This window comes from Zosterops lateralis, assembly GCF_965231275.1.
Source record: "Zosterops lateralis genome assembly, chromosome: 12".
NCBI lineage: Eukaryota > Metazoa > Chordata > Aves > Passeriformes > Zosteropidae > Zosterops > Zosterops lateralis.
In genome coordinates, this window is record NC_139772.1 from 20,323,173 (window position 1) to 20,395,261 (window position 72,089).

At 42.1% G+C, this 72,089-nt stretch overlaps 1 long non-coding RNA gene across 1 annotated transcript; it reads left to right on the top strand.

Moving 5' to 3' along the window:
- Positions 1 to 16,956: 16,956 nt before the first annotated feature.
- On the top strand, positions 16,957 to 38,142 carry LOC310914264. Its single transcript, XR_014590997.1, has 4 exons — positions 16,957 to 17,061; positions 17,885 to 17,957; positions 36,805 to 36,871; positions 37,995 to 38,142. It is a non-coding gene; the product is annotated as an uncharacterized lncRNA (long non-coding RNA).
- The last annotated feature ends 33,947 nt before the right edge of the window (positions 38,143 to 72,089 follow it).

The window sequence follows — 72,089 nt, forward strand, 5'->3', positions numbered from 1 at the left end:
TCAACTCAAGGAACTTCCTTAATTTCATTTTGTTCTGATTTGGTTTTTTTGTTTGTTTGTTTAAAATGCAGCTCTTGAGCCTTGGAGGCTGCAACATTTAGAGTTCACTTTCTACCTGTTTCAGAAAACGTGTCAGAGCTGTTTGTCTCCTGGGCAGAGACAAATGGGGGAAGCTCTTTGCAGTGTCACACTGCAGGACATGTCTGTGGCAGGGCTGGGAACTTGGCTGAGGGATTTGCTGGGTTTGGATCCATTGTAAGGCAGGTCTGGGGGATTTTTGCTCATTTCTTAATTTTAAATATGTAATTTCCTGCCATGAAGGCATTTACGGCATTTTTTAATTGAAACATTAAGTGAAACCTTTAAAAGAGCATAATTGAAACTGTCAGGCCTGAAGAGCCCCAGGGAGAACTTTTCCTTCAGCAAACACTTCCCTCCTGCTGGGAACTGCTAGAAGGTGCAATATATTTGTCAGATGATCACGTTTCCCTCAGGGTTCCCCTGGTAGCAGCTGTGGGGCTCTTCAGGATGTGCAGAAAGGCAGTGAAATGTTTGGTTTCCTGGGAAAGCTCAGCATCAGCTCTGGGTTGTACAGGCAGCTGCACAAATTGTGGCCCCATCCATGGGGGGTGCTGAGGTTCTGGGTTTGCTCTTCCTCAAAGCTGACATCCTTTGCTTGCCTCTGAGCTGGCAAATTCCACAGAATGTATGTTTGGAGGCAGGTTACAGGTGCCTTGGAAGTGCCTGAGCTTCACTGACCGATTTATCATTGTGGTCCTAACTAACCAGGCTGGGCTTTTGGAAAGACTAAATTACTTTCCCTTACAATGCATCTATTAAAGCTCTTAGAATTTAAGACTGGAAAGTAATCAAATTGTTCAAGCCCATTTTAGTTACTATTAAATATGTTGTTTGTACTGTTTGTAAAAGTCTCCAGAATTGCCTCATCTTTCACAAGGACATTTACGAAGTGGTTTGCTGTATTTGAAAGGGCAGAGCTTTCTGAATTCTTCCAAAGCAACCATCACTCTCTGAACAGACTTAGCACCTACCAGAATCATTGAAATAGAAAGAAAACAGTATTATAATCCTATAAAAGCTGTCATGAGTTTCATAAAGTCCCCAGAAATGGCATTGTAAGCAGATGTACAGACAAAAACCGTTCTGTGGCCAGCAAAGTTCTCTCTGTGCTTTAGCAGGCAGAACACTGAGCTGTGCTCTTGACCTCAGAATAAATATGCTCCTTCTGCAGACAGCATCCTTTTCCAACCACATCAGGAAAAGTTCCCCAAAGTATTTACTTCTGAATTCAGTTTCTGCTGACTACAGCTCTGTCACACTTTACACGCAAAACATATGTTAGTACATTCCAGCTTTTAGCATGGAAGCCCTTATGGAGCAGGATTTTGGGCTGTTGGTTTGTTTTATAAAATCAGCCATCCCTCAAGACAGAAATAGGAATTTTTCCAGCGAGTCGTGTTGGCAGGTGAGCTGTGCAGCCTGTGCAGTTTGTGTTGTCCCATGACAGTCTGCATGCAGCACAATTATGAAATGTGCATATTATGCTGTATAGTTGAGGGAAAAGAGGATTTTATGTGTGTAAGTTATGGAACATATAAAGCATGTGGTGCACACAGATCTGCCTGGTGACAAGGCAACAAGCTGCTCCAGATCAGCTTCCTCTGCAGGGAAAGAGCCCAGAGAACTTGGGTGCCCAGATCCTAAGAAATCCAAAGGGGGTAAATTTCCTGCCTCGTAATGGGCTTTCAATAGGCTTAAAATAGTAAACCAGAACTTTACTGAACTGGGAAAAGAAGGCTCTTATATCAGCAGGAGAAAACCAGCCATTTCTTGTAAGAGGAACTGGATGTCCAACTCCCTAAGCTCTTTCATCTTGTTGTTTATATAGAAAAGTCCACTGTAGTCCTGGGGGAGGCTTCTGATCAGGGGAGTTTTTCCAGTGCAATTTCTGGATATGAGAGAGGCAACTGAACTTGTGCTTTTCTTTAGCCAGTGGTGAGAATCAGATGAAAAGTAACTCATGAGGGCAACCCCATAAGACTTTGTTTTCTAGAAGCACAAGTGCCTGGGTTTTGTAGGCATTGCACTTATCTTGTGCTTTAAAAATCTGATCTTGTCTATTTTCTCTTCCTTGGTTCTTGGAAACATAGATGATGTTTGTGAGTCGCCTGCTGCATAGCTCATTCAACATGTTTTTCTTTCAGTATGATTGCTTTGGAGAACAAGTAAATAGAGAATTTGTCTGGGAGGGGATGAACTCTTCACATGTCTGTGCAGACAGCCTGATGTGATTGTCACTGGAACTGACACCAGCAGCCTGGATCTCCTCAAAAAGAATTTTCCTGCTCTTGTCAGCACTCATCTGATTTCCACTGGAGAGCACTGAGGAGCCTGAAGGGATCTTATGTCCCTGCTCTACTTGTGGGCTCTGTTTTCTCCTCTGGGCACTCACTGATGTGGGATGAGCAGCCTGGTGTCTGTCCTGCTCAGTCTTTGCACCTCAGCTGAGAAAGCCCAGAGTTAGTTATTGCTCCTTGGGACAGTGTTTTTGGGATGTCAGCACCTGCCCACGCCCACTGTGGATTGCTTTCACTTCTGCCAGATGGCAGAATTTTCTTTCACTCCAAGCTTCCTTTGAATATAAATGAACAATCCAGAGGCTGCAAGCTCCTGTCAGATATATTGTGCCATTTCAAAGGTTGTTTTCTAGTGATGTATTTTCATATTTCAAACCGCAATGTGTGGTTCTGGCAGCACAGGCCATCAGGATGCAGCCCATCATTGCTAGCTGCTATTGTGGGGAAAAGTTGCCAACTTTAGCTAGGGATTTAAGGGAGAAGAAACAGGGAGAGAGAACCGGAAAAAATCCGATTTAGCAGGATCAGACTTGCCTGTGTCTACATCCTGAATATCAGACTTTGAACTGTGTAGGGTGTTTTACCTTGGAAGCACCTATGAAATGTGAGTTTTAGTAAATAATGAATTTCAGTGCTTAAAAAGCACTGATAACAGTGCTTTTTAAAGGCAGTTACCTTTTAACACACTAAGCCTACCTAGAACAGGTGGGCATTTCATGAGTTGCTCCTCGAGCCCTGTTCCAGGAGCAGTTGGCAGAGGCAAGGACAGTGATGTAAAACGTCATGCTGGTCATTCATCCCTATAAGACAGAGCAGAGCTGGAGGCCATTTCCTACAATGCTGGTGAGGAATTCCAGCTTGCTTTGGCATTTTCCCCGGACCAGGATGGAACAGTGTCCTTAAGTGTCAGCTGTGGCTATTTAGCCTTTAGAGGGTCTCAGAGGAAACACAGTGTTGGTAAAACTGAACCACCTTCTCTGTAAGGGTTTGCACTGCAAACAGAAATTAAGTGAATCACTGGGCTCACCTTGGCTGGCACTGAGAGCAGCATGGGGAATACAAACCCAGAGGTTCCAGGTGAGAGTTTCAGCCCACGCTCAATCCATGGTGAGAAACTCCCTGCCCATGGGCAGCCTAAAGCAAGATCCAGGGGTGGCCTGCCAGCCTGGGGAAAGCTGGGCACTGGGGGCTGGGTGCCCTAAGAAATGGGCAGGGTGGGTGTGCCCTATAAATTGGCAGGGTTTGTGCCCTAAGAAAGAAATGGGCAGGGTTTGTGTCCTATAAATGGGCAGGGTTGGTGTCCTATAAATGGGCAGGGTTGGTATGCCCTAAGAAATAGGCAGGTTTTTTGCCCTAAGAAATGATCTATGGGAGTTTACATGGCAGTTGCTGCAAACTGACTTCTTGGGGGTTCTGTATGGGCTGCTTGCATCTCTTCTTTCCACCAAGAGTGCATTTTGGGTGTGTTTAAGCTTTCTCCTGTGTTTTAAAGTCTGAGAGATTTTCTATCCACCGATTTCAAAGCGTGTCGGTTTTACCCTGTGAAACTGTAGAGCTTGAAGCAGAGTGAGGAAGTCACTTAGAGCAGCCTTTGTCACAGCTTTTAACAGCTCGCAGGTCTCCTAAATCCCAAGCCAAAGCTCTGTCTGCTAGGCTAGTCTGCATTCTGAGATTTTGTACAGATACAGCAAGTACATATTAAAAAGCTGTAGCAGAACACAGGATTAAAGGGTGATATGTGAAGTACAATATCCTCCAAGTATTTGAAGGGAGGGAAGCAGTTGGAGGGTGACAGTCTGTTCCCTGGCAACTTCTGACATTTGTGTTAATTCTCTGCTGGAATGAAAAATAAGCCTTCTGAACTCTTCATGTAAATTGAACTGGTGAAAAACCTGTTTTCAGATTTAAACCAGAGTGCAGGAGCATCTGGGTTCGTGGAGGATGGTGCCATTTGTCCTGGATCAGATGGTTATTCTGGGGCTCTGGCACATGGTTTATTCTCATCCAGGCTTCTCCTTGATTTAATTCTCATAAGAAGGGAGTAAGTTCTTAAAGCATTCTCTGGCTGCTCTCCAGCCACAAGCCAATGTGCAGAGCTGTTACTCCAGTGTCAAGGTTTGTTAGGAGGCAGTGCCATTTGTGGGATTTATGTTTAAGGAATATTTCCTGAATTCATCTCTCTTTGACATCCTTTTTCCAGCCAAGGAATAAAAAACTGCCTAACCTTTGCTCCTGTTCTTTTTACTGTCTGACAGTAAACCTCATCATCAGAGTGACTTGAGCCTTGATCTGGCCAGGCCATTTATAACTAAATAGGTATGAATTTCTATTCAAAATTGGGAGGAATTCAGGCTATTCACAGGCCTAGAGTAAAGGATGAGTTAAGTATCCAGCTGGATTGAAGCTCAGACTGGCTGGTGTCATAGGTGAAAGCTGTCATATTGCAGGTTGTGTCCCCTGAGAGAAGAATAAGAAGGGCTCTCTTCCCTTTGTTTTTCCCTCTTCCATTCATTTCCAGTGCTCCACAACCTTTGCAAAGCCTGCAGGTCCTGCCTGTGTTGCAGTCTCACTTCCTGGAGGCAGAGCTGGCTGAGCCATTGTGTGATGTTGAGATGTCTCAGTTTATTTTCAAAGAGCACACACCTGGCTGAGGCAGAATAACATGTATTGATTTTTGGGCTGTTTGTAGAAAGTCTCCTTGGTCTGGAGCACATGAAAGCAGCAGTGAGGCATTGTGTGGAGTTAAAAGCAGAACACATTCTTTCCGAAAGCAGAAACTGCTGAGACTTCCAGATGGTGTGCCAGAAAAGTTTTATTAGCCTTCGTAGGCTTTTCACTTTTTCCAGATCGCTGCAAAATGGAGAGGCCTCTCCCTCTGATTTTCTTGCCAAGTCCAAACATGAATCTACTGTTTATCCAGATTGCACTGGATTTAACACATTATTTACATTTCCTGGATTCCTTTTGTCTGGCATCTCACATTTTGTGCCTGTTGAGGTAGAGTCAGGCATAGCTGGAGAAGGACATTTGTTAAAACTGGCATTTTGGGAACTAATTCTTTCAGGAACAGCAGGTAGGAGGATCTGACTCTGTTACATGACATCTGTGAACCAAAAAAACAACCCCCAAAAAAGAAAAGCAAAACTGCTTCTTGCTTAATTTGGTCAGTTTAAGTGTTATTTTGGATCATTTGATCACCACTTCTTGTGCCATGTGACAGCTGTCTTAAGAGAACAACTCAATTTTCTTGTTTATTATGCACAGGTCCTTTCCCAAGGGTGAGCATTTATCCATTGGAGGTAAGATAATGGATACCAAGTTGAAAGAGGTTATATGACAGTAATTGAAGCAATATGTGGGCCTGGTGTATTTAACAATGAGATTTTAGCTGAATATTGATTTAAAAGGAACTTGAGAGAAGGAGTAGAAATTGAAGCTGTTTGTTGATTTAATTCTTCTTTTCCTTAAGTCTAAGGACTACAGCATTAATGGAAGAAGGGATATTATTTCTGGCCTGGTATTTGCATATCAAAAGATGACATTTTACAACAGAATCTTTAGAATATGCCAGTGGTTTCAATTCTCTTTGCCATATGTGAAATGAGGGTTGTGCAGAGCTACTTCCTTAACTATTCAGGGAGAAGTAACTTCTCCCATGGACCTGTAAAATGTTGTGGTCTGAAAGGCTGCGAGTGCTTAGGACCCAGAAGCCACAGCCAGGTTGAAGGTGTGGTGATCTCCAAGGCTGGGGACACTGGAGTTTTGCTTTTTACTTTTAACACTCTTCCCATTGTTTGAAAATTTTAGATAAATGAAAAGTCATTCTCCCCAGCTCCTGAGGGAGCCCACTGGAGTTAAAGCAGGGCCTTTCTTATTACTGTTACTTTCAACTCTGTTGGGATTTTTTATCCCATAAAATGTTTAGGATTCATTTTGGTATAGCAAGAGAAAAAGTGGTTTACCCCCCCCTTTTTTTTTTTTTCTCTATAAAAACCAGTATATATCCTCGAGATTTTGTCTGACTTGCATACAATGTGAATTTTTGAATCTGTCAATTTAGACATTGCAGGGAAAAGCTGATTTAAAACCTTAGAGATGTGAATCCAAGAAAGCTGCAAAAATTCTCTTAATTGATTTTCATTTTTCTGTGTTCATTTTGGAAAATGAGGCTGTAAATTTATCCTCACTTCTTGATCCATAAAAACCTCAAACTGTTTCAGACAGAAATGAACAAATGACTTTGGTTTTAGCATCTTGTACAATGCAGCTTTTCCCAAATCCAAGTGAAGTTCCATACTGTCCTTTTTTATTAATATTTCAAAAGATGTAAAGGGCCTCTGTCATGCTGCGTACTGCAGAGACTCAGAATAAAGAAATAGCCTGGCTTTTTGAAAGCAGTGGTTGAAGTATTGGTGCCAAATCTCTTGGAGAAGAAAGGCAGGACACGATCCAGTGAACGGCACACAGAAAAAGAAATTAATCTCTGGAAAAGGGAAAAAAGGAAATCTTTTCAAAGGGATGAAGGTAGGTTATTTATGCTTGCCATAGTAATAGCAGCAGGCTGTTGCACTGTGTGACATTCAGGTGACACAGAGTGCCTCACTGGACTGAGGTGTGGCAGCTCTGTGTGAGGCAGATGTGTGGGACTATTCCTCCTCCTCCCCAGCAGTGCTGGATCCTACATGTGCCCAATGTGCACTCCTTGAACCCCTTGCACAGGCACTGAAGGTTCTGTGCTGAGCTCCCTGTGCCATTTCCAGGCAGGAGCTGTTCTTGCAGGGGCTGTGATGTACCCCCAGCACCAGCACAGCCCAGCAGTGATGGGAGCTGGGGGCTCCCTTGCTCTCCACATTGGGAGGTTCTGGGTTACACAACCAGATGACCATTCCTGCTCTGAGCAAAGGAAACAGACTCTGTTTTCTTAACTAAAGAAATCACCAGAACCTTACATAATTAGCAAGGTAAGAGAAGCTAGTCCTTTCAGGGAAGTGACTGTCTCCATAAATTCGAGCTGCTTTCATGTGGAAAGAAAATGCCTGGAAACCACCCCCTCCTTTGTTCTTTTCCATCTTGAAGAATCATTAATTATGTCCTTGCAGCACTTGTGCTCCCTCTTTAAGCCATCATCTTGCACAGACAATGATTTCTCTTGGCCCATCCCAGTTCCACTCTGCTCTGGGATGTTGCTCTCCTCTTGCTGAAGAGCAGTTCCAGGATTTTCTTGTTTGCTGATTGAGATGCAGAAATTCACTGTGCAGGCAGAGCTAATTACCCCTCATTATGCATGCATGGAAAGCCAAACAACGCCCCCAAATTAACAATGTTTCTCTTCTATGCATTTCCCCCCACCCCGCCTCTCCCCTCCTTCTCTTCAGTTACATCCATCCCTCCTTTGGCATCCGTTCCCTGATTTTTAATGTGCCCTTGGCCCAGCTCACTTTCCACATGACACAAGCCTTGTTTTCCCTCCACAGCCTGCAGTTCCTTCTCAAACTGAGAAATGGGTTCCCAGAAGTGACCTTCAGCAGCAGCAACAGCAGCAGTTTGATCTCCAGGGAAGCCTGCCATGGCTCCCCAAGCCCAGATCTGATCCTTTCATCCCATCACACCATCAGAGGCGAGGGAAGGAGCAAGAAGCTGAGTCAAGTTCAACACATCACTGTGCATTAAACAGCTCCCTGGCAGTGGCAGAGCTCTTTTTGTTCTGCTGGAAGATAAACAGCTGTCTCAGTGCAATTAATAACCCTAATGGTTTCTTCCAAAAAATGGAATAATCATAGGATTGAGTAATCAAAACTATTGATTAATGTAGAAGGCCCCTAGAAAAGGTTTAGCACAAAATGTTTCATTCTTCTGGGCATGGTTCCAGTAGAGGCTGTAGTGATGATTGAACAATAGGATTATTGTACAAAGTCATCATTTCCAAAATGGAAAAAAAAAATAAAATTAGAGCCTGTTTTTTTTTTCCCTTTAGCAATTCATTCATCAAATAAAATACTCATTTTTGAACAGTGGCATTGCAACCACCATTCTTTTTTTTGGTTGGGCTCAGGACTCACAAACAAATCCCATTGGCATCACTGGTGTTTCTGTGGTTCAAATTAAAGGAAAATTCTGCTCTTAAAAATAAAATCCTGGCATCTTCATTTGTTTTTTATGCAAAGAAAAGTGCTGATGATTTCAAGAGAAGTCCCTACTACCCCCACCACTTTTGTGGTTGAATACTTTTTCTTTGCTTTGCAGAATGGAAATATTGGAGCAGGAGGTGTGAAGGGAGGGATTAATTTCCTTGGAGTTTAAAAGAGTTCTAATAAAAATTCTGTAACGTGTAACTCCTAAGCTTAATAGTCTCTACAACAAATAATACTTTGGGGAACAATAAATTGTGTAATGATAGTTCTGCTCATATTGGCTAAATCATTATGTATTGCAAAATGTCAGCCACCGAAGAAATCATAACTAAGCATGCTGCGAGCCTGCAATCTTGTAAAAGCCTGAGATCATAAAAGGAAAAGTGGGACTAAAAGTATTTCAAAGATGCCAGAATGAAAAGGCTAACAACTGTCTTTTTCACATTTTAAAATTTACCTGTTTTCCCCAGGAGAGCGTGAAGACATAATCAATCAAAGCAGGGCTTTTGTAGATCCTCCTGTGATTAATCTAATTATTTTGGAGAGATCAGATGCATTTGCAGCTGATATGAACAGCAGTTTGATTGAAGTATCAAAGGTAGATCAATAGGCCCAGAATATGGATCAAAACATTCTAAGCTAGGAAGCTTAGCATCAATATTTTCATGAGGAGCATCAACAACTGGGACTGCTGTGCTTAAGCACAGTGAATAAATGTACTATTTTCAGAAGTCACTTGTCACCAAATCAGCATTGCTGTGTCTCAGGCGTTTTCTGCAGATGAGCCTCTCAAAACACCCAAGGAAACTTTCTAAACCCAGAGAGTGGCAGTGGAGCCCTGCAGGGGAAACAGTTGAGATTTGGAAATTGTTCCTGGCCCTGGAAAGCTGGTGAGGGCTGCCCTGGGGCCCAAAGGGTGGCAAGGGTAGGGGGGAAAGCTCTGAGAGCTCAGTGGAGCACTCGTGGGGTTGGGACAGGCTCCCACCACCTCCTGCAGACATCTCTGGCCTGGGTACAGCAGGAATATTTTAGCTTGGAGGTAGGAAAGCAGCTCAGGGAGCAGGTCCTGATTGCAGGGGAAGCTTCTTTCCCAAAGCTTCCAGAGACTGAAGGGAGGAGATAATCCAGGCCCATTTTCTGTAATTCTGCATTAATTCTGCCCCAGTTTAGGTTCCGATATCTGCTTTGGTCTCCCCTCAGCACACACAGTCAGAAGGATTTTAGGCGAGGAAGCCATGGTGGGGTTGGCACAGGAAAAGATTCCTCTCAAACTTTACTGGAGCTGGAGATCTCAGCCCTCTCTTTTCCTTCTCCTGCATTACTGTGAGTTTAATTATCCTGACGGAAGAGGCAGTGTTTGGCTGTAGCTCTTTTCATAGGGGAAGGTAAGCAGAGAATGCTGATAGCAGGCACTCCTGGTCATTAATCCTGTGCTGACCCCGTGCGTGGCCCTGAAACTGATAGAGCTGATATGGCAGTAGAAAAATCTTCCCATAAGCCAGACCCAAAGTTAGCAAAAAACACTTCTACACTTCTTTTTCAGAGTTCAACATAAAAAACATAACACTTGTAACAATTTTCTTTTGATTTCTAAAGAGGTTGTGAAGAACTTATTGCTTTAAAAAATAGTTTTAACCTCTCTGACACTTCAGTTTTTAAAAATCTTAGAAAGAGATTGAGAACACAAACAAGAACTCACCAGCTCTGTAGGTGAACAGTGTCAGCTTTTGGCCTCTGTGCACAGAATAATTTCCTTTCCAGGTTCTTTGTGGATGCAAACATGTACAAATGGCTCAGAGTAAGGAATACATCTCAAGAAGGTCATAGAAATATCTATATTTCTTTCATCAACTTTACAGTAGCTTTCTAGTCTTTCTTTTAATTTTTTCCCCCTAAGAAGGTCTCAGGGTTGCATTCCAAGTTGCCAGGATCTTCCATAAGCACTTACAGGTGAGCACACAAACTTCTGTTATTGTAGAAACATCCCTGACTTACAGGGACAAGGTACTCTGCAAACCTGAGATATTCTAGAATATGTGGTTTTATTGCAAGGGTTGTGGGTAGAAAGGGCCTTCCCTTCAGCCACCAGCCTCGGCTGAAGGGAAGTCCCAGAGAGAGATCAAGAGAGCACGAGGGTAAGCTGGCAAGAAAAGGGGAGAGAGCTAGAGCAACGTGGCAGGGGTCAGAGTGCAGGGGGAAGAGAGCAGAGGTAAGAGTAGGGAAAGGAGAGTGAGGTCTAGAGAGAAAGAGCGAAGAGGAGAGCCATGAGAACAGGGACTAGAGAGAGGTGAAGAGAGAAGAGCAAGGGAAAGCCAAGAGAGTGAAGAGGGCGAAGAGAGAGGAGGTTCTGGTTAAAATACATTCTATCTCCTTTTGTGATGAATATTCTAATTTACAGTGACCAACCAATACAAGACACAAAACCCTATAGAATCTACATACAGCCTATAAGAACTACTACATTACCATGTGTTATATTTTAAACTCTAAAAACTACTCTTTAGACTTTTCTGTTTTGCTACATTGACCTTTGGATCCCTTAGCCAGCAGAAAGGTATTGTTCAATCAAAAGAGATTCTCCTTCAGCTGCCCAGGCTGTTGTCTTTAAGTTATAGAGTAACTAAGACTCGGTATCCTACAACTCAGAATAAGCTTCCATTTCTATTTCGATTACAGGTTTCATATTTTCAGAATCTTTTGCTAAGCAATCATATTTATAAGATTTCCCTGATTAATCTTTCCCAACATGTTATGTTTTTTTATTATTATTATTCTGTAGCATAAACACTCTTTGGAGATAATCAGGTTGCTAAACTTTCTCAGGGCTCCTTTTGTTCACAGGGTGATGCAGTCCATGAAAGACAGATTTTTGGGGTACAGGTAGGACTGGGGGTGTTTGGGGGATTTAAAGAGTGCCAGAGTGTTTCTTGGCACCTCAGTGTGCAGATGCTGTGGGAGAAATCCTCAATGCCTGTCTGCATCACAGAGCATGTAAATAACAGGAACCTGCCTCAGTTCCAGAATGAAAGGTGACAATTTCAGCTGCTTTTCACCTTGTATTTTAAATGCTAGCCTTGAATTCTTCCTCCATCAGGCATTCAGCAGAATTCTGGCTGGGTCTAGCAGCACTTTGTTGTGGTCTGACCCTTCCTATGATGTGCATAGTTTGAAGTTCATTAGTACTTTACCTAACTTGTGCTAGTTGGAAAACTGCACCAAATCTTAAGCAGAATCAGTTTGGAAATGTGTGAACTGATACCTGATAGCAGCCATGTATTTCTGAAAATAGAACACGAAGCAGTTTTGTATATTGGAATAGCTCACTGATTAGTTTTCACCTGAGGGCAGCACAGCTCCTGGCAGGGACATCTCTGTGCCACTCCAAGTGTTTCCACAGACCTCAGTGAATCCTGTTTGTCATTACTCTGTGCAGGGGCCTTCACTCAGGACATTCTCAGAGCAAGGGATCACTTTGGTCTGGGGAAATGCCATGGCAACCATGGTACCTTATCTCCAGACACTTGCTGTGGGGTTTCATCCAGCCTCACTGTGAACTGGCATTGGCACGAACCAACTCAAGCTTATGATTGGAATTTTCCATATGAAAGGATGCTCAGGAGTTAAATCTGGAAACCAGGCAGTGCCTTTTAGTTTGGATTTCCCTTAGGCCCCAGAAGCAGAGAGTTGATGGGAGCTGCTTGCTTTAACAGGGAAGGAAGGAGAAAGCCCCAGAGGTCCATTAGGCATCACCTCACAATCTGTCTGAACTGTGAGGGAAAGTGCAGATTTTGAATTTTGAGAGAGAAAGCAGCTTAATCATTTGTTACTGCTCTGGTCCAACACTTAGGGAACAACTCCAGCAGCAGATTCAGAGCTGAATTCTTTACCTGAATGCAGGCATACGTGGGGATTCCTCCATGCTGTGAGCCAGGGACTTAGAGCTCCTCTTTGTTAGAACAGCACTGGAAAACACTAAAGCAAAGATGAATTTATTTGTAAACATACAAAGTTTGACACAAACACCATCTGGTTTTCAACACTGGTTTCAGTTCAACAATCCCATCTCTTGACAGGGGTCACCTCCCATTTTGGGGGGCACCCATTGCTCTGTTCTGAGGTTTCCTGGTGGCATCTGCCCTGTGTGCTCCACGGCAGATGCTGCAAGGCACACATGTTGCAGGACTCAGGTGTTGGAAGTGCCTTTGTGTTAGGTTTCAAATTATAAAAATTATTTTCCCAGGAGTTCAGCAAAGCCAACATCAAGAACCCTTCTTCACCTACTTTAAACAGTCCTTTCCTTGTGTTCCTCATAAAATTAACTAAATTATTGCTATGATCTGTAAAGTTCTCATTTCAAGCACTGTTAGATACTAGTTCCAACTGTAGTTACTGATTCTAATCTAAAGCAATTAATTTTTTTTTTGTGCTGAAGAAGAAAATGCATCCTGTGTTCTCAGTGCTTTCAACACTGAATAGCTGGAAATTTTGGCAGCAACTAAAACCTTCCCAGCCTTTTATTGTTCTCTTGCCCCAGTGAGTGTTTCTTGTCAAACTTAACCCAGGTAGATTCTTGAAAATGTCTCCTTTGAACATTTCTTTAACAGCCAGCAAAATAAGAGAAACTCACTCTGCATTTAATATGTTACTTGCACTTGCTGGAAAACCCAGCATTCCAGAGTAGAGACAGTTCACCAGGATTATTCATGCCTTCCTTTTGCCTTCAGTGAGCTGTGGATCACACCCAAAAATATGTTACCCAGTGAAACTTTGTAATTCCATTTAGCAGATGCTTTCAAACACAATGGGAGATTTTCAAAAATATCTTTGTCTGGAAGTGTTCATCTGCAGACATAAAACCAGCCTTGATAACATTAGAGGGGAGCTAACAATATCTCTGTAATGATATCACCTTATCTTTAATTAGTGTAGAATACTGTAAGATGTTTTTCTGAGATATGAGCCTCTTACTTGGGTAAGATTCTTCCTGGAACAAAGTGTTTGAGCCAGTGTAGCTGTTCTAAACAAAGGTTTGATGGAACTTGTTCATCAGCCTTGGAGGCAGCCAGAGCAGCTCTGGTTGTTTCCTTTAAGGCAGGAAAAATAATAAGGAAAAATAATGGGGAAAAGTAATAAGGTTCCTGACAGAAACGTGAAGCTATCTATTGCTAATACTGCAGTAATTTGATTAGAAACTGCCTTGTTCCGTGGAATCAGGTGACCTCAGCTGTGTGTTTTAACTGGAAATGAGCCCAAATAAATCCCCTGGATCTGAGCTTTGAGTAGTTTCAAATTCACTGCTGAAATTCAGATATATCAGACAGCTTTTACATCTGTAACTCCCCCCACCTCAAGAATAATTACGACACAAAAGTCTTACATGTTTGTATGAGGTCCCATCTTCAAAATATAGGAAATACCAGCAATGAAGTTTCCTGTAGAGTCTGAGCCTCTCCTTTATCCAAACAATCTGATTTCTAGTTAAGTAATGCTCAGTGTTTATTTCTTCCATTCCCAGTGGGGCCTCCGATTTTATTTTGCTTCCATTTTTGATTGCTGGTCTGAGCAGCAGTGAGAGTCTTGCATGTCCAGCATGTTCTCATCCTCCTTGTTCCCTCTTGTCTCCTTCCTACAGCATTTTCCTCATCCGGCTGCCTGAGGCTGAGAGAGAGGAGGGGGAGAAGCAGCAGCAAATGTCCTGCTCATGTTCTTCAGGCTCATGTGTCTCCAGGGGACAAATATACTGCCCATGTGTCTCCAGGGGACAAATATCCTGAGCTCCCATTCCAAGGAAGGTGCTGGACAGACGAGGACTGCTCACCCAGCTCTTGAGCACATGTCCATGGACCACAGAGCAATTGGGAGGTTTGGTTCTCTCTCTTACATTTTGCATGTCTGATTTCTTGTAGAACTAATCAATCAAACATCACAGCTGTTAGAGTCCCCCACACTTTTAGAAAATTCACCCACTTGACTGATAGAGATCTTTGAGTGGGAGAGAGCAGCCAGTGCTTGCTCTAAGAAGGCACAGTTGTCAGTGAGATTGCCACTGAAATGGTGAGGATGGAAAAGTACTGACTCAAAGCCAGGCCATTCCTAAATATTCTTCTCCAGGAAGTAATCTGCAATTTCAGGGCTGGTTCTCTGCCTCTTCGAGGTAGTCCAGGCTCCCACTGCTGGGCTTGCTCTGGTTCATGCACCTTGTGCTGCTGCAGAACTATTTTTAGAGCAGTGAACAGTGCTGCAAACAGGCTTCAGGGTACTTAGGAGTGAAGGGGTCTGGGTGTGATCATTCTCCCTGAACTGGAGAGGTAGATGGTGGGAGGTGCTGGGCAATGTCTTCCCAGCCTGTAACATACTGTGTTCACTGTCATGCAAATACAGAACAACTTTCTTCCACCTGAAATCATCTCTGCTGCAGACAACCAGGTTGCCATGAAAATAAGAGAAAAAAAACCAAGAAAAAACAAGGAAAAAAAAGAGGCATTTTTCTCTGCTTAAACAACAGATTTGTCTCTGAGTTGCCAAAATTGTGAGTGTCAGGGTAGAAGAGCACACTTTGGTGTGTACAATTTTCTGTGCATATGTCTGGTACTCCTTGTTTTGGAAGGGCTATAGAAGGTTTTTATCGAACCAGTCCATCTGTTCAGTGATTCAGTAATCTGAGAAAAGTCAAACTTGTCACTCTGCCCCCCTGGTTGTCGTCCTTTCAGACTCTGTGACCAACCTCAGATTTTAATGGCATTTAAAAAATATTGGCACCCTGCTGTGTCCTGTGTTTGACCAGTCCTGTCCATGCAGGTTTAGTGCCACACCAGAACTCTCTGCCCAGAGAAATGAGCTCTGTTTGCAGAAGGGAAAGTTCCACAGCCCTTTCTACATGCATGTAAAACAACCTCATCCAGAGATGAGCAGAGATTTGTATCAGAGAAACCGCTACTATCAGAGATTGAGAAATGGAAGGAATTAGAGGCAGCACCACCCCTTTGAAGGTGAGGGGGGAGAGGCATTTGCTGCCAGTGCTTTGTGTTTGTGAGGAACTGCAATGCTTTAGGGATAAGGGCCGTCTGGGGTGCTGTGCACAGGCAACATGGAGATGCAAAGTGATCATAATGACATGTTCAAATGAACCAGTTTGTTCCAGGAGAGTAAATTGCCAGAGAATTTAGTGCTGTGGAGAGTATGGCTGGTGGGTCAGGACATGGTGAGGCTGTGCAAATACAGAACAATACTGTGACACACAATGATATGCTGCTTTCTTCGAGAAGTAAGAGCCTGGCTGAAAAATCCAGGCTGGGGTTCCAATTTGGAAAATACCCAAACTAAATACTGCCTTGAATTTAGCAATGTTGCCTACTGGAAATGCCACCTGCAGCTTCAGGTGAGCATAGAGTGCCTTGGCCTGGACCACTACCTGGTGCTGCTGTGACCTCTGAGCTGCTGCTGCTTCCGACACAAGGGACATTTCTATCTTGGGTGGGATTTGGGCATAACTGCAGAGTCCATGTAGAGTTTTGGGATGCATTTGCCTTAGAGGGACACATAGTAAAAACCTGCAAGTGTAAATGCAAAATGATCCCACACAGGAATTACCCCATGGCTAAGGGAACTCGGAGCAGTTGTTTCTGTTCACATGGCTCTCTGCCAGAAAGATTTATCCCCTGATGCAGAAGGAGGATGGTAGATTCTCTGTGGTTTATTCTTGCCCATATTTGCCCCTCCATCACACACATTTCCATTCCATGGGCGGCTTTATGCTCAGCCCTGTGAAATGCAGAAAATGCTGCAGCGTGCAGTGTCTCTAACTCTTCCTGGGAAACAGAAGCTGCAGTGAGGAGCACCAGCATGGTACAAGCTGTTTCAAGGCTTAATAGTCAGAGACTGGAAGAATCTCCTCCCTGAGGATCTAGAATTAAAATAAAGGACTGAACATGGCACAGGAAGAAAAAGGAACAAACTTGCCTGTCCAAAGGCATATCACAGGTGAGTAGCAAACCCATGGATAGACAGGTGCTCCCCCATTCCCTCTCTGGCACCCTGCCCTGGCTGGATCTTTCCTGTTGTAAAAATGGGCAATGAGATATTGTTCAAAGGGAAGAGACTCCAAAGGGTTTCACAGAAGTATCTCCTCAGGATACTCTGATGTTTTGTGCACACACATGCTCTCGTATATATGTGGGGGGAGAGAAGGGAGAGAAGAACATCCTGTGGGATTTCTTTCGCCATCTGCTGAGTTCTGAGTGCCATCTGCAAAGTAAAACCATTTATGTTGTTTTGCCTTTGTTCAAAATGTACTTTTTGTCACAATGGCTTTTGGTATTATCATGCATGACTAGAAGAAATATTCAACAGTTTGGAGCAAGCAGAATAAAACGCTGACAGCTCAGGACTCTGAAACATCCAGTTTGCAGAGTAATTTGACAGAAGGTTTTGACACCGTGCCCACTGCACTCTCCACTCAGGAGTTCAGACGTGACCTTTCAGGTTCACAGGACACAGACAGCAGCTTGTCTGGACAGGAGAGGCTTATCCAGCAGAACATGGGGGAAGTCCAGGTAAGGAGAATCACAGTCACCCAAGTGATTACTTTGCTCGTCAGAAGTCCCTTGGTGAGAGGGGGATCCGAGGCAGTCAAGGCAAACAGCTCTGTGGTGGTGGTGCTTCATCCCTGCCCCTGTCTGCACAGCCACTTGCATGCCTGGGGCTCACTGCTGGCCTGGAAGCTGATAAATAACAGTGCTGAGCATCTGGCTGTGCCATGGGCAGCAGCAGAACACAAGGAGCACAAAGAGGGGAAAAAAATCACAGCCTGATTCCCTCTTTTGGAAGTCATTCCTAACACAAATGTGGCTGCTTGCCAGCTGGAGCTGCTCTTCGGATTTGTTTGTGGCCAAAAAGAGACTAAGTGAGAACAAAGAGAACTCTCTAATGGCCCATCATGATCTAGGAAGATAATGAGAGGAAGAGATGCTGTCCTTTACCTAATATAGGATCATGCTACAGGAATTTTCATGGTTTGGGTGACTTTTGTAGATTGAGTTTATGTGAGGAGGCTCATCCAGCTGCTGGAATACAAATTGTTTTCAGCTTCACAACCATAATATGAAGGATAATCCTAATATCTACCATAAATGAAAAGAAAAAAGAAAGAAATCTGTGATTTTTATGTCTCCAAGTGCAGCCTGACTTCCTGAAGCACATATATAAAGGAAAAATTGATGCTCTAAGTCGTGTTCCAGAGACATTTGTAACTCAGAGAGCTTTCATATATAGTTGTAAGCAGAATTATTTCAAATCATTTGAATTACCTTGAAATTAATGACTTTGGTCTATGTTCCCTGGAGCCCCAGTGATTGTTGGATCCTATTGCTTTCCCAGAGAGATGGAGGATGAGCATTCATAGGGCTGGAAGTGAGATCGGAGTTACAACTAATCTTTAAAAGTATCAAAGGTGTGTGAATTTATTGCTGTGTTCTGTGGGTTTATGGAGCTGGGGACAGGGTTAATAATGGTCTGATGCTTTGTTTGCTCTCTCAGTGAGGGGATGAGTCCTGTGGGGGAGTTTTTTATAGTTGGGGAGATATGGGGCTGGGGAATGGACACTCCATGAACCAGGTTCAATTCCTGCTGGTTCTGCACGCTTGGAGAGCTGACAGATGCATGCACAGTGATGTTTATTGTTTATTATAAATAGATCAATCATCCAAGAGGAGCTGAATTTGGCATTGGGTTGAAGGTTAATGATTGGCAATCCCAAGATTTATCTGCACCTTGGTTTTCTTTCCTGTGAGGGATCATTTCTACATTGTGAACAGGGCCCTTTGTGGGATAAGACAAAAGCTGAGGATGAACCCAACACAGTTATCACAGCATTTGTGGATCCAGGTCCTTCCCCAGACAGGTGGGAGTAGCTGAAAAAGCTTTGCCTCTGTCTGACCAAGGTAATTCACCAGCAGGATCCATCCTGAGTCCTTCCTTCCTGGCACATGGTCTGACAACGTATTAGGGAAATAAACCTCTTAGAAGCTTTAGCCCAACTGCCTTCTTTAGGTGAGAACACTGCACTGGAAGAGCTAAAATGATGATTACTACTGCTATCATTGTTATGTCTCATGGATACAGGCCTGGGCTCATTGTTTTAGCCTTGAAGGTTTCCTCAGCCAAGTGCACAATGAGTTTGGTCAGACCACCCCAGAGCAGGACACAAGCCAGTTCTGTAGGGTCTGGCTAGAATAACCATATTGTTCCCTGCTTCAGTCCCTAACACAGCCCAAACACAGCATCTGAGGTGCAGCTAAACAGGTCTTTAGCTGCACTGGGGATCCCACAGGAAAATAAACAGCCCCATCTTTACTGTTCCCTTGGCAGGGATTAGCTGAGGAAGGGGTGTCTGGCTCCCCTCAGTTGGGAGTTATGGGTGTCAAGAGCCAGCTGAGGCTTAGGAGCAGCCTCTCACCCAGAGAGCAGCTGAGGTGACTGAGCCTGCTCCCTCTACAAGGATGAAAAATAACAGGACACAGAAAAAAGCCTGTAAAATAGTCAAGGAGTCAGAGAAATTATCACCCAATAAAAGTGCAGTAGAATGGAAATATGAAAAATCTTGAATGAATAAAGGAGGATATGTCTTAAACTGTGCTGTCAAACAGTGGATTCCATCACTGTCAGAGCCAAAAAACCTGGGTTCAAGGTATGGTTATTTCTCTACAAATAACAAGGTTTGTGCATGATGTGACACTAATAAAATCACACTGGAGAAAAGGGAAGTTTTCATGTCTTAGTGATTAAGCAGAGTGACCTTTTGTGGGCTGAATTACATTTGTGTATTATGTATTTCTATATTTCTTTCCATGAGAACATCTGGTGCTGGCTCATCCTGGAGACATGTTTCTGGACTGGACTGGCTGTGGGTCCAATCCAGGCAGGCAGTTCTTGTGCAGTAATTTTTCCTTTGATGCAAATTTTCTCCAAAATTACTGTTAGCGGATTAACTAGAAATCTTGTGTTCTGAGGAGCTGCATTTGCTGCAGGAACAGCTGTGAAATTTGATAAAATCACCATGGTGTGTTTAAATGGTTTTATAGCAGTAGCCCTTTGGTTAACCCTGGATCATTTAACAGCTGGATAAGTCTTTCAAGAGTAATTAAAATTATGTTCTCAGAGAATTTAATATTTTATACATGGCTTTTTCAAAGAGGAGCAGTGAAGACAGAGATGCCAAAACTGAAAGCCTGGCACTAGATACCCAGATTTGCTCCCTGGTGCATAAATTTGCATACATATTTGGAAAGGAACAATGCCTGACTTAAATAAGCAGTTTGCTTCTAACCCCATCTCCTTGATGATGAACCTTGGAAATAATAAAATGTACAGACTATGGAAACTATTGACTAGTTTTAATAGTCAATTAAAACATTTCCAGTTACTGTGCTACAAATGGACTATGAAAACTTGCAGAAAAACATGTCACTTTAACTCTAAAGTCCATCTGACTCTGGAATAATTTACCTCCCAGAAGCCTATTCCGTTAAACAGGTTCACAGTTTGGCTATTTACCTTTTTTTTTTTGCTGTTAGAACACATTGTTATTATAATTCATTAAGCCTGTTTATATGATTGCCAATACTTTTAAGTATGGATAATTGTGAGCGCTTGAATAACTGACATTATGTACACCAGTCATATAATTAATCGCCATTACCTGATGTATTATACATCCCATTTATTTTTCAACAACTAACATGGTATTTTGTCATTTTATTAATGCCATATCTCTTCTTTTGACAAGTTAATAATAAAAAGGCAAATCAAAGCATAAAGTGTTGTTGAAGTAAATGTATCTTCATTATACAACAAATAAATTCTTCAACAAAACCTGCCAGTTGCCAGGAAAAGATTGGAATTTCAATGGACACATAAGTCAGTGTAAGTGGGCGTTCAGAGGGGACACAGGTTCAGCTCTGCTCCTCTCTGTCTCCCAAAAGAATGAACTCCTTGTTACCCAGTCCATGGAAGTCCATCCACCCCTCCAGCTGGAGCTGCAGCCATGGCTTCACTCTCCTGACAATCTCCTTTCATTCCATACTCCACTGAGCCTTACAGGACTTGATTGCCAGCACTCTGTGCTCCTATCACTCATCAGGACTCATCCAAGATCTAAGCAAGAGCTGATAGAATCCCCTAATTTTGTCAAATATAACAGGGGAAAACCATATTGCTCACTTTCAGAGCTTTCAGCCCAATATAGTTTTTCTGCCCCAGAGCATCAGACAGCAGTGTTCTTGAAACAAAAGTAATAAATAAATAAAATAAAATTTAAAAAAAAAAAGAAAGAAAAAAAAAAAAAAAAAGAAAAGAAAAGGTTGTAAGCATTACTTTAGTGGCAAAACTGGGTTGTTCACATTCTCTGTATACTAAAAAAACCCTCCAAATCCAGGGCCATTTTAGAAATACTGTTCAGAGGTTAACAGCATATTTTCTGTAGCTCTCACCATATATATTGGCCAAGTGTGTATCAACATGTCTCATAGTGTAATATCTAATAATAAAATTTGGTATTGAGAGAAGACATAAAAACATTATTTTGTTTTCTTATCTGCAACTTTGATTTGGTAAAGACTAATAAAAGAAAATGTAGTAAAAGTGCCCTGTTAAATGCCTGGTTTGTGATCCTCATAGTCCCTCTAGAAATCACAATCCTCTTGTTTCCATAGCATAAATATATCTAGTAAACAGAATTATGGTTTCATTCAGTGCTGTCACATCATGCTGTATTTTACAAAAAGTGCAATTGTATTTCTTTTGGAACAGATTAAGAACAGTGAGGAAGGTGCATTCCCTGAGGGCACTGAAGTCGAGGATAATAAACTCCATGTCCATAATGTGCCAATGAGATTACGGAAATGAAATCTCTGCATTCAGAGCAACAGAATGTTTATTTTAGAAGTGCTCTGTTAAGAGATTTGTTTTGGGATATGTTTAAAGAAGACTTTTTATGCACTGAATAGACATAAGTATCCAATGGCTTGACTGTGTCATCATAAACTGTGAGCAAAACTCTCAGGTTTTTATAGCACAACAGACCAAAAGAATCATTGCAGCCTTTCAAAGTTCATAATTTGTGCTTAAAAATAAGAGCTTGGTTGCTTTTGTCTGTCCTGGGTGTTTGTGTTGGGTTGGGGTTTTCCCCCTCCTCTTCCATTCTCAAATATTGCAAGTGGATTTCTTGGAATCTGGGATCATTACAGCTGGACAAACGCCAGGGGGTCATTTCTTTCTGACTGCTACAAGATGTTCTGGTAGATAATCAGGGTGTGTAACCCATATGATTTATTTTAAAAAGAATTCAGTGAAATTGAAGCTATCATATTTTTTATGCAACAACTAAAAACAAGCAAATCCCCAAACCTTGCCTTCCCCTCCGTTGGGCCCTTATCTAATGCTGCTGCAACTTGCCTTCCACCTTCCACAAACACCTCAGTCCCTTTGCAGCGTTTGCTAAGATCTGGTTGGGTTTCTTTTCCTGAGGGGCTCCTTTTACTGCTTCTCCCATTTTTCTTCTCTAGATGTGTGGACATCTCTCTATGTAGACATGGCTGAGAGAGCTGGTATTTACAGTGAGCATGGGGAAGGGCCTCTGCCAACTTCAGCACAGTCTGGGTGTGTAATTCCCTTCAGGAGTATCACAAAATCCAACCTGGACTTTGTTGTTTCTTTGTAAAACATCGATGTGGAAAGGTTTGCTGTTGTAAATATCTGTGTGAAAGCAAAAGGAATAATCACCTTACCCTTGTTATAATGATCATTGCAGTGAGCTCTCATGTCTGACTTTGTTATACAGCAATGAAGGATCTCTTCAGGATTTTGAGCTGAGAAATGTTTGTCCATCATGTGGCAAGGAACCTGCAAAAAAAATAGCACACGTTCAAAATACTGTGCCAATGAGGAACAGTTCTTGGTCATGGTTATAGGGCATCTACAAGGCCCAGCTGAAGTGGTACACGGCCTGGAAACCAGCAGGTCCTGGCTCACCTCCACCCCACTTGTGAAAAGTAAAGAGAGAATCTGCAAATTGCATCTGTGCAAAATGGTGTGACAGCCTCTGGTGGTGGTTGCAGTGGGGAAACTCCAATTTCCCGGTGAAATACAGACGTCAGCATTGGGAGAGTTGGTACAGGTCACAGAAAATGGCAGAGGGGTAGATCCTGAAGTTTGTTTCAAATGCAGAGAGAGCAGAATTTTTAACTGTGTGCTCTGAAAGAGCTGTTCTTCACTCTTCATCTCTGCAGGCACCTGTCAGGGAGATTCCCTGATTGCCTGTGCAGGGTCATTCATCTACACACATGGTGAGGTTTTTTGACTATAAGCTGTTTGCTGTTTGTTCTTCCTGCTGCTGACAGCACACAGAGAAAAGGAGCTCTGAACTGGTGAATGATATGCAGAGAAACCACTGCAGAAACAAGAGAACAGAACCCAGCCCTGGTCCCTGATGGTCTTTGCAGTTTGCTCAGCCTGTGTTTGCCCTTGACAGGAAATGCAGAAAGCTCAGAGCAGCAAAGACTTCTCATTCTGCTTGAAGTTGGCCCACTTAGAAGACTGGGTTTGATAAAGTCAAAAGATTCCTTGCATCAAAAAAGCATGTAAATAATACCAGAGTCCTACAGGGCTGCAGATGCCAGACCTTGCTTTGCCTTTCCTCACCTGCCATTCCTATAGCAGAGGGTCTCCTCTATTTTAAGCTTATTTTAGATGAAATTTTATTAAATTTTGTTTGAATCGTGGTACCAGTTTCCAGCCCACCTAGAGCTGTAGATGTTTGCTGATAATACAACAATTATTTGTGGGTTTTGGCACTATTTCTACGAAGGAGTGCTCTGAAGTACTCAGAACTTTTGGAGTGGAGAAGAGTAGAGTCCTTGCACTTTTTCTTGTTTTAAGCAGTCTGAGAGGAAACTCAGTGAGAATTTTCTGATGGTGCAAAGTGTGAAGCCTCTACAGCAGTAGAAGAAGGAGCTACTGTGGGATTATTGGGATGAACTTGTACTGCAGTGTGATGGATGTGGCTCTTGCAATCTTTTAGGGTAGAAAAACATCTGTCTGATAATAGCACAGTCCTTTAAGACTGCAAAAAGACTGGGACTGAAGGGTTTTTTTGTGGCATCAGTGACTATGGCTAATTTAACTCAGCATTATGAACAGTAAAATACTTTGTCAGGCACCAGATCTGAATTCAGAAATTTTTTTTTGTTCTTCCCTATTGAGATTATAGATCTAAACCCATAAAAATTGTTAAAATAATTTTCTAGAATTTGATTTTACAATGTTTTATTATTAAAAGAAGAAATATGGTTTCCTATCTTAAGGAGAAGTAGAAAAAACATAAATAAGATTCACAGTTTTTGAGAAGAATGAGTCTATTCCTTCAAAGCTGCAAGTTCTTGCTGCTTTGGAAAGTGATAAATCCCAAAGAAATATCACCTAGGACATTTTACATACTGAGTAATTTCAGAAAACAGTCATTTTAAAAATGAGAAATTATAATACAAAAATCCATTATTGAGAAAAATGTTTTCAGTGGCTCATTCATAAGCATTTGTCTCTATAAATAACTCTGCAGTCAATGCAAAAAACCCACAAAAACAACATTCTGGAAAGCTGAATTTCGGGCAATTGACCTTCCAAAATTCAGGCTGATTAGAAAGCCAGACACATCACTTCAGTAACACATAATAAACAAAAGGCATTCTTAGCACCTAATTGTAAGTTGAAACTTATTCATACAACACAATTCTTCAAGGATCACAAATAATGAACAAATTAATGAAATTTATAGCCTGTTTGCAAATCACTTGTTGACAGAAAGCACTCTCCTTGTCAGCTCACATTACTCATTGCCAATTCTTTCAGTGACTGACTTCAAACTTACAGATTCCTCGGTGATGGTTTTTGGATAAACTCTCCTACTCCAGCTGGTGTGCAGACATTCCTCCCTGTGATTTAAATAATTGATATAATTAATTACTTGCTAACGTTGCTCCTTGCACCTTTTGCTGAGTGCATCTAGCCAGGGCAATGCAAACACTGTCAGTGCATGAGAACAATTCCTTCTAAGGCTCCCCACAATCCTGCTACAGAGGAGCTGAGGAGGACGGCAGGAGGGAAAGCTGGAGATAAAGGCCAGGCCATGGAGAAGCCTCTTCCCTCCAAGAGCAAGGCAGGAGTGCCTGCCAGATCCTCTGCAGAATATTCACTGCCATGAAATATGAGGAGTCACGCAGGCAGCCTCTGACCTCCCGAGCCACAGGTTACACACTGATTATACATCTCTTTCACTGGGTTTTAGGCCAAGATTCTAAAATGTAAGATCCCTAAAAGCCTTTGTTTTATTCTCCTTGGTGAGAGTGGTGACTTTCAGCTGGGAGCATGGAGGTGATGTCAGGATGTGAACATGTCAATAGGTATTTATTGCTCCTGAAAATCAGGGCATTTTCAAGTCATGTGTTCAGACTAAGCCCTTTAGCCTTACCTTGTCCTTCGGTGCCTTTGAAATGCAGCGTGTCTCTTTCTGATCTGCTGCTGCTATCTCTTCTTTTCTAAGTCTTTTTTTTCTCTAATTCTCTAATATTTTCTGTTCTAAAGCAGAATCTTCAAATTTTTTTTCTACAGTTTTCTTTGTCCCGTGCTTCCAACAAGCATTATAGGTTGTCTAATAAATTGTGATTGGTTATGTAATCAGCTGGACATGGAGATAAAATGTAGCCCAAGTATTTTCTCTAAAACATTTTGCAATTACCAGAAAATTTTGTTCACTTCCTGCCTTAAGTCATTGTAATCAGTAGACAAATGCGGTGTTGAACCCTAGGAAACAGCAGTGCAGGCAAAAGTCCATTTACATGGAATTTGTATTTGCAATACTCTAAGACTTACTTAAAATTTCTCACTTTTCTATGTGCACATCTAAGCACTGACAGTAGTTTTTTTCATCTTAATTTTGGGAATTTCTTGGTGTGTTTGCAGAGCTATTGGTACAAAAATGCAAAATAGAAAGCTGAGATTTGGTTGCAGAAGAGCATTGAATAGTTTCAGTGAATATAAAACTTTTCAAGACACCCTGAAGGGAAGAAATTAAAACAGGCTGTGAATGGAGAATAACTGGCTGAATCCTAATTTAATTGTAAATTTTGAAACGGCATAGTTTATTTGTCAAAAGATATAAAATCTAGTAAATAATTTTTCCCAACAGAGGAGTTTTCAGATACAGTTTTGTTCTTTTGGTGGAGTAGGAGGGACTTTTGATCTATTTCCTCCAGCACAGTCCCTGTTTTCTAGCTGAGAAATAGAAGGAGAGGCTGGGGAACTGGAAGTGCTTTGCTCATGTTGGTCTGCCTGTAAAAAACACCCAAAATGCACTTGCTAATCTCTTCTTCTCACAAAAACACAAAAGGATGATGAAAGAAGCAAAGAGGGAGAGAAGGGACAGGTTTGGGGTCCTAGGGGATATTTGGATCTCTGGGGCAGGTTTGGAGCTGTGGGACAGGTTTAGGGCTGTGGGGCAGATTTGGAGCTGTGGGGCAGATTTGGAGCTGTGGGGCAGGTTTGGAGCCCTGGGGCAGATGTCTCCCAGAAGAAATGGTGTGTCTGGGGGGGGGATGTGGCACATTGGTGCAGCCACATCCCATTCCTAGGGGAGTACTGGGGATCCCAGTCCTCAGGGGTGAGAGGAGGGAGAGTGGAGCCACAGTAGGGCTTCCCTGCCCTTCCTTCCCGAGGAGGCCTGGGCACAGCCCCTTTCCAATTCCCTCTCACAGGCTGCATTTCCCTGCACGATCAGCAAACGCAGCAAAAAGGATGAATTGACTTAATGAGTTATTTTGATCTCTTCTGAAGTGATAAAAAGAAAGCTGTAAAAATCAGTGCATACAAGTTCCAACTTGAAAACATCTAATAGTATCTAATATAGTAATTTGATTCATGTTCTGTGTTCCTTCTGTATGTTTCTCTAATGCACCCTGCTGAGCTTTTGGAAGTGCTCACAATGTACACAGGAAATTAAGTGACAAAGAATATGCTGTGAACTGTCCATACCAAGCAAACTAGAATGAAATACAGTATTTATTGGGAGAATAATAAGCATCCATATGGAATACTGCATGCTGGCTAACCATTTAACCAGTGCTTGAAAAAGTAGATTAACTATATTATGTGCCTCTCTTGTCTATAACTGCCAACTGATTACATAGCAAGACTGGTGCCATCTCAGCCAGCCTGAGACCTCTAAAATCAATATAACTCTTTAAATGCAACTTAGAAACTCCTAGACTAGGAGCTCAAACCACGGCATTGGTGCTTGCCTATTTAAGTGATAATCCAGAGCTAAAACTTTTTTAAAAAGCCTGTCTGTGAAAGTAAAATGCATGATACAGGTCTCATTATTGGAAAGCAAAGGTCTTTCCTTTCTCCTCAAACTCAGATGGATAAAAATCAATCTTCAGCAGGACTGGTTCTGCAGGACTGAGGGACAGCTGTGAGGATGTAATAGAGACTCTGGGCTGAGGGAAGGCAAGAAGATGTACTCCTCCATCAAAAAGGAGATAAAATCTTCCCAGCTGCTTGTTGCAATCTGCCATTAATACCATGGTGTTGCCTGGATTTAGTAGGAGACAACCAGCAATAGGCTGCATACAGTCTCGACCTGGTGCTACTTTGTACATGCAGTTTCAGCCAGTTAAAAATGTGGGGTTTTCAGAATTTAATTCCTTTTAATAGTCCCAGTGAAAACACATGTGAGTGGCTCCATCTATTTCAGCACATGACAAGTGATAGGAGCAGCAGTAACATTTCATGGTATCATAGGTGTAAAGGATGTTCCCTTCTGTCACTCTTCGGTATCCCTGACTCAGATTTCCCGCACTCTGTAATTTTGTGCCAGGTGTGAACATGTGAGAGGCACTACAGTAGTGGTCCAAACAACACTTGTTTATTGGCAACGGAAAAAGATTGGAGCACACACTGATTCTTCTTTATCCAGATTTGGGCATGGCTGCTAAGCAGAATTGTATTTCGTATCTGGATTTTTAGCATGCTGATAGCAGGGGTCTTTAGGGTCTCTTGTTTAAATTCACTATTAAAGTGCTTCAGGTTGTCCTGGGTTGCAGTGTAGGATGTACACAAAGTATTTATTCTATCACCATCCTCATGAACTGTTGAAACCAGGTGGGCTAGTGTTTTCCCAAGCCCCCTGCCTCTTCTGCTAATGGCCTTTGGAGTGTTTTCTGCTAATGGCCCATTAACGCCTTTGGGGTGTCTTCTGCTAATGACTTTTGGGGTGTCTCCTGCTAATGGCCCATGACTCACAGTTAACTCCCTCCAGGGGTTATCTCTGTTAATGGGCCATCAAGGACCCATTTCACACTTCTCATGCTATTGTGAGATGCTCTGCCCAGGGGGAGGAGCCAAGCATTCTCACCTGGATATAAGCTGGGATTTGGGACAGGGCAAGCAGCACTTACCCACTGGATTCCCAGAGGAGCAGAGCTACCAGACCTTTCTACAGGATCACTGCTTCAGGAAGACCACCTCATCTGGACTGCTACCACCATCCTGCTCAGGTTGTATTCTGACTCTGTCAGTGATCCTTTGTGTTATTGTATTTATTTTATTTTACTTTTACCTTTTTACCTTTCTTCTTATTAAATTATATCTCTGACTTGGAGCCTCTCATTCATTTTGCTTTCAAACCACAACACAGGTATGCAAATCAGAAAAGAATTCTGATTTCAACATTTAAATTGAAGATCCACAGAACATATATTTCAATCCATCTTTGCTCATCTTTTTCTTGTTATTGTCACAACTCCCACATTTCTTTTCCAAGTACTTTTAGATGACCCACAGCTTCTCCTGTTTCAGCAAGAAGCCACTTATGCATCTCATGAGCATCACAGATTCTCACTGTGTTTGTTTATCAGTGGCTTTTCAGTGTCTCTTGATCCTTTTGGCTATCCAAATGTTTGTTTGGAATTATTAATAACATTACGGAGTCAATCTGCTTTATTCCAGTTCTAGGACATAAAAGTGCTCTGGTCAAGACCCCTTCAAGCCTGGGAGCTGCTGGGTTGGGAGCTGCATTCAGACTGGAGTTCACTAAAGCACTAAACTTTCCTTGCTCCACTGGTCCTCCAGTTTAGGGAAATTGCTAAATTGGAGTGAGAATTGTTATCAAATAAAAGAAACTACCAGTGATGAAACTCAGAAGGGCTTCTTTAAATGCAGTTCTAGCAAACTGATAATTCAAGCTTCTAATTGTTAGCAAAACAATAGGAAGTCTATAAGCTGGATATTTGCCAGCAGGGGCCACTTCTCTAAGCTCTTTGCTTTTCTCCCTTCATCTGCTGCATTGAGATGAGGGTGAGAGTTATGTCAACACTTGGAGATAATCTTTTTATATGGGTTTACATAAGAGAATAAGGAAAAGGCTGAGAAAATTGTTCCCTTTAGTAGGTGTTGTACTGAAGAAAAGCAAAAATATGGAAAGTTACTATCTGAGAATAATAAAACAAATAAAGGAAATAGACCTAAAATGAAGGGCACAGAACCTGGAAAGGCATTGCCCACACAGGGGCAGTTTATCCTGTGCCACTCCTCTATGAATGCACACGTCTGTGGAGTGCTCCTCTTCAGGCATCTGTGGGAGAAACATCAGCAACCAATCCCAAAAGGAGCAGACCAAACAAACATTATTTAACTTGAATTGCAAGAAGGACCAGGGCAGAGTTTAATCACTCCTTTATTTCAAATAAACAGGAGTGCACTAAATTGCTTTGGAGGTGGATCTGAATTGTGCAATGTGTCCCCAGAGAGAGGAAGAACTGCCCCATGCCCCTGAGGTTGTGTCTGTGGGGTTATGTCCATGTGTGCAGGACAGGCAGGGCAGCAGGGCAGAACAGCAGTCACTGCCATCCTGATGCTCCGGGTGCCCCAGGAGGAGAATTTGGCAAAAGAAGAGTTCCCTGTTGGATTAGCGAGCCACTGCTGGTGGCAGAGCTGGAACAAGGACGGGGATGGTGCCCAGGGGAGCCGGAGGGCACATCTCGGGCTGTGACATCAACACCCAAGGTCCCAGCCCACGAGGTCTGCCCCACACAGGTCATTGCCACACTCTGTTCTTGGATTACTTTGCAGTCACTTGTGGGGTTTTTTCCTGATTTCATAGTAAAAGAGTTATTTTAACTCACTGTTTTCCCAGTTACGACTCACTGTTTTGCTCTCGTGGCTTTCCCTATTTGCATTTTATGGTTCTTACTCTGATTATAAATTGAATCTTGCAGAAATGCTTTAAGCGGTGTCCGTTTTACTCAGGCCATGGTATTTTGGAGTGCTGCAGACATTCAGATATCCTCTGCTGACTTTAGCAAACATCCTGTGTAGTTTGTCTTGCCTAAGAACTGAATAGAATCAGCGCTCTCCTTCTTTGCCTTCCCCTTTCTCAAAGCTCTAGCAGATGATGGTTAAATTATTGCAAAACTTTCTGTGTGGTAGCCCAAGGCACAGGACAGCAAATGAAAAGGCCAAGAGAGTATCTGTGAATAGATTTTCTTGTTTAAATTTTCAACCAAGCACTGCAGTGATTTTTTCAAATTATTTTTAATATTGTAGAGTTCTGTCATATTTTTGCCATCCTGACACTGTAAATTGATGTATTTTATTGGCCTGACACAACAATAAATAATACAATTCAGGTTTATTTAATGATTTCTAGTTTCAGTAATAGAGAAGCTTTGCCAATTTTAAATTAGGTCTTGGAGTAAATTTAAAATTAATGAAATTTAAAGCTGTGATTTGTTTAAGGATCCAGAACATTCACTCTCTCATCTATTCATCAAGCTCTTTAATTACCTAGTATGCATGAAACTTGTATTATGTCTTATTATTGAGAGATTAATTTTATGAAAACCTCAGAGTGATACATCATTAGAGTGACTCTTGGATAACGTATAGTCTAACCTTTTCTGCTAATCCCACCACAGAAGAAGAGAGGGAAACTGACAACTCTTCTGCAGTGTTTTATTCCTCTTGTTCCCCTGCAGTTTTATCAGCTGCTTGCAGAGTTTGTCTCTGCTTCCCTGTTCATTTCCAGCCCTCCCTGGTGTGCAGCTGTCAGTCCCACTCACCCCGGGCTCAGGGATGTGCCAGGGGCATTGGAGCAGATCCTGGTGGTTGCTGTGCTGCTGCAGAGGATGGGGCAATGTTGGGGGAGACTGCACCAGGGATGTGGGAGCATGTCCTCCCGGGGCTGAGACACTGCAGGGGCTGGAGTTGCCTGTTCCATGGGGAGAGAAGCAATTCCCTGCACTCAGGAAGTCCTGCTGGTAACTCCAGGAGCCACCAGGCAGCTCTCACTGTGTGAGGCAGGAAATACTGCTCTTGGAGTTCAGAAACTCCACTCTGTGCCCCGTCTCTGGTGCAAAGAGTTCTTGCTTGGCAGCTGCCATTGTCCACGTGCAAGTGTGAGAGAGCCACAGAATCAAAAAATGGATCAGTGAGTCCAGGGCAGACTGGAGAATGTTGCTTTGCCATGCTTTGGGTCTTGTCTGGTGTCTCAGTCCCAGGAGGGTCCCCCCCTCCCCTGGGCCTGGGCCTCTGTTGAGAAAGATGGGACAGGAAGGACTTATGGATATGACTAGGCTGTGTTGGCAGTGCCTGGCTGGGCTGTGTGGGCAGTGCCTGGCTGGGGCTGTGAGGGCAGTGCCCGGCTGGGGCTATGTGGGCATTGCCTGGCTGGGCTGTGTGGGCAGTGCCTGGCCAGGCTGTGTTGGCAGTGCCTGGCCTGGCTGGGGCTCCTCAGCAGCTCCAGAGGGGCAGGGCTGTGCGCACAAGGGCAAAGAAGGATGTTCTGCTGTTGGAAGACATGATCATATCAAATTGTGCCCAATAATTTGTATTCCTCAGGTATGTTTTACCTTCTCATGCTGTGACCTCTTTTCATTGCTGCCAAAAAGAAATTATTTTTCCATTTTTCACCCAGTGCTTCCATGCCAGGCTAATTCTCTGTTCTCTTGAAAGCTAATATATCCACTTTTCGTATTAATATTTGTGAGAGTAATATTAGGAATGTTTTATTTCATTATCTCACAGCTGAGGACTGTAGTCACACTGGGTTATAAAGCAGCTAATTACAGTGTTTGTGACTTTACAGTGTGCCATGCCTGCAGTGCAGTTTGTCAGAGTTTCTGAGAATTTCTAACAATAAAATAGTTTTCAGGGTAGTTCGTGAGTCTAGTCTGAGAAATGTTGTATATTCAGCATCTTTGCAATGCTCTACATCTCCTAATCAAAACTCTTTCACCTCTAAGGGCATTTGCATTTCATGGAAAACTTGATACATTCAGATTATTTGACACATGTACTTTTCCCTGTCCATCCTTGTTAAATCAAAATATTTAGGATACTGCAGAATAACAGAATATTTGAGTCCAGTGATACCTTCTGCTACTCCTCCTCTGGGTTTACAGTCATCACTACCTCATAGTAATTGTGGATTTGTGAAGTTATAATTAAAGCTTCAGATGAGGCACAATGAGTAAAAGGGACACCTTTTTTCCCTATTCAGCCTTCACTAAAGTAATTGTCATTAACGAGAAAGGAAAAAGGGGGGAAATGCCCAATTCATAAGCACATGTGCAGCCTTTTAACGGTAATGTTTCCTGTTATAAATGCAAAGGCAAATATCGGATAAATAAAAGACAATTTATTAATAACAAAATATCGAGCACAAGAAAAATGAGAAAGCCACAAAAATAGGAAATGGTCAGCGCCGCGCTGGGTGGACAGGGGTCCGCACCGGGGTACAAGACTCCCAAATCCACGCCGATGCAGCTTTCAGTCCAGCATTTTATAGGGTTTTTCTGCCCTTAGGCAGTCCAGGTGTCCAGGATGGGCTAAATAGTCCGAATTTCTTTTTGATGGCCTTCCTGGATCTCATCAGGTCTCATTGTCTCATTCCGGGAAAAACTCTTTCTTATGTCAATTTCATGTGTTAGTCTTATGCTGATTTCATTTTGCTTGTTGCGCCGGAGAACTGATGAGATCGCCAGCGAGTTGATGAGATTGGCATCGTTGCCACGAAGGAATTTCTTCCTTGCATTGGCAAGGAAGTGATTCTTATTGAGGTTGGCCAGTGTCTTTGTCTAGCTTGATGATGTTCATCCTGTCTTTGCAACTGAGACTGGCAGGCTGGGGGGGAAACGATTAGCCCTATACTGGATTTCACAATTTTATTAACTTTATTCCCTATTACACATCAGGTTATTATTTTATACCCGAATTTTTACCCAAAATTTATCACATTTCCCAAAACCTGGTCTCTGCTCAGGAGGAACTTGTAACAGCAGCTTTGGTGTGGGATTTGCAGAAAGCTCCCTCTGGGCAGTGTGGCATTGCATGGAGCACGCTTTCCATTTCAGCCAAAAATCTATGTTTTAGAGAGCACAGGTGGCAGTGGATTCAGTTACAGTGCCTGGATTAACCAACCCTGCAGAGCTCTGGAGCCCACTTATATGGGAGAACTTGGAAAGTTTTAGCATTTTGATAAAACTCTCTCTGGCCACTTAAGCAGGATACACACTGAAAGCAGCTCAGAGTATTTCACTGCACTCAGGAAGTCCTGCTGATAACTTCAGCAGCCACCAGGCAGTTCTCACAGGCATGAGCTTGGAAATTGTTCTCTTGGAGTTCACAAACTCCACTCTGTGTGCCCCTCTGGGAAAGGAATTCCTGATCCCCTCCTGGCTTTGTCCTGGAGGTTATGGATGCTGAGCACTCCATGTGCATATGAGACCAAACTCCATTTCTGCCCGGCACAGAAATTCCCAGGGTGTGCTGTGTCACTGTGTTTCCCTGCTGGAGCTCTGTTTCAGTGGTGGAAATGGGTTCACATCCCCTGTGTTTCTTATATGACTGTGGTCCCTACAGTTCTGGAACCTGGAGGATTCTTCAGATGAATTTCCAGCAGTCACTCTCCTCCTGCAGTTTTCCATCCCAAAGGGCAGGGCAGGGGGCACAGGAGGGAAGTGACTTCCCTTTGGTCCTGCAGCAGCTCAGGGTAGAATTAAATCCACATTTTCCAGTCCCCATCTCTTACCTTGCTCACTCCAGACCTTCCCTGAGGCTCATGAGCTGAGTTTGTGTGTCACAGTTGTCAGTTCTTTACCATTAATGGATGTGGTCTTTAAGGGATCAGGAAACAAACACTTCTAGTGGACAGTTAATGAACAGCAATATATATTTCTTGCACAGATACATACATACATACACACATATATATATATATATTTATATCTCCCATCCTTTTAAATAACACATACTTTATTTTTCACTCAAGAAAGAAAGTCTTTCAGCATTAATAGGAAAAACATTGGGTTTTTGTTCTCCCCAGTGATTACAGGAGATGGGTGAGCCTGGAGTCATTCTGTTTTATTGAATCTTCCCAGTACTTGTCAGCAGTGGAAATGCCTGATTTAATCATTCAGAACTGGCTCCTGCAGAAATATTTGCATTGTGAATGTTTGAAAAATACCAGAGCCAGAAATAACTTTAAAAATCTGTACTTTGTGCTGGTTATAACCTGTGAGTTAGGAGATGTGTCCAGCCACCTCGACATCGCGGGAAGGGTAGGGCTTTTAACTACAGGGTTTGTATTCTAGCACATTCCATTTTATTAAACAAAACCATACTTTCTGTCTACCCAGAAATGCCTCCCAGGAGATGCTCTAGAGAAAATATGTAATTCAAAATGACTGTTTTATGTTATTCTCTTTCAGCACTTTCTCTCCTTATAAATTGTCAGCAACCAATATATACTTTTTATTTTTCTCTGAATCATGTGAACTAACAAATCTTAATCTGCATCTGCAAATTAAAGGCAGAAGAAGTCAATTACAAGTGTTTGGTTTACCTAAATTGAATTGCACTAGGTTTTTTGATTGAACTTATAAAGTTGTGTGGTTGGTGTTCCAGGACCATAAAACTTCTAAGTTCCATCATTAATATCTGGTGTTTCTGAATTATGATTTTTTTTTTTTTGCAAGTGCTTAAGTATTTAATCAAAATTTGCACTTTCTGTAGACATTTCATTGGCAGATTTGTTTCTTAGAGCATTCATGAGATATAAATGCAAGAAAGGTGAGCACAGATTGCCTAAACACAATTCAAGCTTCAAAGAAATGTCACCAGACTCTCTTCCCCCTTTTTCCTCCATAATTTGCTGTTTGGGCTGCGAGCAGTGAAAGGCAGGAGCCTCGGCTGAGGTGTGCTGCTTACATCTACCAAACCTGGGTCATCCTCTTCCTGCCACTCCCCTGAGCTGATTGATGTCACGATACTGGTGTGACAGGCTGGTGTCTCGGCTCTGTACTTGCAGTGTTTGCAGAGCTCACAGGTTACAAATTCCCTGTGTTTGCTGATTTTCAGGGAACCATCCCTGTGTTTGGTTTCCTCAGTGCCCGAAGCTCACGGCACAGCCAATGCTGGACACCAGCAGTGGGGGCTGTTTTGGGAGCTCCCCTCCCCTGCTCTGGCTCCACACCTGCCTTTGTCTGTCCTGTCTGTTTGTACCTTCCTTTTAATCGAGGCAGATTGGGAAGTTACCTTTATGCAGCTGAACAAAATGAGGAAGGAAAGGGTTGCGCTACAGGGAGGAGTTTGCTGCAGTCAGTCAGACAGGTTTGTTCAGTTCCTAAAATATGTGTATTCACACTGTATTCACTGAAGTCTGAGGGAGAATGGTATAAAACAATTTAACATCAGAGAAATTTCAGAGATAGTTCAGCTAAAGCACTCTGAAGGTACAATTGCAAAGGGAAATGGTGCAGTGCTAAATATACAAAATGCAACATTCTATTTTTGTTATAATTAACTGTAACCAATTCTTATTTAAATCAGCCTGCTAGTCATAATTAGTCTGTACTTTAAATGTTTTGCTCGATGCTGTAGAGCAAAAAACAGTCTTTACATTAAAATAATGAAAGTTCTTTAGGGAAGTAGACCATACCCATTACAATCCTCACCTGTGTGCCCCGGGAAGGATTCCCTGTTTCAGACCGGTGCTTTGTACCCCGAGGGTGTACAAAGGGTTGGATTTGTGCCAGGGGAGCACTGAGACTGCTCTCTGCAGACACAGTGGTGTTTGTTTTACACCTCCTGTAGTTCTCCTGTGAGAGGAGCCAGGGCCACCTTCTTGCAGCAGGCAAAGAGCAGTTCCTTGGACTCAAAATTGTTATTTCTCAGTGTAAAATTACACATGAGTTTTCTGGTTGCCTCACTTTGTAACCCTTGCTGGGTACAGTTATTTTAGTGGCACAGCATCTAATTTGGCTCTGTTCTTTTTATTCTTAGAACTCTGATATTTGTGGAAGGTACAAGGGATGCTGCAGATTTGTGTTAGTGCTGTGCAGGAAGGAAGTTTGATGATGAGCTATATTATGTATGGCTCACTAGATAGTAGTAAACATTCCTCTTTGTTGCTGTGCTTGGGGATTATCAAAGGGTGTTGTGTTCCTAGTTAGAATTTTTCCGGATTAATGAAACAGATCACAGATCCCTGCATAGCAACGTGCCTGAAGTCTGTGAAATGTTTTCTGAATAAGGATTGGATCACGCCCATTGAGAATATAAAGTGCTGGAAGAACACAGTGTTATTTTACATACCCTGCATTTGGTTGTTTTCTTGCAGTGGCCTCACAGCCTCTCTAATTAGAAACTTAAGGTTTCTTTAGTCAGCTCTGTGTCTTTCCTTCTCTCTAACAACACACCAGCAACATCCAAATTCTCATTGTTACTTAGGCACTCCTGGCTGTCCTTCACAGGGGCAGCTTTGTTTGAATATAGGCTGGTTCAAATGAAATTAGGAATAGTTGAAGTTTCAGAGCTTCCTGTAGAGATTTATGTTCTGTGCATGTCCATGCTGGTATTGCACATCAGTCTTTGGAGGCTCAAGAGCAGCAGGCCAAGTGGAGGCTGCCTCATGTTGAGCCAAGGACTGCCATCCATCCATGCAATTTAAGAGTCAGAAGTCAAGGGAATATTTCAGAGAGTTTCAAATGTCTACAAAACCCCAGGAGGTTCTGTAGCTTAATAGGTAATTTTAGTTTTGCTCACAACTTCTATAAGAATGTGCATGTCACGGCCAAGTATGAGCAGGCAGAGAATGGGTCTCCGTCATGAGCCAGATCTCTTTCACAGGTTCAGAATTTAGAGACAAAAATACCTACAAAAGTCAGTGAGTCTCTGTTCTTGTCTCTCCCCAGTCAAGGAAATGGAAGCTGGGGCCAGGAGCCTGCTTGTGGAAATCTCTAACTTTGCTGCCTGTGGCAAGTGTTATGAAAAAAGTTATTTTAATGCCTGAAAAATTATCCTTGTGTAAAGTTCTTTACAGTCCTGTTTCTTTGGCTGGAAGCTTTACTTGTCCTCTGGTTTTGGGGCACAATAAATCTGAAATCAGATCTCTGAGATGAGCCTGCACAAAAAGCTGTTATAAATGCATTGATTTGGCCTTTTATTCTCAGAGATTGTTAATATCTGATTCTGGTTTAACTCAGAATGTCTTGAATTGTTACTGTTCCCAATAGCTGAGAAATCCCAGATCCCCTTGGATACGACCCTTTAGATTTTGCATTTCTCAAATATGAGGGTTGTTGCTTTTTATACTTGGTCCTGAGAAGGTCCAAGTCTCTTAAAAATGTTCTTTCGTTTATAACACATGAGTAACAAATGTGGAGTTTTATGGGGAGGGGGAGGTGCCTTGGAATCCTTTTGTTGGGGGAAGGCTCTAAGGAATACAAGTGCCACTTCTGTTCCATTGTTAAAATGCTGACTGAGTTGAAGTGCCTTAATCATGGAGATTTTGGACTGAGTCAGATTGTGAGAGATCCTCCTGAAGGCCCAACGCAAACATGAATTTACCTTTTACCCTCTGTTGTCTGTGCTGCCTGGTGAAACTGCTTTGCTGTTGAGATGAGGAGGTTTGAAGTGTGTGATTCACCAGAGTGTTGCAATTGATGAGATGCTGAAGCTGTGCACAGGTCACAAAATAATTATAATTTGACTCACAGGATGGAAATCCAGATGGTTATTCAAGACCCTCACATTTTTGCATCAGGGTAAAGGTGAAACAACTTCATTAAAATTATTTTCCCTGTTGTGTCTTCTATTACTTTTTTTTTTTTTTTTTTTTTTTTTTTTTTTTTTTTTTTAAAGTTTCTGGGCTACATAACCATATCCAGGGTATTATCCTCCTTCAGGGATGAAGGCTAATGGGATATTAAAGAGGCCCAGGTTCTCCAAATATCTTAGATTTTCTGATAAAGGTTGGCTGTATTTTATGTGCTGTTACAGCAAGAAATATGAGCTGCTGTAGGGAATGTGTTTGTCTCCGTGTCCTAACAAGTGCATTCCTTTAAATTTTATAAAAATTTTATTCCTGTTTCAATACAGGCAGAATCCAAAATTGAAAACCTGGAGGTCACAATTGAATAATTGTCCAGCTTGCCTTGTACCTAAAGCTGAATTATGATTGTGCTACCACTGTAGTGTTGGGGCATAAAAACCCCTCCAAGTAACAACCAGTGGAACACTCCTTATTTCATCTTGTTATGTGTAATGTCTGTATAAAATAATTCATGCTTGGAAATTAAAAAATATAGAATTGAGGACTCACAAGTGGCTACCTAGCTGGGGAAGGCTAATTTGCAACTGTAAGGGGACGGTGCCTCCGAGGAGGAACCACGAATCTACAACAGAAAAAGAGCTGCGGCTGATGATGGTGTTCCCCCTAGGTGATTGATACCAGATATGCATCCAAGATACCCATGCCCAGAATCGTCAGGGGTGTGCATCCCAATATCGGCTTCTCGGGAAATCTAATCAATCCCCCGCCGGATGGAAAGCCGTCCCAGAGAACAGAAGTCCCAAAAGAAGACACATGAATATGCCATCTGAGCTGAAGTGGACAAAGAAACCCTGCCTGAGGGAAAATAAACTATATATAAACTGCACCTTTGGTGGCAGGATTTCTGAACGAGGGGGACTGGTGTGATAGAGGCCAGTCCGAGGTTCACCCAGCTCCAATCCTGGGATTGGAGTTGTCCTTTTTATTGTGGCTTTTCCAAGAACGCTGTCATGTGAAATAAATTTTCTTTTTGATTATCAATCCGGATGATTCATTTATAACACATTTAAAAAACAGGCTCATTTTACTAATTTAATCTCTTATTTTAAACAAGCTTTTCAATTTATTCCTGAGTGTAGCAGAAAGTAACAGTGAAATTTGTATCTGTGACAGTCCAGGCCAGTTACCAAGGGCTCCACAGCCTGGAACACCTCCTGAGCTTTGCAGGGAATGAGTCAGAACTGTGTTAATGGCAGAACTGACTTCGCACTCAAAACAAAAATATACAGATGATAGGGGATTTAGTATTCTACTTTATTAGGGGATTTAGTATTCTACTTTATTTCATTGATAATTTACTACTTACGTCTCCTTGTTTTGGTTTGGTTTTGTTGCCAGTTTGTTTTTTGTTTGTTGTTGGTTTTTTCATTCAATGAAATGAGTTTGCTGACAGCATTTGATAGGATGGGTGAAAATCCAGGGCTATATCATCACTTGGATCTGGTCAGTTGGCATAGGTGCTTTTTGTACCAGCTGGGGTTCTGCCTTTCAATTTGGAACAAGTTTTTTACCCTGGTCCTCTTTTTTCTATTTGGACACAAACCAGTAAAACTGGCACAGTTTTCTATTTCTGTTTTGCCTAGTTTCTAAACTTCCTAAAGAAGACAACATCCTCTTTCCAGAATGAACGTGGCAAATAATTTATAAATAAACAAAGAAATAGCAATAATGGAATATAAGGAAAAGGAATGCTGTCCATTATTTATGTACATAATTGAATGGAATCCCTGGTTATTTGAAAGCACAAAGACGAAAATTCACAGTGGGTGTATTATGTACATAAATGCTGAAGCACTTCATGGTGGTTTTACATGAGAATGCTGCTTCTATATTCTCTTTAGAAATTACATTTTGTTCCATCAGGCAGCTCTCAGTTTGCACTATTGCTGCACACACTGCAATTCGTGCTCAGGTTTGTCAGGAATTTGGCAATTAATGGTCAGGAGGCTGCCTTTTGGGGGTTTTTCTGTATGTCATCATCCTGTACATCCAAACCCAGATTTGGTGGCAGAAGTGCCATGCAGGCAAATGGGGTGGCTCCAACCTGTGACACACATCACCTCCCTGTGGGGCATGGGGGAGGCGTTGCTGCCTTGGACATCCCTGTTTATTTTATGGGATGGGGAAACTTAAGCATTAACAATGCTTGCTCTATTAAGTTATTGAGCCACTGCTTGAATTACTCCTCCCCTATGTTGTTCAATTCCCCAGTGAGGGCTGAAGCTGCTAATTCACACACCAAGAGAATATTATTGTTTGTTTCAGTTTTGGCATTGATATCAAATATATCACATTATTTTTCTGTAGTTCTCGTTTTCTCTTTAATCCATATTTTTATGTTGTGCCATGTTGCCCAGAGTAATAAGAGTCTTTTCATACATAGAAGAAACTGGGAAAAAACCAAATTAATTGAGTTGTCTTAATTGAACAAGGAGTTGCTTAGAGTTAAAACATAAGGAGCTGAACTTGGAGCTCTTAATGTGATCTGCAAAATGAAGCTGTGCTCCCAAGAGATTAGGTTAGTAAGTTTTATGAACTATTATTTTTGCTTCCCTGGATGGTTTTCTGTGAAATTCAGCAATCCAGCTCTCCTCAGGACAATGCAGTGGGAAGCACATTGAATATAATTTTGTTTTTAGCTGCCACTCAGCTTACCTGATCCCCAGGAGCTTCAGCCAACTGGTCTGGAGCTGTTAAATCCTCGCCAAAGTGTGGCTGTAGTCCCGAAGGGAGGCTGTGTCCCAAAGTGTGCCCTGGCTTTGGGGCCAGGCACTGGCATGGAGGGGACCCCTGCAGGGCACTGGGAGGTTCAGCCCAGCATGGAAAATGCCCAGAAAAACCCACAACCAGGCCCTGGAAACGAGCTGGGAGTGCTGCTTTGCCAGAGCATTCGAGAGAAATGCCAGCTGTCCCAGCTGCTCCTCTCTCTCTCTGTTCTAGGACAGGTCCCCCTTTCTAGATATTTCCCAGTATATACCTAAACCTCTTCCAGTTTACAGTAGGTGATGGGAAAATACTACACAGCAGGCTGAAATTTTGAAATCTGTAGTTAAATACTTAAAATATAAAAAGATACTTCAAACAAATTCAGTGACGATTTTGATTTTCTAAGTTCATTGCATTCTGCTTAGCACTACCAGTTATGAGAAAAAAAAGAAAATACTTTTTCTACCAAGGAAATACACGCTATCAATATTTGTGTTGTACAGCAATCATCAAAATCCATGTGTGTTGCCAGAAATACACCTCAGAATTTAATGAGATCTGTCAGGGAAATGAAATTCAGCAATGAGTTGCTGTTGTGGTTTGAAAGCAAAACCAGTGAGAGGCTCCAAGTCAGAGATATAATTTAATGAGAAGAAAGGTAAAAAGGTAAAAACAAAATAAAATAAATACAATAACACAAAGAATCACTGACAGGGTCAGAATACAACCTGAGCAGGATGGTGGAAGCAGTCCAAGTGAAGTGCTCTTCCTGAAGCAGTGATCCTGTAGAAAGGTCTGGGAGCTCTGGTCCTCTGGGAATCCAGTGGGTAAGTGCTGCTTGCACTGTCCCACATACCAGCTTTTATCCAGGTGAGAATGCTTGGCTCCTCCCCCTGGGCAGAGCATCTCACAATAGCATGAGAAGTGTGAAATGGGTCCTTGATGGCCCATTAACAGAGATAACCCCTAGAGGGAGTTACCTGTGATTCATGGGTCATTAGCAGAAGACACCCCAAAAGTCATTAGCAGAAGACACCCCAAAGGCGTTAATGGGCCATTAGCAGAAAAGGCAGGGGGCTTGGGAAAACACTAGCCCACCTGGTTTCAACAGTTCATGAAGATGGTGATAGAATAAATACTTTGTGTACAGCCTACACTGCAACCCAGGACAGTTGCCCAAAGGAAACCACAGTCTGCCACCAGGTTTTATGTGTGTGTCTCTTCAGCTTTGGAGTAGAGGCATAACAAGGTCCATATTTCCCTGTTTTGAATGTTTTTCCTGTGTCCAAAACAGCTTTCCCAGGGGTTGGCAGGGACACAGGGCCTTGTTATGAGCGCATGCCCGCATTGTTATGAGTGCTGGATGGTCACCCACGCTATGATCCCAAAGCCCTGGCTCCCTCCTGCCAGCTGTTATCAGAGCAGACACCACCAAAGCTGTGGGGTTGTAGCTTTGGGGTGACCTTTGCTTTGCAAAGCACACAGAGGAAATCTCACATTGCTCTGGTGTGCTGGACACACCTGTGGGTCCCAGAGGCAGCAGCCAGCAGATCCCAGAAAGCTCTGGGCATGGGCTGTGTGTGAGGACTAGATCAGGTTTTCTGCACCAACCTTTATCCCCATCAAGGGATCTGTGAGAGGACAGAAAATGTTCCTGGTAATTACAGATGTTCCAGTTATTCACCCGGCTGAGGTGTAGAACATCAAAACATTATGAACAAGTGTCCCAAATTATCTTTTTCCATCCAGTCAGGATTTCTGGGTGGACAGGAGGAGTATGCCCACCCATCTGTGACTGTGATGGTGTTATTCAAGGCGATAATATATCTTAAAGCCAGGAGAAGGAATGACTGCAGCTAAATAGGGCAGAGGAAAACATTTGTTTGTTGGAGGGGAGCGGGAATGGCTGGAGGAAGAAAAGCAAGCATGGAATTCTAATGCTAGATTTTATCAATTCGTAAAGTTTAATTACTTATACTTATGATACGTCTGATGAGAAAGGGAATCCAGGTTAATCTTTATAAGATATGCAATAGAAATTATTTATTAAAATAAGGCCCATTACTGATTATCAGACACATTTTTAATTAAATCTAAAGTTGTGTCAGTAGAAATTTTTACTTATATGATCTCAAAATGTTTGGGCTTGTTCATCTTTCTAAGCTTTACTTCTCTTCCATAAAGATAATGAACTCGGCTTAATTAGAAGGAGTACTTATAATGTCAGAGCAAATTAATTTCAGTCAACCCAAGGGGCCCTTTGAGGATGGCAGTCCCTACCTGTAGCTGGGAAATCCTGGCTCTACCTCTGAGTGAGCTCTCATTAGCTGGGAATGAGATTTCATGGATTCATGGCATTACCTGGGAATGAGATTTCATGGATCCATGGCAGGAGCAGCCCAGGATCACTGTGGGGATGGCATCCTCACTGAAGGACAGCACACAAGGTTAATTCCCAGCACGTTTCCAGCCTCAGCAAAGCTTCTTGACTTTAAAGAGGGGTTTGAAGCCCTGGAAGCAGGTTTGTATGCAAGGCCTCTCCCTGGGAGTTGGACTGCTGCTCTCAGGGATGCCTCTGTAATATATTCACTTTGCAAGTAGAAAAGATTTCAGCTTTTTTAGCTACTCTTTTTAGCTTTTAGGGACTCTTTTTAAGCTACTCTTCCAACAGAGCCAGGCCAAAATTCTCAGTTGTGTAAGCAGATCAGCTGATCTGAGTATTCATTTTTATATCAGAGACTCTTTTAGGTCCCAAGCACAACAAACTATTTTTTCCCATGGATTTCACTCAATGTTAGTTTTAAATATCTGCCTTTATTTTTTTAATTGAGTCCTTTCTTTTTGATGTTATTATACTATTTTTGTATGTAAAATAGCAGAGCAATTTCACATCCTAAAAGGAATTTATTTGCATAAAAATAAACACAGTAACTCTTTATAGGTGTTAAAACATAAAATAAGAATATTAGTTAATAGTAAATCATTGCTTAAAAATGCATCTTGTCAAAAAATTCTGGGCTACTCAATGTTCTTAAGAAGTTGTAATGAGCTGAATTCATTGGTTAAATTAAAATGCTTTTTCTCATATTCAGTAAATGCAGTGTGTGTGCAATTGAACAAAAATAAAATTGAAATTTACATTTTCATCAAATGAATAACCACATGCTGAGGATTGCTTGACTGCAATTTATGATTATGCAAATGAAACAGGTTTTGCAACTAGGATATGTACAATAAATGGGAGTTCCATTATTTTGTATCAAAAAGCCATTAACCTTGAAAATTATATACAATTGACATGAACATTTCTAAAATACGTCTAAAACCTGTTAATGTTCCCCCTCTCCTCCTCTATGTATAGGGACTGTATATTAGATTTAGCAAAAGAATTCAGAGTGAATAATTTATTAAATGAGCTCTGCCACTTTTTTGTTGGTGAGCTCTCTGTGACAACTTGCTAGGTGCTTCATTCATTATTTAAATCAGGAAATGCTGCTGATTAATTCCTCATCTGCTGACAAGAACACGAGTTCCAAAAGCTGTTCATAACTAGAATTTGCTGTTTCAAAGTCCTGGCGAGGCAGTGGGGAGGGGATGCTGAGGCATGTGGTGGCTTCCCGGATGACAGATTTCCTTGTTGGGAGCACTCCCCTGGCTGCTGGCTGGGAGCTGCTGCTGTGTGATGGTTCTCAGTCAGATTCTCCTCTTCCTCAGTGACAAAAGCCCCAGAATGGGAGGGAGAACACAATGGGGCTGTCCTGGAACACACTGTCAGTTCTGTGTCTGCCTTGGGATGGGCAAGGCAAAGAAACAGCCCAGAGCTTAAAGCCTTGAGATGATTTTCCATGTATTTCCTGAAAACTGTCCCTTCCTGAGTGGATTTTTTGGCTTGTGGAGAGGAGCCCCCTCTGTGGGACAGGCAGAGTGGGGATGTTAGAGGAACAGCCGAAGCCCTGGGGCAGGTTTGGCAGCTGCTGGGGAGTTGCAGTGCTCAGGTCCTGCACGCTCTAGCTGCTGCATTCCTCACCCAGAAACATTATCAAGAAATCTCCAAGGCTCCCAGTGCCCTGCTGGGGATTGCCAAAACTCTGAAAAGAAAAATACACATCACTGAGTGGTCAAAAATATAATATTTCCATAGACTGGTTCTCAAGTGTTGCCTCAAAGCTGGTCTGTTCTTTCAATGACTGTTTCATGGCTTTGTGGAAGTGTTTCAGCTGTATCTCTGTGTCAGTCATGCAGAAAGCTTTGATGTCCTGGGTGATTTTTGCCATAGGAGGAGTTCACAGGGTGATACATAATGTGTAAGGTACCAAGATTGTTAGTAGATCATCTTTTGTCTGTTATTCACAATGTTGAATTTGCCATAATTTCACATGTCCAGAGCTATCAGAGGAGAATACTTATGATCTTTTATTGAAAATAAATCAAAATAATGCTAATCATGGCCCTCATCATCCTAAACCCAGGACCCTTTTGGCTGCTCTTTTCTTCCCTTGTCTCTGTAAGAGAGTGTATTTCCTTGCCAAGATCTCACTTTTAGAGTGGAGTTTTCATCTAAACCACTGCCAAAAATGCTTGCATAGAGCTTTGCAATGAAGTAAAATACAGAGTATAGTAGATGGAAGTGTCATAGCTGGGAAGGAGGACAGGAGGAGCTGGAAATCTGTATATGTTCAGTTCAGTGTAAGGGTAGACACTGATGTTTTGAGGATTCTGAAGAAGAAAATTGAGAGTACAAGTGATTCCACTGGCAAAGCAGACAAATTTTGTTACAAACTTGGGAAAACTTGCAGTAGAAAGGGACATATGGATATTTAATTGTAATTTTTCAATATTACTTTGACCACATGAAATAGTCTTGTGACTTCTACTGATGGAGGCTGCAGCAGCTCAATTCCCAAGAACTGCTTCTGGCTGAACCCTTAAATAATCTTCTACATTCAAGGAGAAAAGGGGTGGGGGGGGGAGGGGTGTGTGTGTGGGGGGAATCTTGTGTTACTTTTGAACTAGAAAATGATGGCCAGAGTTCATAAGTATTTCAGAGGAATCTACTTAAAATGCACTTACCCAAAATTTCCCCCAAACTGGTGGGATGTGTTTGAACTGTGCAGTTTGACCTGATGGGGGATGCAGGTGCATCCTGTAGGGCTAGCAAAGCTTTTGCTTTTTTACTTTAAGGTGGTTTAATGTTTTTATTCTTTATGAAGGGTTGAATTAGAGAACTTTAAACAAAATATAAAGGGATTTCTTTTTTCCCCTAACATTGTATTTGCTGCCTATTGCAGTGCTGCAGGGTGATTCAGCATCGACTTGGGGTGAGCTCTTGGGCACCATCAACCTTCCCAGGAGGAATGGCCCATGGAAAACCTTTTCCTCACTGCTTCTTCCATCACAAGGATGCAGCTGAGAGCTCCTGAGTGCCACTGTTTACTTGGAAACATAAAAGAAAGTGGCTGTTTGCTCACACTGGCTCTTGCTTTCACCACAAACCACTGAGATATCTTGGAAAAACAGTTTTTTTTTTTTTTTTTTTTTTTTTTTTTTTTTTTTTTTTTTTTTTTTTTTTTACTTTTAACTCCTGCAAAAATCTGTCACAGAATAGATCATGACTGAGCATTTCATGTGCTGCTCCTGCTAAGTTTGCCAGGGAAAAACAGAAAGCCAGATCTGTGTCTTATTTTTCATAGCCATCTGTAAACATCCCCTGAATTAATCTCAGGAAGTACCAGAAATGCTAATATCTGCTTTTTGTGTGTGCTCACAGAACAGATTTAGGACACTCCTTTGAAGGATGTATATGAAGCCAGCACTTGCCATAAGTTAAAAGCGCCCTTTTTGACATCTCTGCAACACATTTCTCAAAGTACTGAGCAGTGATTGAACTTTTAATTCCATGAACATGCCTGGATATGTTCAAATGAAGCAGTGCACAAACCAGAGCCTCCAGCCCACCCTGCATGTCCGAGTGCTGTGCCAGGGTTTGGCTGAGAGCAGGGGAGGCCCAGCAGACAGGGAGACCCTCCCAAACCTGTCCTAACAGCTCTCAGTCTTGTCAAATAGGATCTTTCTGATATGATCTGCCTGCCGTGGTGTTCATCCTCTCTTTCCTGAGTGTAGCAGTCAGCAGTGACTTCAGTACCAATTCCTTTTTTAGGGTATCACAAGTTGGTGAGGCTGATATCCCACTGGGAATAAGGTCATTTTCATCTGCTGGCAAGTACCACTCAAGGTTTTATTCAGGCCTCATGTCTCCTGTGAATTAGGAGTACGAAACTTTTTTAAACATGAAAACGTAGGGGCTAAAGCAGAAAATGCCAGCTGTAAAGTAGCCTTGCTGCTTTCCTCATTAAAAAAAGGAGCCTTATTAAAAGACAAAAAATAATTAAAACCCCTTCCATGAGGTACAGGTCTGTGAAGAGTTTTTATTATCTGTAACTCTTCAGCCACTAGATGGTGGGAAAGTTGCAATCTGAGAGGACTCAGGGATGTGATCTGCCCTCCCAGGGTTAATCCACAGCAGGCAGGAGTGAACACAGCACTTCTTAAATCGTCGTGGAATTTCCCTGTGAGGTGGCATCTGGATTGTGGCATTGCTTGTACATCTTGTACATCTCTATCCAAATCAGCTTTGTGCTGGAGAACTTTGTCCAAGTTACCAGGGCAGCTGGCATGATTAGAATCCCTTTTAGTGGCCAATTTCAATGAAGAAATGGAAAAAAAAAATCAAGAGGCAATTTCCTGCTAAATTCAAAAGTACCACAGCCACAGTGCTGGCAGTGCCTGTCTCGAAGCTGACTCTGGTGTACCCCCTGTGTCATTAAATAACTGAGAGAACACCTAGAGTGCTTCAATACAGAGTGCACTGAGTAATTTTCCTCTCAGTTGCTTCCATGGCTGATAGCGTGAAGAGGACGTGTGCAGTATTCCCAAAAATATTGTGTGCACAGGGCTGAACCTTTCTTCCACAGTGCTCTGGAATTTGCTGAGCTGGTTTTTTGTGTGGACATTTGAGGAGGAAATGGTTTGATTTGAAAATGTCTTTACCAGGTTTATGACTTCCTGCTCTGCTCTGAAGGACAGCTCCATAAATTCTCCTGGCTCTGGGATCCCTCGCCAGGATCTCTGCAGGAGTGGCAGATTCATCACCTCCCTTTTTGATCCTGGAAATGAATTGAAGTCCCATCTTCCAATGCAAATGGCTGTGATAGCAGCCCTTAATGATTGAGGTAACTCCAGAGCAGGCTTTGGGAGCATCAGATGATGGCAATGCCTTTGATTTATGTGCCACCTTTCATTCCCAGCCATCTCAAAGCACCTATAATTTCTGGCTAACCTGTGCTGAGTTAATGGGTTATTTCAGAGTCTATTCAGCAATAACTGTAAAGTGCTCAGAAGGAAGACTGATTGATGGGTGAGATGGCCCAGAACTTTAATTATCTTAATGAACAATTTTTGAACTTAACAGAAAGTCTAGCACTAACACAAGTGGAGCCATGAACTTTAATTCCACCACTCATTCCATTAAACCCTGAGCTCGGTGGTAATTCAAAGCTTTGTCTCTTGCCCTGTGTGTGTTTTTCAGAGGAGTCCACTGAGGCATTGTTGACATGGAACCAGTTCTGCTCTGGAACATCCTGCACCTGCAGATAGCTCCAGGACCCTGTGACAAACAGCTCCTGACCCTGAGGAAACTGCTAAAAAAATTAATATGCAACAACTGAGGTTTATCAGGAGGAAACAAATATTTAAAATATTCAGAATAGTTCTGGAAGAATTATTAACAATCCGATATTAAAGACTCTGGTTCGACACCTGCTCTGTTGTTTTGCCTATGATAGGAAACAGAAGTGGTAAATAGCTGAACCAGAGCAACAAGCAGTGGGAAAACAGCATGAAAGGCAAACAGATTGCTGTTGAGAAGATGGTTTTGGGATGATTTTAGTGTGAAAGTTCTTTTAAAATTAGTAATTGTGATCACACATACATTGTCTGTGTCATCGACACCTCCTTGTACTCTTCTTACGCCTCTGTTATTGTACTTTTAAACTTTAATCATTTTTCCACAGAAATGAAATTGTTATTACCATCTGTTGTGTCTGCATAATTACTGTGCCTGTTAAAGGGCTTATTTCTATTATTTCCAGATCCTTTCCACAAATCCTTACATTGGTAATTAGGGTGTCTTGCAAATACTGTTGCTATGAAAAGAATCAGAAAATTTCAGCCTGAACCATCAATTTCCTTCTGATGACTCATACTATAGGGGGTACCATAAAAATATTAATAATATTAGAAAAAAAGCACTAATTCCAAGCTGTGTTTTACTGTATGTGTTGCCAAGGAGATCCAGCTCTGTGAGTGACTTTAGGACCTGGACTCCTCATACCAACTACAGCAGAAATTTCAAGAATGTGATCATTTTTTTTGGCTAGAAAAAAATTCAGTATAGCTTGTTTCATCCTGGAGATTTAGGAGGGGTCAGAGGAGTCATCTGAGGGTGGGGGCTTGTGCCAGGAGCCCTTTCTGAGCAATAGGGAGAATTGAGTTGTGAAGGGTGACTTGGGAAGAAGTCACTGAGTGTCACAGGTTTCCCCTGTGCCTGCAGGGAGCAGCAAGTGGGCACATCCCCAGAGTGACCTTTACACAAACATGTTCACACCCACTCTTCCATAAGGCATTAAAACGTGGGGACATGGCTGGGATGCTCTGCAGACCCTGCAGAGCTGCTGGAGTGGTTCCCATGGGCTGCACCCTGCGCTCCCGCTTGGCAGGCAGGGCTGAGGAGCAGGAGCTGTCAGGGAGGCACTGCTCTGAGCCCAGACAATCCTCATCCCTCAGGAAATGAAATGGGAGGCCTGGGGCAGTCTCTGTGCACAGCTTCTTCCTGTTTGCCTCTCACAGCTCTTCCCAAAGCCCATCCCAGGGCTGCTCTCCTGTTCTCAGGCCATAATTCTGAATGTTGAATTATCCTGCACAGATATTTGCTGCTGCTACATCCTCTGCCAGCAGAAGGAAGCTTAACTGCCTCTTACATTTATTCCCAGGGAAAAATGGCTGAAGAATTTTGAAGCCCCTTTCAGCCAGGTTTAACCTGTTTCACAATGTCTCCCTCAATAGCCTGATGTTGATCATCTCTGAAGAGCTTAAGGAGTGGTTTGGAGCCTTCCATTCCCTCCAGCCTGCTCAGATCCTAGTCCTGCTGGGCCAATTCCCCACATCCCAAAGAGGGGTGATGGAGCCACGGCTTCACTGGTGCAGGACAAACTTCTGGGAACTGGAGCTGAAGGAGGTGGAAAAGAGAGCATCACGAGGAGATGTACAAGCCAGCAAAGGTGAGTGTCAGGCTCCTGGTATCCAACTTGGGCTTCATGAGCTTTGGAGTGCGGAATTCAGGCTTCAAATGTTGCATTCCACTAAACTTCAGACGTTCAAAAGGAACTCTTTGACTGACAGATCTCTCAGTACAGATAATCCTGTCATTTCCTCTAGCTGTTTGCTGGTTTTTGTTGGTGTCACAGGCATGAACCTGTGGTCTGTCCTTCTGGTTTTGTGACATTTTCCTCTCCTTCTCAGCTCAGAGCAAAAGGGTTTGAACTACATTGAACAAATGTCCTTTTCTAAAATTCATTTTTCTTAAACCATGTGATCACAATGATCTCATTATTTAAGAGGCTGGGCTGTGTGAAAGCTTGAGAGAGACAAAAAAAGCAGTTTCTGGAAGAACTGTTAAAAGATATCCATTTTTCACAACTATAATAGAACCTCATAATTAATTTAAATGGAATTTGTTTTCCATAACACAGATTTTTGGGTGTAAAGTACGTCCTTTGAGAGAAGTGAGAGAAAACAAACTCTGTTATTTTTGATTACCTTTGTGTTTTGTTTTTTATTCATTATGTTAATTTTATGCTAATAACCTTCTTACATTAAGGTTCACTTTATACTGCATAAACTGACAAATAGAGCAATATTTATCAAGCATAAATATTAAAAACACTATAAAGACTTCTAGGCTTCTAATTATTATGCTAATATATCTCTAAATTATTCTTGTATTAGCACCCTACAGCTCACTGTGGAACAAGACACAAAGACGGTAAAAATGCCAAAATTCTATTTCTTAACACTATTAATGAATCACATAGGAAGGCTGTCTATGAATTAGAAAAGCACCAGTTAAAGCATTGTGGAGGTGAAGATATAGAATTACTTTCTTCTGGTGAGCTGTTGAGCTTTTGTTTACATTATCATAAATCAAGGAAATCCAAAGTGCTTTTTTGTCTTTGAAGTACAGGAAATCCCAATATATTGCACAGAAATTCCCCCTATTGAGGCAATTCTTGGTATTTCTTTTCAGAGTGTGTGTTTGTTGGTGTCTGTTCAGATGGTGCAAGGCTGTGAGTTTTGGCCTGTCTTGATTTTGTGTTCCATCCCTGGGGGCAGATGGGCCCCAGATCTCAGATATCACATTTATTCTGGTGCTGTTATGACTGGGGGCAAAATCCCTCCAGTGTGTGGAAGGACTAATTCTCTCTTCTTTTTCCACCCAAATATGTGACTTTTTTCCTAGAAGTTCTGTGCTTTTTTTAAAATTATTTTTTTATTTATTTTTTTTTAAAATAAACATTCCATGAGTTTTACATTGGTTTAATTTATTTAGTTTTGTTTTGTTTTCCATGTCTTAAATGTAGGCACTACAGTTAGCAACAAAAATGTTTTTATGGCAGCTGATTTTTCAGTTAACTCTTTACTTATACCATCTACAATGGAGCTTGGTGTTAATAGGATCTTTAATTCTCTACAGCTAAATTCACTGCATGTATGTTTGTAGGAGTCATTAACAATTGGAATAAAAGTGGTCTAAAGATATGAACTGAGTATCCCAAGCACAGAACTGGCTCACTCCCGGGGAGGTTCCATACCTGGGAGCTGTGGGGAGTCACTGCTCTGTGAAGAGCAGCTTTGATTCACTCACTAAAAGCCTCTGCCAGTCATTTTGGACTGGGGGACTGTGTGCAGTGCATCATTATTAAGTGTCTTTTTAAAATGGAAACGAATTACTCTGCTGGGATATAGTGCTCTTGCACAGACAGCTGCTCAGCTGACAGTCAACTCTTTAAAATGATATTATGGTACAAAATCAGTGCTGTGAAGGAGGGAAGGGCAGAGATGTGTCTCATCAGAGAACACGTTAAGATTACACACAGCAGCAGCAAGGTTAAACAGGGCTGAGAGTGATGGGGCTGCAGAAATGAGGGGCTGTGAGGGGCCGAGCTCAGTCCAGGTTGGGCAAGGAGGGTCACAGAATGTACAGGAGGGAGTGGAAAGGAAGCACTTGCTTTCTTCTTTCAGAGTCTTCAGGGAAATAGCTTGATTAATTATCAACTTTTCATTCCTTCATTTGTTTGTTTATGTGAGTGAGTGGATGTGCTGTGTAAGGATGGCTGTGACTCAGTTATGGAGAGAAAGGTAAATCAAAGACATTGAGTTTGTCTTTAAGGCACATTTAAGGTGCAATACCTTAAAAGATGTGTGTGCATCTGGAAAGGAGCTGGTTTGGAGTGCTGGAAACTCAGGTTCTGTCCCTCTGTGCCAGTCCCTACACCAGGGCATTTCTGCTTCCTGTGGCACTCTGGAAGTGTCAGAGGGTGAGAGGAGCTGCCTCCCTTCCCTCCCCCTGTGTTCACCTGTGCCTGAACACCTCACACAGCACACACACAGCCAAGGGCCTCATTGCCCCCAAAACTGAGCACAAGAGTCTGAGGGACAAAGGTGCCTTTAGACACGACTGCCTGTGTGTGGTTCAGTAGAGAAAGATAAATGTATAAGAAAGAGTAGCAAGATGTATTGCTCAGCTGTGTCTGTATTGCTTCTTTTAGCTGTTCCATGCTAATTGTTTGAAAATATAATCATGTTTTTGGTGAAAAGGATTTTTTAAATTAAAAATCAGTACCTATTTTTGACCTGTGTAAGAATCCAAATAAAATCCACTTGGTTGTTTTTGATGTTACAACTCCCATTTAAGTGTTCAAGAAGAAAATATTCCTGCTGGGAACATTCAATATCAATTTTCAGTAACTAGTTACAGTGCGAAATCTTGATTTCTCTGCAGAGAACCAGTTTTTTTGTCTGGCCCAGCCAGGTATTGATCCCTGTCTCAATCAGAGGAAGTCACCCTGACCTTCCCTCTCCAATCCTCAGCATCCCTGCCTGGCCCTGTTTATAATGAACTGCAGGGATGGAGTCATGGGGCACTGGGCACAACCCAATCCCTGGACTGCTGCTGTCCAGTCCCACACTGATGTGAGACTTTTGTATAAATCTGCCCTAAATCAAGAGGAGAAAACACTTTTAAAGTGGATTGAACAATGATTTTGGACATGCCTTTCAGGGGCATGCTCAACCAACACCATGAGTTTTAGCATGATTTTTGTGCTTGTTAAAAGTACACCTGAGTGCTGGTGCTTGGGGGACAATCTTAATTCCACAGGTAGCAGGCAAACTTATCCTAAAACACTGCAACAACATGGAGAGAGGGGATTTAGGTAATCTGTCTGATGGTGAATCTATCAGGAAAACGGAGGTTTTTCCAACCTGAAATAGTGTGTGCATAATTAAATAATCTCTGTCTATATGTGTGTGAGCCAGAGAGAGGAAAGAAAAAGGGATATTTTCTCCCTTTTTTCTTTCTGCACCAGTTGGCCACACAGATGTAAACAACCCACAGCACAAAATAATTGTGAAATCAATCAGTAATCCAACAATCCTGGGCTCTGGAGTAACCTCCTAGGAAGGGAAAAAAGAAAGAACACAATATATTAAATACAAATCCTAAAAGATAGGTAATGTGCCAAAGAAGTTATTGCATTCAGGAGGCTTGATAAGGATGATTTAGCAGGGTGAAGAGATCACCTCTGCAGATCAGAGAGGGAAAGGACCATGAGGAGATAAAAGGAGGAATGCACATTAAAGAGATAAGTGAGTCTTATCTTCTTTGCACTTACCTCATGATTGTTAACATTTTGTCTTTGTTCCATAATCAAATTCCCAAACCCTCAGATGCAGAGCACCCTGACCTTTGGTCTCTTCTGCAGTCCAGTAAAACCAGGACAAAACTAATGGAACCATTGGTGCAATTCAGCTATTTTTGTTTAACAACAAACAAGTAACTAGAACAGTTTTAGACTAAATGTTTGGGGGTCTAGTTGTAAATTGTGATAAGTTCTAAATCCTGCTTTTGTTTCTGCAGGCAGATATTGAGCACAACACTTGTAAATGTATTTCTGCCCAGACACTGGGCTTGGGGCTGTGGACTCACAATATTGGCTCCTTCAGAAGCTCACTTGCATTTAGACCCCCATCTGGATGCCACTTCTTAAAGGATGTCCTGTACCTATCTACATAGGGAAAGCTGCCTTACAGAGGAACTTGCTGTTTCTGTTGGAGAAAAATCTGTAATTGCCTTGGTAAAAAAAGGGTTTTTTCCAACTCCAAAGCAGATGCCATATGCCATAAACCACATATTTCCCATCACTGTTGCTTACAAAGGTCCTAGATTTTTAGGGATTTTTTTTTTTTTTTAAAGAGTAATTTCATGGATTTTGCTGTCTGGTAAAAATTCCAAGGGAACATTTTGTTTCCCTTCCCTTTACTAGAAAGATAATTGCAGTCTCCTGTTTGTGTATTTTAAACATTTATTTGGTACCTGTAGTTTAAAAGTATAGTGGGGCAGAAAATAACCATTTGGAGAATATTGATAAATCAGACAGGTCTCAGTTAAAGTATCAGAATTCTGTCATGCTTAAATGCAGTAACTGCCTGGAGCTTCATTCTGGGAATAAATTGGTCACATATAGAATAGAAATTAATGCAGTTTTTATAAATACAGCTTAAAGACACAGGGCTTTAATTAAAATGTATAGAACATTTTATTAGGCAGTAAATATCTGTATCAGTGTTCAAGTGGGCAGTGCTGTCACATGAGAAACGAAGTGCAAGGCCTGGGCAGGTTGGTGGAGAGGATATTAAGTATGATGCTGAGGATATCGGTTTAATTTAAATAATAATTTTTGTTGCACCCAGGACTTGATTCTTTCATCTTACTGACAACACAAATGTTTCCATCTGTTTCATTTCATCTTCTTCCTTCTCATCTCAGATATTTATATGCTTGCATGGCCTCAATCATGAAAATATCTAGCTGCCCCCCCAACAGAAATATCCTTTATAATTTCTCTTGCTCTCTTCTTTCAGTCTTCAGGGAAATAGCTTGAGTGATGTAGGAGAAGGGAATACAGGTGACCTCACCCCTGATAAGTAACAGCTGTGTTAATTACCCAATACAATGTCGCTCCTGATGAGTCACAGTTATATCCAGCAAAGATGAATGTGTTAAAAGGGAGGGGGTGAGCTGGTGAGGGGAATCATGAAGGAGGAGGTACCTTGAGGAAGAGGGAATGGTAGGATGATGAACAAGAAGGATCCTGGGAAGAGAGAATCCCTGCTGTCAGGTCAGTCTGGGTCTGCAGTTAGAGCCTGTTGTTGGGACCTGCAGCCACAGTCTAGCTGGATAAAAACCTGCAGTCAGAGTCTGCACACCAATCCCTCCAGTCACAGTCTAGCTAGGTAAAAATCTGCAGTCAGTCTGCACACTAATCTCTGCAGTCAGAATTTAGCAGGAAATAATCATCAGTCAGAGGCTGCAAGGGAAACCTACAGCAGGAGGTTGCTGCAGCCAGAGTCAGGATGGCTGAGCTGCAAAAAGGAATAAACCAGGACCGTTTCCATGCTGTGATGAACAAGAAGTCTGTGTCTTGGCTCATTTCTACCTTCTAACAAGAGGGCTACAGATGGATTCACAGCTTTGCATTCCTTCATTTGTTTGTTTATGTGAGTGAGTGGATGTGCTGTGTAAGGATGGCTGTGACTCAGTTATGGAGGGAAAGGTAAATCAAAGACATTGAGTTTGTCTTTAGGGGATGTTTAAAGTGCAATACAGAGAGGTGTGTAAATCTGGAAAAGAGCCAGTTTGGAATGCTGGAAACTCAGGTTCTGTCCCTCTGTACTAGCTTCAGTGCTGGATGTTAGCTCACAGACTTAAGCACCAATGTCCATTTTTATACAACTTTCATAAGGTCAAACCCAAAAAAGATATTTTTTAACTGAATCTGCCACTCTGTCTGGTTTGCTGGAATTCCTTCTTGTGCTACTAAACTCTGAGGCCAAAAGTATGAACAAAAAAAAACAAGAACGAACCCTGGATAGTTTCAAACCTGTTGAAACATTCCTCTTCATTTTTTCCCCCTCCAGTTAAATCTGGTTCTAATGATCATATGGACAAAGCAGGAGAGTTGAGCAGATCCCAAGGCTGGGCCTGCCAGGATCAGACCTGTCCTAAAGACCTCAGGGAAAGTTTCAAACTTCCCAGTTCTGCCTTTGCACTGGTATGAGAGCATCCAATCCATTGCTGCAAAACTCCTGGGAACCTCCCTGTTCTTAACAGATGGCAAAGCAAAATGAAAAAAGCTGGAAACCTGATAGGTTCTGTGCTGAAGTGAGAAAAGGAGCCATCAAATATTTCTGTCATCTCACGGTTGGTTTTCCAGCAAGGATTGAAATGCTGTGAAATACCCCAGCCTTGGTAACCTCCCTGACACCAGCTGGATCAGCACTTTTGTTCCCCATGGATCCTGGAGCTGGGATTAAGAGCATCAAAAACCTTCTCAGAAGCTGAATCTACTCTTTTTTTTAGCCTCTGTGAGTCACAGAAGGCACTGGCTGTGCTTGAGGGCAGTCATGCACTTTTGCACTCAGGCTTCACAGTGCTCTTGAGCACCAGGTTTGCCCTCTGATGGAGCCCCTCCTCCCCAGACTTTAGCCCACTAGGCCTGGGAATTTGCTCTGTGAGAGCAGCCCCATTTTATAATCTTTCTTCAAAGAATATTGTTGAGACATGTGAAGGAGATTTATTTAAACAGGGAGGTAAAACAAGGCCTAGTAATAAACACAGAAGCCCTCCCTGTGTTTAAATTCCTTCCTCACAGAAATATTTTCATATTAGGTTTCTTTTTCAATTATTTTCTTTGCCTAGACTTTGCAGATGTCCACCTGGCAGGTGTGTCTCTGGTCAGCCTTTAGAGCTCGTTGTGAACAGAGCTGAGGGCTCAGTGCCCTTCCTGCCCTTGTGATGGGCAGGGCTGTCCTGAACACCACTGTGGGCAGTCATAGAGGGCAAATGTCATTTGAAGCTGAATTTTCCACAAGCATTTCACTGAGCAAAAGTAGCCATGACTGTTTCTCCCCTGAGCAGCTGTGATTCTCTTTCTAGAAGACAGCAGTTATGAAATTATTCCAATGCATGTGAATTGGTGCTTGTTCTGCCACTCACTGGATTTATTGGGGTTGAACTAACAGAAGGAACAAAAGTGCTTCTTAATCATCTCTCTTTCACAATTAGCAATGCCAATAACAGCCATGAGTGTGTTATCCCTGCTCTGTGCTGTGACTGTCAGTGGGAGCAGCACTGTTGTAATCTCTTTCCACCACCAACACAGGGACCTCTGGGTGTGCAAGGAGCAGCTCTAATGAACCACATTCCAGCAATCCCGAGCTGAAAAATGGTTCCTACCAGGGGAAATTACACTTGGATGCAGATGGATGGTACTGCTAATGACAGTGTCTTATTGATAAAAGCACATTTCTCCTAAAAAACAATGAGGGAAAAGCCTTTAGTTACGTATCCTGCATGATGAGAAGGAACCTAAGCTGGCAGCCCATCGGTGAGGGCAGGAGGAGAAGGCTCTCCAGAGTGTGGGAGCAGCAGTGGCACTGGAGTGGCTGCTGGCCAGGTTCCTACAAGCCAGGCAGCCTGGGTCTTAGTGCCAAGGAATGGACTGAGCAGGGAATTCCACTGGGGCATCAGCATGGAAACACTTCCTCAGGCTGCTGGGGCCACCAAAAAGGACCTTCATAACCCAAAATGACTTTGCAGAAATGAATGGCTCTGGGCTGGCATGTTCAGGACTGAAGGGTTGATGGAACCAAAAATGATGCTCTTAACAGAAAAATGAGACTGTGGCTTCTTTTCCAAAGCCTAGGGATCTAAGGCTTTGTCTGGTGCATACTAAAGAATGGAAAAAAAGCTTCAGGAGAGGAAAAGAGATCTCAGAAAGTGAGAAAAAATAAACAGAAACAGAACTGATATTTACATTGTGATCTTCCTGGTTATTTGCTGTGCTATTGCATAAGTTTATTTATTGAATGCTGTCTTTTACCAAATAGATTGTTTCATTTCTTCTTGAGAATTGGTTTCTTTTGCTATTTAAGCAAGCAGCCCACAGGAATGCCTTCTCAAGCATTCAAGTTACTTTGCAGACAGTGCTTGAGGCCTTCAGCAGTGTTTGTTTAGAATGGGCTGATTCCCTTTCCTCATTGCAGGGCTCTGCTTTCAGGCAATGCTTTATCCAGTCCTAATGACAAACACAGGGAGGAGGTTTAAGTCCCAATATGCAGCAGAATGATTTTTATTTGTTTAACTGGCAGCATGTGGTAACTTCTTTTCCTTCTTTAACCCCACCAGAGGTGTGGTGGTGTGTATGGGGCACAGATGAGTTTGTGCCTTTAGGATGTACCTGAGCAGCAGATACAAATCCCTCTGCCACAAACCCAGCATTCAGAGATTTGGACTCAGTTTCCTTCCTGTGCTCTCTTTTGCTTCCAGTGTGGTAACGACTCTTTCCTGCTTTTATGCAAAGAACAATTAAAACCAAAATTATGTAAGTACTGGCAAAACAGGATTGTACCTTGGCAGTGACGCATGAAGTTAGAGCTGCTCTGGAGGCTGATAATCTCTCTACAATGCCTGTACTGCAGGTATTTCCAGCTGAGTGGAAACCCCTCCCTTTTTGACAGTTGCCATCTGCAGTGTCAAGTTTTGGGTTTCAGATCTGTCCCATCCTGTCCTGTCCTACTTTTGACAGATTCTTTTACTGCAGTTCAGCCATCCTTGGCAACTTTAACAGCTGCAGGTAGATTTTCCTTTCCTGGCACTGCAAATGCAGAGGAAGAAGGGTGACAGCTTCAGGTGGTGGCATAATTTAGTTTGGCAGGACACTTTAGAGGTCACCCAGACTTAGTAAAAGTGGGTCCAGCCAGAAAAAGTTGCTTGGGGCTCCTCCAGTCATGTTTTAGTAACTCCAGGGATGGACACTCCACAGCCTCTATGAGTCCTTTATGGTAATTTCCCCCTCCCTGCAGTTAATTAAACTTCCTGTGTTGAAGGTTGGATTCAAATTATAAAACAAGCCTTCTGAATTAATTCAGCTCCAACAGGTGGTTTTCTTTCAAAGAGCAATAACTCATTTTGCCCATTTTCATGAAAGAGGGAAACTGTGCCATCACGTTTATCAGAAAAATCTTTGGCATCTAATGAAACTTTCTCTGCAAGGGTTGTCTGCCTGTGAAGCTCTTTGGAAGGTTTTGCAAAGGTCATAGCCTCAATCTTCAGCTTCAAGGAGAATGTCAGAAGGCTTTACAGGGTCAGTTTATATCCAGTGAAACAGGGGATCATATGGCTACATAGTTTTATCTTGTCTTGGGCAAATATTTTCTCTAAGCTGCAAAAATGTTGTATTTATTCTTTTAATGTATGCTGTATTATTAAGCTCTGACATTAAACACCTTCATGCCAGTCTGGAGGAATTGAACTTTGCTAATCATACAGGGAAACAAGGGAAGGGAAACCTGGAAGGTCTTACAGAACATTTCTTCCTTGCTGGTAACTCCAGAGGTCCCTTCCAACCTTGTCCCTTCCATGCTTAATGCTGAATTGATCAAACCTCTCAGAAGGTAAAACTGAAGACATGGAAGCTCCTTGATTCCAAACTGCAATGTATAATCTGTCCTCTGTACAGCACAGGGACCAGGACTCCTAGTTACATCCTCTGCTTCTTTAACAGGCAAAGGAATGGGGCTAACAGAGACACCCAGTTTTGATGCAAAACCATGTAGGTGAAGCCTTACCCCCCAAACCTCACAGAACGAATCAGCCAGAAACCCCAGCAGAAATATGAAAATGTCCCTTTTCCCAGAGTATCCCAAGAGTGTTATCCCTAAGAGAAGAGCCTGCTCTTGAGGAAACAATTCCATCCTTCTGCTGATGTCTGGGACCTGCCAGGCAAGTTAAACATTTACAAACTCTAGAAGAGAAGTATATAAAATACAGTGGAGCAAAATATGTTTAACTGCATTGGATAGCAAATTCCTGGAAAAATGAAGTATTGTTCAGCTTGAGACTGCTTGAGCCTGCCAAATAAATACAGCTGGGAAAAGATGTTGAGGCCAAGATCAAGGGAAAAATGCAACAAGTCAGCATTTAGGGCACTCCAGCATTTATTGCTTAACCCACCAGACTCACAGGATATTGGTTTCAGTGCTCTGAAACCCTTCTGTTGAAATGGTTTCACTGTATCAATTTCACTCTAAATGAACTATCAGAGCTCTGGGACCTGTTTCCACCCCTATGAGGTTTTTGCTAATCCTTCTTCAAGTCCAGCCTGGTCTCCCTTGCTCAGAACACTTGGGTTAGTCTGGATCCTGAGAATCAATATTGCAGGTACCTAATAAGAATGGAATACTCAAGTTATAGTTTTTCCTCCAGTAAATGTTTGATTGCCTAAGAAAAAAAAAAATGGAAAGATTATAATCCCTGAAAGTAGCAAAAATGATGATTAGAACACTTTCGTGAAGGTGGAAGCTCTCCTCAGGCATTCTGTGTTCAGCCTCCTCAGGCAGAGAGAGGAATTGTCATTACATTGGTTTGAGTTATGAATTTATCTCATTGTAAAATAATCCTTCAAGATGAGTCAGGCTTAGTTCAACTCCCAGTGTAACTGAACTCCACAAGTAGGAAAAAAAAACCCCAGCAATAACTCCCACTCCTTTCTTCCTCCTCTTCCTTGTGCTAAATCCCCTGTCCAGCTTTGGCAGAGCACTTCCAGCCAGCCACTGGCTGCAGCTTCTCCCAGCTCCCAAAGATTAGTGTGCATTTAGCCTTTGCCTCTGGGCTAATTGACCTCTAGCCTTTGTTGTTTCAGCTAATTAGCGAGGCAGCCGAGCTGGCTCTGGCCAGACTGACACAGTGTTGAGGTAACAGGGAAGCTTTGGGCTGAAACTCGAATGCCAAAGGACAATTTCCCAATCTCCTCCTGTTGTCACCCATCCTGGCTCTGCAGCAGCTCACCCTGATACAGAACTGGGGGCTCCTTGTCCTGAGCTGGGCACTAGGAAAGGCTCCTGACTCGGCAATTCTGGCATTTCATTTCCTGCTAGTTCCTAAAAACAACTTTTCTAGGTTTCTACCTCTCTAGACCAGGAAAATATTGTATTGGAGTTTTTAATTTCAAAGCTGTTTGATTGGCATGGATTTAGTCTGTCAGGCCTAAACCCAACACGGATAAACCACACAGCCCTGCTCAATCAATAGAGTGATAAAGACGAGGTATCAGCATTGTTCAAAAGATGGGATTTTCATCCTGATGGCTCAACCTGCTCAGCAATTCTCTTTTGGTTTTGCCAGATGTAAGGGCATAACCTTGAACAGGAGAAAAACCTTTTCAGTCTTGTAAAAAGCAGGTTCACATGAAGGCAGCATTGCAATTTTTGTTGTTCTCAGAAGGGGTTTTTCTCTCAAGCCTCTCTTGAATGTCACAAAAAATTAAAAGCAGAAAGAGTTACTCTGGCCAGTCACAATCGGGATTGTTTACATAGACATTAACAGAAAAAGAACAATTAGTTCCCATTATTACAATTTTCCAAAAATGACCAGAGGTCTTATTTTGCATGGTTAATTCAGATGCTGCTTGAGTGCTCTGTGCTGGAGATATCTTTGAATTTCCTGGCTTTAGGTGGACTCTCCTGGCAGTCAGTGGTACAGTATCAGAGTGTGTCCTAGCATGATACATGGTTTATTTGCACCCTGAAAGTGTCCTGGTGATGTGTGAATTAGTTAAAGAAGATCTAGTGGGAGATGGTGTTCAAGAGCTGGGTTTGTGCAGTGTGGGGAACGTTCTGTTGCCATGGTTATTCCAGGAAAATATGTGTACAGTGAGTTGAGTCCCTGTATAGTTTAACTTGCACAATAAATAAAAAGATACAGGCATAAAACTTCTCATGTGAAACAAAATCTTTATAATCTGAGGGTTCATGATAATAAATTGGAACAGGAATATATATTAGACACAGATACACAGGAGTGGTGGCAGCTAAAGCAACAGTATTAATCTTTTTACATAAATAGCAAAGCAGGTCAGAAATGCAAAGCAGGTTAGAAATAAATGAGTTTCTAGAAGCTGAAGTGATGATATGATAATCTGCATTTTGGAAAAGATCTTATGACATTCAGAGCTACAAATGATGAACTTGGCTCTTTCTCACCTCTATTTTTTTTTCTGTTGCTGGAAGAGGCAGCAGGAGGAAGGTCCAAAGCAGCAGAAAAGTGACCATTGAGGCTGCGCAAATTAGTTAGAAACAGAAGGAGTTGTTCAGCTGAAGGTGATTCTCATGTGATCTCTCAAGTGTTTACTGACTGTATTTCTCTTCAGCCACTGAATAATTTGGTAACAGAATGTGAGTAATGCCTTAAGGGGAATTAAGTCTGTGTGGTTATTTCTTGCTGCTCAAAGATTGCATTACCTTTATTAGGCTGTCTGAAAAAATGTGTTAGCATGAAATTCATATTCCTATGAGCCCTTATTTATAATGCTTGGTCCTCTCCTGTGGTCTAAAGAAATAAGGGAACCCATGGAACAACAGAAGAGGGCCAACCTTCATCCTCTGCTCCCTCTCCATTTCAGTATTTAACTGTTTGAAGTCTTTATGAGAGTATAACCTGAAGTCTCACAGGCTCCTCTCTAAGGCTAGACAAAATCTTGAGTTCTTCTGCTTTATAGGAAACTTGGTTTTCAGAAATTATGCTTTTATTCTGGTTTTGGAGAGTTTGACTCAACAGCAAAGCAATGTCTGATATTACAGCACTGCATTCCCATGTTATAAAACAAAGGCATATTTATGAATAACCATGGCCAGAATTTGCCTTGTACGCATGGAAATGGGGGATTAATGAGTCTGATCCACCACAGAGAGCAGTGTTGAAGTGAAGGTACAAAAACACACAAGCACTTTGTTCAAGTGGTGAAAAATAAATTACAGAAGCAGCATTAACTTTGTCCCTGTTTGTTTTTATGCAGTGGTATGCATAAAATAAGCCAAAAATAAAATTTGCCTTAAAGGTGGAATAGAATGTTCAATGCACTACAAATAATAGTATGGCTGAGCTTCATAATGTCGAGGTTTTTTATTCTACTGTTGGACATTTCAAATAGAGGTAACATCTCGAGTATCAGATGGTGTAGAACAGCCATGAAAAATCAGTGTTCCAAGATTGGATGTGTGAAAGGGAATGTGGTTGGCATTGGATGCTGTGTGACTGCAGTGTATGGGAATGGACTGAGTGCTGCCCAGGGATTTCAAATCCAATATCCGTTCCAAAGGCAGAAGTCCATGTGTGAGTTCTGGTGATAATGTGGATAATGATTCTGTCAAGTCAAATGCACTTGCTGACCGATATAAATGAGTTATGGGGGCCTTTTGAATAATGTGCTGGTGATAAGCCATAAATCACAGTACAATCCACACTCCATCTGCAGAGGGAGGCCTGCAATGCTTTACTGGTAACCCTCAAGTTGGTACACATATTAAGATGAAAAATAACAAGTCTGCCAACTTTAAGCAGTCGTTTGCTTTGGATAAACACTGAGAATTTGGGCAGGCTGGTAAAGAGGTCTGATAGATTTGTTTGTCATTGAATAATACCTCATTTATTGTGTTGGAACAACTGATAGTCCCTTATCAATGATAGCAGGTCAGGGATGAGCACTGTACAAGTCTAAAGTATCCTGCTCAGCTGTCATTTCATTAATAAAATAATCATCTGTTAATTGAACAAATGCAGTGCTCAGTATCCTGGTCACAGACATAGAGGATTCTCTTCTTGCTGAAAAAAACAAATGAAGCAAAAGGGTGATCTCTCTGTCAAAGGGTTTCAGTCCGAATCCAGCCAGGATGAGGCAGTGAACAAACAGACAAAGTAAAAACTGAAAAAAAAATGAGGCACTTTGGGTCTGTGAGATAAGCAGCAGACTCAGGACCCCAGCAAACTGATCATTGTCAGGGCTGTGTCAACAGTACAGCCAAGAAAATTCTAGCACAGCTTTTGAGGGGCTGATGCTTTCCTGGGGCAGGGGGTGATGGAGGCTCCTCTCAGCTGGGGATGAGCCCTGCAGGCAATTTTCAGTCTTGCTTCTTAAGGATCAGCATCTCACCCTGAGTGTCGGGTAGGGCTAGGGAAGGTTGGGTATCCACTTGGTTAACTTGAGCTAGATTTAAGAAAATAATAAAATTCTAAGAAATACCAAGTTGCAGAGATGTCCCGGATGCAGGCTGGGAGCAGCCAAGGCTTTTTGATGGCACTGTGGAGGGAAGACTGAAGCAGGCAGGGCTCCAGACCAGCAAGCCAAGCTTCTGCTTTATTAAACACCAGAGAATCCAAGGACACAATTTAAATCCATAAAAACCAGGGTTCACTGGTTCCAGTGCTCATGCTATCACTTGTTCCTGTTATTAATTTTCCCACTGGCACTTACTCCAGTGTAGTTTCGTGGCTGTACAAGATGTGTTTCATCTGCAGCCAAGCTGTGAAAATTTCAACTTTCTATTTATTCCTTATTTTTTGGTATCACATAGACAAAAATGCATTTCCATTAAAGTCAATTTTGCCACGAGGCAAAAGTAGTTTCATGTTTTCTGCCTCATCCCATCTTATTTTCCCAAACTGTAACTTTGTTCCAGAGAAAAGGTAGCAATAAAGTGCTCTTACAATAATCAAACCCTTGTGTGATTCTGTGTTATTCTGAAAAATAGGAGGTGTTGATACAGACAGCATATAAATATTCCTGCAAATAAGTTTTGTTTTAAAATGCCTATTGTTATATTTCCACATCTGCTTTTATTATTAAAAAAACCCACAAAAATTTCTGTTGCTTTTGAGGTTTCTACATTGAGAAAATTACCAACCAGGCACTGTAATTGCTGTAGGAGAGCAACAAATAAGACTGCTTCACATTGTTTAGACAATTTGATTACTCTTCCTCAGGATTGAAGAATGTGGTAATCCACATTTTGCTTTACCTTGAGTGCACAACCATCCTCCACAGTGATTTATACAAGCAAATGAAATGTCAATTGAAATGTTCCGGATTTAGATGTCCTGAAGCTCCGTGTTCCTGTTCTTTGTTACAAACACTCTGTGAAGCTCCCCACCAACTCTCATGTGCTATTACAGTTCTGGCTAAACCATCACTGTCTCTAAACTTGAGGAAAGACCACTCCACTTCTCTATAACAGTAGAACTTCACAAGAAAAATGGTCTAAACATGAACCGGTTACACAAAACCACCCACAGTGCTTTTTTTGTCTTCTGGAGAAAAACACAAATTTAGCTAATACAATCTGTTCTCACAAAAAAAAAAAAAAAAAAAAAAAAAAAAAAAAAAAAAAAAAAAAAAAAAGTCCCCCCGCCTCCCTTCCAAGGGAAATATGAATTAGAGACAAAGCAGTGAAATCAGTGGCTGCATATCACAGCATTGCAGGGAAAAATGCAGCTGTGGGTCTGGGATGATGCTGCTCTGCAGCTGAAACATCTGAACAAAAGTTTGGGTGTTACAACAACTTACGGCTCAGAGGAGCAGAAACATCTCTGTCAAAAGAGCCCAGTGTTCATAGCAGGTGCTGCAGTAAAATCAGCCCTGAGAATGCCTAGAGACAATGGGAGAGAACAAACACAATTTTATTATTTGTCTGTCGTGGTAAGAAGATCCCCTATTTACTGTGAAAGCTGTTCATGTATGTATTTAACTTCTTGGAGTCAGATTTGTGTTCTTCCTTGCTTTCCTGAAGAAACGGGGAAGTGGGTTTCATCCAAAACCTAATAGGATTCTCACTTTTTAAAGTAGAGCTCCTGCACTCTCTTTGAAACTAAAACTGAGAAGAAGCCATGAAATGGGGCTCCAAGCCCAGCCTACTTGTGGTACGTCTTGTCTGTGTGAAAGCAAGTGGGATGGTTCAAATGCCAGTTACCAACTGGACAAGATTAGTTTTTCCATTCTAACTGCAGGCCAAGGGAAGGAATGCATACTGTTCATTCAGCTTCCCTTTCATGCTGACAGACACTTTGAATTCCAACCGCGTGACGGAGCTGTTTGTGCTAAAACTGTCTTGTCCAATGTAAATTGTGGTGTAATTCTAGAAGTACCTGCATTTCCTAGGATATCACTGAAATGGGATGTTGCTGCCTGCCCACTGAAGCCTCAATACTGAATAAATACCCAGAAAATCTGTGTAAGCTCTTGATTTTAATTCACACTTGACCTCTTTGTCACCAGATATGAATTCTATTGAGTTTAGATTTCTGTGTCCCTTCCTTTCATCCATCTAATTAACCAGTCCAAGCTTCAACTTCTTAACTTCAACAGTGCACAACAGATTGGAAGAGGATTTCTGTGCAGACTGTGGGGAGGTGTGGTGATCACATATTCTCAAGGTCAGACATTGGAATAACAAATCAGGAATATCCATATTTTATTGAGCAGTTCCTGAACACTGCTGCTAGAATGCCAAGGGATTTACATGGCAGTTACCAAAGTTTTAGTTTGTTCTGTTTTTTGGAATGAAAATTTTTGTGTAGTTGTTGTTGTTGTTTTTAACATAATGCACTGAGATTATATTTCCTGTGTTGCAGTGGAGAGAAGGGGGCAAACTCTGAACTTCCAAGGTCCTTGCCAGCACCCTTGCTGAGATCCCTCAGCCCAGCAGCCCTGCCTACCACCACCCTCTGCCCCAGGCTGGCTCCATCCCAAACCCCTGTTGGCTGTGCTTTGCCCCACGCTCTGGGTGAGGATGCTCTGCAGGATCAGACCAGGGAATGAGGAGCAGACAGGAATTCTGGGGCTGATGTGGTGCTAGCTGTGCCCCAGAGCACACTGCTCTGATCCTGGGTGTCCCAGCCATGGAGTCCCACTGCTGCCACCCCTTTGTGTCACACCCCGGGGACACCAGCCTGTCCCAAGGGCAGCAGAGCTGGGACAGGAGCAGCTCTGGGGATGTTCATCCCAAGCAGCCGTGCTCTGGTGGAGCCCCAAGGGGCAGCTCCAAGGACAGGGGGCTCAGGAGGGGGTTGTTGCGATGAGGTTGGAACAGAGAGGTTGTAAATACAGGTGCAAATCAGGAGAGAGAGGGAAGTTAAAGGCCAAAACAAAGAGCAGGGAGTGAAGGAGAATGAGAAGGCAGCATGGAAAACGAGCTACAAGGATGGATATTGAGGAGTTGGGGAGCTTCTATCTCTGATAAGTAAACAGAGTTCAAGACATACAGAAATGGAGAAATCATTAATTCCAAATTTTTCCCATGCAATGCAAATGTGCACAGACCTGTGTGCAAGACATTTTGACATCGTGTTGCCTCTCAGGGTGGAGTGTCTGGGACAGGATGGGAATTATCCAGGAGGAGTTCAGATGCTGCATATCACATTAGGTCAATTAATATGCACAGCATTGCATTTCCTCCTCCAAATTAATAAACAGCACATTCATTTCTTTTCTACTAATTGAATGTTTAACTTGTTTGTCTAAGGCCAGGGATAGGTCAGGAGGAGGTTAGGGGTGGATATTGCTTGTTTTCTCCAGAGCCCTGAGCCATCACTGGGTTTCAGATTTCCTCCAGCCTGTCTCATTGCCCTACAATTTTGCAGACAGATGAAAGAGTTTCTTCCCTCATGAAAATAAAAGGACAAGCAAAGAGTTAGGGAAACTGATGATTATATACAAACTTTTTCCCCAAGGGCAAAGGAAAGAAAAGAAAATCAATGTGTTGCAGGTTTTTTTCAATATAATTAGTAACTTAATGATGAGATAATTAGTATACATATTTTCTTTTCAGAACTTAACTGTGGAAGGAGTCTATAGCTAGAAGATACTTTCTTTTTATATCATTCTTATGGCTGAGTAGGGCATGTGAGCAACGGGAAATGAGGAAACAACTTAGTTTAAAAAAATAGATAATTTGGGACATACTTCTCAGCTGCTTTATTTGTGAGCTTGTTTTGCTATTTTTCCTTGAATTTCTTGTTTCCTTAGTTTGAAAATTCTGGAAGGCTAACAGCAAAGCTGTGATTTTAATGACTTCTGTAGCAATTCAGCAACTGCCTCTGAAACTTCCAAGTGATTTTGGTGCTGAGGTTGGATATTGTTATCCTTGGGACACTTGCAGGAGTCTTATTTTGTTATGCATCCTCAGTAGTCACCAGACAGAGAGTGAATCCCTTGGCCAGCAGAATGTGAATTTGGCTCACAGAATACGAATCAGGTTTGCATCATTCTCTCTTTATGGAGCACGTAAGAGGTGTAACTTCAGCTCAGCATGAGGCAAACTCAGTCAGGTAGAAGCAAAATTGCTACCTCCAGAGCTTTTATAAGAAATGGGATGAGTATGCTTTAAAATAAGGTGTTCTCTCTGGGGACAGCAGTGGGAGCTTATCTGGGATACATTTCATGTGGAGACACCTGGGTTAACCCCATGGTGCCAAGAGAAAACATCTCAGGTACAGTGAGCAGAGAGTTGGCTGAACATTATTTTCTCACACCTGCCAAGGAGGAAAGCTGCCACACATCTCCTATGAAACACCATTCAAAGGGGATTTCCAGCTGGGTGGGGGCAGTTTTGCTCTCCCTGGTGGAGGAAGAGCCGGGTGTCTGTGGTGACCAAACTTTTCTATTCCCTGGATAATCCTGTCCATGAGCCGCTCAGGGCAGAGGGAATCAGTCCAGCCTGTGGTACCTGACAGGTTCTTTCTGTGCCTGGCACAAGGATCATGTTTGAGCCTCTCCTGTTCATGCTTCTATCTGTGTGGTGAGCGTGGAGACTAAACCACTGTAAGCCAGCTTTGAATTATTAATCCTTTTCTATCCTCTTCCCTTTCTCAGTCCCTCACTGCCAATATTGTTTCTTGGCTTCCCTGCCAGTGTTTGAGGCTCTGCTGCCACCTTGCCAGCTCCAGGTTCTGGCCTTTGCCCTCCCTGATCCCCTCCTGCTCTGATTCCAGCAGTTCTGCTTGGTCTTGCACAACTTTCCCTCTGACCATTAGAAACTCATCTGTTCTCCTTTCTTGCACAAGGCAAGGAAGTTTCTTTTTATTCCCTCCTCAACTTAGACATAATTCATCAGCCCCCTTAGAAAATTCAGGACCTCCTGAGCCTGGGCTGATGCAGAATGAGCATCCTTTGGTTTTTTTCCCATCATGGGTGCAGCTTCTGGACGTGAAATATGCTGAAACACAGAGGACAATAATTTGAGAAAAGGTTCCTTTTAAAGGGTAATTCAGCAAGAAGTGAAGGCCAGAGTTGCTTTTACAGGTTTGATTTTCAGGATGTGCACCATTTCTGAAGGGGCAGAATCTTCTCCTGAAAGCTTCAGTAGCATTTAAATGAAGTAGTAGATGAAGAGTCGCTCCTCTGACTCAAAAGTTGATGAAAAGTACAATGATAAATGGACATTTTGTGCACTCCAGCAAGGGGACACAGAGGATATTTCATTTAGACAGGAAGAAAACACCTGATAGTCCATGAGCTAAACAGTGATTTCTTGAATTTTTTTTTCTACAAGAGAGTGGGTTTATGACTTAAATTAATTCATTTCATGAAGGGCAATGACAATTGAGAGCTCTTTGTATGTTTTATAGTGTGAATACTAATGTAATTAAATGCTGAAAATTAAGATTAGATAAAAACTTGATCTGACCATAGTAACTCTGTAAAGACGAATTGCAGTGCACACAGCCACTGTAGGAATCTGTAATTTATTTGTACGGCCATTTATGATGCACTAAATAGCAGCATGACAATTATTATGTGTCACAGCTCAGCTGGTCTGTAGCTGCTGAGATAAATTTGGCCATATCAGACACCCAGACTCAACCAGCCTAGAAGTGAACCAAGTCCCTGGATAAGGCAAGGATATGTTATATTCAAACCTAAACAGGGACCTCAGCCATTCCCACTCAACCCTGAATGCAACATATCACTGGTCAGGGAGCTGGGTGGTGCAGAAATCCCAACCAATCACTTGTCTAAGCCCGGGAAATTTGAACCCCATAAATAGATCTTTGCTGTTTGTCTCATGCTCATTGGTGACTGGAGTCGTGGATCTCTCTCCAGCCTACGACCCCATGGAACAATTATGGAAACAAACTGGGCTCTATCAGCGTATCTGAGGTGATGACTGAGCCCAAACAGCATTATTTGAAGACCAATAGAGAGAATAATGTGGGAATAACACTCTGCTTTAGGAGCTGTCCAATGCATTTCAAAATGGAAAGTGAGACTGACATATTTTGGGTTTTATTGATTTTATTGAGAAACAAATAGAAAAGCTGCCTCGCTTTTCATCAGTAAGATTTTCTTGTTCTTGTCACAAGCAAATAGCTTCTTTCATCACTGCCAACAACAAGAATGGCTCTTGGAGGGGCAGGGAACAGAGAGGGAAAAGGCAAATCTTTCTTGCTCTGAAAGGGCTTTCACTCCTTCCAAAGATGGAGATGGACTTTGGTGGAAATTCTTCTTCAAAAACTAAAGAAACTTATTGAGGAACAATTGATCCTTGAAGAAATACAGATTCTTTTCTGGTTGTGTTTTTAATTATAATTTTTGTTCAAAATTCCTGGAATAGTTGGGAGAGGCTTGCTGCCTGTGAACTTTAATAAATCTTTTTTGTTGCTAAGAACTGATTCTGATAATTACTTTCATAAGTAAAGTTCACAGTTACTTCTGATTCTGGGATAGTGTTGGAATAAATGTAATGTTTTAAAAGATCTAGAATTATATGTTGTATATATAAAAAAAGATGAATATATGCATCAAAATCTGATTTTGATGGAAATACTAAACTGTAAACTAAACAGGTGGGGCTGTGATAGCCCCCCTTCTTTTCCAAGTTTTGGTTTAAATTTCAATATTGGAAACCCAATAGCGAAGAACTAAAACCAGAGTTCAGTTTATTCCTGATGAAATGAACTACAGAATTCAACAGTGATATTCTTGAATGCAATCAGGCACGGTATCATGAGTGAGATACCTGCAGAATATGTCCAATAATAGGAATGTGTCACAGCTGTCTGAAGAAGTGATGAAGCAGCTGCAGCTCTGCCACTGAAGGGAAGAGAAGCAGCCAGAAATACAGAGGAAAAAAATTAGGCAAATATAGTAAACTTTTTAAAATTGCAGGTCCCCTCCATATGAGCTGAAATGCTCCTAACTGGTCAATAAAATGGGCACATTCGCATTTGGGTTTTGAGGGGAGGCCTCAAAACGGCATCAAAATGGAATTTAGCAGCTTATTAATCTTATCCACAGTTTAAACAAAGGGAAGGTGCCCAGTAAGTGAGCATATGAACCAAGCTACAGCACAGCATCCCCTGGAGCACCAGTGGGCAGAGCTGGAGCTCAGGAGATTGTCAGAGACCAGGAAATGACCTGAATTATCAATCCCTGGACCTGTTTCCAGAGGCCTGTGCAGCCTTTCAGCTCTGGGTGTGTGAGCAGATGTTCACAGTCCACTAAGAAACCAGATCATAGTGATCAGGTTGTTAAGCCAGAAATGTTGTTCTTGTCCTGCAGTAAAAAACCACCTGTGAGATGTCATCTCCCAGTCACTCAGAGCCTTGCCAGCCTCCTGAAGGGCTTCACATTCCCTCTGGAGAGTGGGTATTGCATTACTTACGTTTGTCTTTAATGCTTTGGTCAATGAAGTCCCTCCAATATTGTAACAGTAAGCTGCTTAAGCACTTCCTAGGCAGCTGTGCTTAACTTAATTTTTATCTGACAACAGTTCCTTGCCACTCTTGTTGCCTCAGTGAGGGCTCTCTTGAACTATTCACAATTGATTTGACTTCATTGGCAAGCAAGAAGGGAAGAGACAATCTTTTGCAGACTATATTTTTTTGAAATAATTATCATGATTTGGCTGCTTCTAGTCAAGTTTGCCCTGACATGTCAATAATATTGCATGGAAATTAAAACGCAAGGGAATTTTCCATTCCCCTTAATTTTCTCAGTAGACCTGCAGGCGGGACATCAAAACTGTTTCCAGAGTCCCAGTTTCCTGCTGTGAGAGTTGTTAGTGTGGGAGCAGAAATCCCATTTTGGGGTGCCTTTGTTTTTAAATAATTCTTTAATTGCAATTTGCCAAGGACTGTGCTGAGACTTCATGGTTTTATCTGCTTCAGCCCAGCTGAGGAGATGTGATAAATGCAACCTGTTAAACACCACAATGAGACACTGAGAGCTGCAGGAGGCAAAGACTGAAATGATAGGTTATAATCACAGGTGAAGGGAGATAGAGTGCCACACAAATACCTCTGAGAAATTTGTTAAACAAACTCAAGCTCTTGTATAATTAGATGACAAGATTTATTTTGAGCTATGAGGTATGAGTGTGACAGCACTATAATTTGTCCTAAATAATTTCTTCACACCCAAGAAGGCACGGTCTTCA